The following is a 72089-nucleotide window of genomic DNA, read 5'->3' as shown; positions in this document are numbered from 1 at the left end:
GAGACCTATTTATCCAAAGCATACTGAGCACTGCTAGGAAATTCTCAGAACTAGGCGGATCAGCTCTGGAAATGGTTTAGCTTTCTGAGATGGATGTCCATAGGTCTCGGTGCTGTATAATCTGCATCTTCTTCAGTTAACATGGAATGGTCCGCCCATGGTGGCTATGAGATTCGAGATGCTGTAGGATGAGTTATTTACAGCTAGCTAGGTGTTGTGTCTCTGCCAAGGGACCTTTATGGAACTATGTATCCAGAAACATATATCCTGATGAAGAAGGGTTAATAGTAAGCTGTGTCCATGACCTGGTGAATGGCATACATGGCCCGAAGGAGGGCATTGATGTTTTCAAATTTGCTTTGTTCCAGCAATTTCTGGATGTTTAAGTATTTAAATTTGGGGAAAGTTTTAATCCTCTCATATCAAGCTTCAACTAAATATTGTGATTTAAAGTAAAAAGACCCTTTTGATCACCTCACAGAAATTTGTTCTAAATAATGTAAAGGTTTTGTTTCTTTGTTTGTTTTTTGCTACACCATACCTTTGAGTTATTTTTGACAGAACTAAGTTGAAGCAAGCCTTTTGTTACTATTATGTTTAAAGAGACAACTTCTAAAGCACTCTATATTTTTATGCAGAAACGGATGCTAATGTGATCTGTCCAGTGCACATGAACTTACAATGACTTTTGAAAAAAAAAAAGGAAACAAAACAAACCTAAAAAACCAAACAAAACAAAAATCAAAAAACAAACAATAATAAAATCCCAAGGAAATAAAATAGAATGTTGAACTATTTTTGGACTTCTTGCACAACAGTCTGGGCAATGATAGTATATAATACACTTTAAAACTGGAACAGTTCGAGTAAACCATTGTGAACCACCAATGAGAGAAAAAGGCAACAATTTCTACAAAAGGACCATTTCATTTGGGGCCCAAATTATAGTTCTTCAGGGGTATAAGAAGTTCACCAGATGGGAGGCTGCCTGAATTTTGCAGATATATATATATATATCTTTGTCTTCTGAAAGAAAGAGGCATTTGTTTCCTGACATGTTATCAAGAAAATTGTTCATTTTTTATTCTTCATCTGTCACTCAAAGTTGTCACTACACTTAGTGGCTATTTATTTATTCTGCACATCATTCCTACCTCTAATAGTGCTGTCAGCCTGTCTGGTATTTCATGTGCCAGCAACACATTTCTTTATACTTCAAATACAACTTCTAGAGAGTAACCTCCTCCTCCTGTTCTACACTCCAGCCCAGTCACTGGGAGAAGTTCTCAACTGCTCACCTTCTTTCTCTGTTTCTGTTACTATTCAAAATGGAAACTAGTGATATTTCCTTGAGTAGCTCTGTCTGGTTTTCAATTATTTCTTCATTTCAAGTGTTCAGGCTTGTTGATACTGTCCTGCACTTTCTTTGGGAGGAATGGCACACATTCAGATTTGAGTAGGGCAAAGGAAATGCCTAAGTTGACCTGGAACTCTACTGTCATAAATGTTTCAATAGACTGAGCTCAATAGGAACTATTAAGAAACTCCTAAAGCAGCTCTCATCACACTTTTATTTCCATATTGACCTAAGTGCTAACCAGGTCCACAGCAGAGGCTTAAACAACCAAGTGGGAAGCCCATCTAATGCATGATTAGTTCACACTATTTTCCCCCAAAGCAAACAAACAACAAATAAACCCCCCCAAAACCAAAAAACTCCCTGTGATAGTTTGTATATGCTCAGCCCAGGAAGGGCTCTATTAGAAGGTGTGGCCCTGTTGGTGTATGTGTGCCACTGTGGGTGTGGGCTATAAGATCCTAGCTGCCTGGAAGTCAGTATTCTGCTAGCAGCCTTCAGATGAAGATGTAGAACTCTCAGCTCTGCCTGCACCATGCCTGCCTGGATGCTGCCACGTTCCCTCCTTGATAATAATGGACTGAACCTCTGAACCTGTAAGCCCCAATTAAATGTTACTTTGCTTATGGTGTCTGTTCACAGCAGTAAAATCCTAAGACACTCCCAAACTACAAAAACGATCTCCCCAAATCCAAAACAAACAACAAAACAACCCTTAAAATACACACACACACACACACACACACACACACACACATTCACACTCACACACACACACACATACACAAACTGGGTAAGTAGCAGATGAGAGACAGTCTTTGGATGCTTCTTATACTGGCAATATGATGCATAATTACACATGCGTTTTAAGCTTCTCTAGCCTAGCGATCCCCTCGATGTTGGAGTGAAAATGGAAGTCATTACATACAATAGAGCTGTTCACTAAGATTGTTCTGCAAAGATCTTCATTAGGATTCCTAATTTAAGTGTTTAAAGCAGCAACCCATTTACCAAGAAAATATTAATTGATATCTGAGGAAAAGAAAGATTTTTAACAGAGTTACCTGAAACAATCATGGCAGTACTCTAAAATGTTCTTACCTAAATGAACTTTAAAAGGGGGTGGCGGGAAATGCCAAATAGCTTTAGAAGTTGCTCTTCCAAGAGAAACTTTTATTGTTGGATTTCTTCTTTTCGGGGGACAAATGCTTCCTCATGCTCTATGTCTGTTGTAATTACTTTCTAGCTTATGATTACTGAATCTAGTCACAAAACAGTCAAAAAGGTCCAGAGAGGTTAGAAATCTATCCACAGAAAGAAAGAAAATACCTCCTGAGGAATTTAATTCTCTTCACATAACCGATGGCTGCGTCATATGAAATGCCAGAGAGATAGCCTATAATTGGATGAGGAGACAGGGTCCAGTCCTGACTTGCCCAGTAGAACGTCTCCTGGCCACATTGTGTTTCAGTTTTTCACATACAAAACCAGTTACACCAGATACTCTCTACCTCCCTTTCCAATTCAAATATTTTATTTAACAATTTAGCAATTGATTTACATTGCACACAAGCATGGGGGAAGTTTAGAAATAACAGTTTCACAGTTTAGGTTGATACTTTTTGATACAGAGAAGAAATAAGTTTCAGTGACTAACACCGTGAGAATGGGAACGTTTTTGATCTTAGAAATGACGTCTATACTGTGCTTTAGACATTGGACTAAAACACTCAGCAAGGTGAGTATCTTGAGCTTGGGATAGCTGTTCCTTCTGAACTAGTTTTTCAACCTTGGCAATGCTGACATGTGGGGATGAATATTTCTGTTGTACAGAGTGCTGTCCTATCTATGTCAGTACACATGCTAGTTTCTCTTATTTATCTACAAGATGCCAGTTCCATCCCTTCACCTTATATTGAGGCAACTAAAAATATCTTCCCATTCATAGTGCCTCAATGAGCATCACTCTCTAAGATAAACTAGTCTCTAGCCTCCTGTACTACTCTCTTCTGAAGGCACTAGAGTTTTGATACTCGGACCTGTTTAAACAGATACCCAAAGAACACAGGCGGTGTATATAGTCTTATGAGCAGAAATACCATTAATGGTATTAGCTATTATTATGTTTTAATAAAGTTGGAATAAAAAGTTTAAAGTTGGTGGCTTTCTCAGGTGAGGCGTCACACAATCTAAGCTTCCTGAATTTGGTGTCAATGAAGTGAACTTCTGTATCATAGAAAAGATGCGATCTTTATCCCCAGGGACTTTGTTTTCTGGCAGGGGAGACATCCCATCCTTGAATTTAAAACGAGTATCTGAACATTTAGAAAGTGAGGGAGTGCTGAAGAGTGAAGAGACTAGAGGGCGAAGGACTTGTAAGAAATGGGTGAGAATTTCTTACGGTGGGAGGCACCACAAGGCAGAGGCAGGAGGCTTGCTGTGGGCGAGGGATAGCAGATGCAGTAAGATGAAAAGCAAAGATTGAAACCCAGGAAGGCGGTGGGCGGTGGGCGGTGGGCGGTGGGCGGTGGGCGGTGGGCGGTGGGCGGTGGGCGGTGGGCGGTGGGCGGTGGGCGGTGGGCGGTGGGCGGTGGGCGGTGGGTGCAGACTATTAGCCCAGCAGGAGGAACAGGTTCTGCAGATCTGGTGAACAGCATGGTGACTACGGTTACGAACAATGTATGCTTGAAACTTGCTAAGTGAACAGAATTTAGATATTCTCACCACACGCGCGTACATGCATGCGTGCACACATGACCCATTCCTACGATAGGAGCTTTGAAGGATATTGAATGAAGACTCAAAATACCATCTTACCTCCTAAGGTGACAACTTTACTTTTCCTTTTCCATTCCTCACAAAAATGTGACTAGTACCAACATGTCGAATTCGTCCCACCTTATACATAGCCATTCCAGAGTTAACTAGATTCCTCATGGGTTAGCTCTCGTGTTAAATGCTGCCAGTATTGCTGCAGAAGGTGGATAAATCCACCTTCTAAATCCACCTTAGTTTTTTTTCTACCGCAGACAGCAAGTCCAGAGATATTTGACATAAGAAGCCACACAGAATTCTGGCTAGCGCGTGGATATTAGATTTGGATGAATTTTCAGTTGAGTCCAATGCCAGAGGGTACTATCTGTGGGATCACTCATAGTCCTTCACCTGTAAAAATGGAAATAAAGTCAGTTTTGATGGAGTCAGAGATATAGCAGATATTTTAGGAATAATTAATTATACTTTATATTAAATTTCATAGCAGAATATCAGAGTTTACTTATTTTATTTTCGGTAGGAATGGGTATTGAACTCAGGGTCTCATACATACTAGGCAAGGATTCTACCACTGAACTACACCCAAAGTCACATTTGTCTTTACTTGATATTTCAAGACAAGATCTGAGTTGCCCTGGGTAGCTTGAATTCTCTCTGAAGGTCAGATAGTCCTTGAAAGTTTAATTCTCCTGCCTCAACTTCCTGGGTAGCTGGGGTTATAGATCTTTACTACCTGACTGGAATATCTTCTATCATAATAAGGACTCTATCATTGTAGTTGTATTGTTATTCATGCTACAATATAAATAATTCTCCTTGGTGCCTTTAAATATATACTCTAATCCTTGTATGGTTGCTTTGTGCACATAAATATATACTGTAAGTGCATAGAAAGGGAAAATCTATTACTGAAAAGGTAGAAGGAGGAGAATGTCAGTTGTGAGCAGTGGATAGAAAGGGCTCAAATTTGCTTTTGTTATAAACAAAATGCCAGGTGAAGAAGAGCATGTGCCAAGTTTCCCGGAAGGATGAGGGGCTCAAAGTAAGGCTAGCCTGATCGCTGAGCTGTGACCCATGGCTCCATGAAAACAATCCTTCCTGGAAAAGCAAGCAGGTTTTGGAAGAAATCCACTGTGCTTTTGGCCCTTGGAGTATCAGCTTTTCTGTTTGATTTCCTGTATCTCCTTATTCCTTATCAAGGGGAACCGGAAGGGGGATCACAAACAGTTTAAACACATCCTATCCTTCCAACCTGGGAAAAGGCTAGAAAGAGACCTGCTGTGGTCCAAAGGGAGAGGTGATGTCGAAGTCTTGTTCTAGGGTTGCTCTTTCCCAGAGGTTTCTCTGCAGAAAGAAGTGAACGGCATGAAGGAGTTAGCTATCCAGGAAGTCCTTTCAAATAGACACTAAGAAAAAGGAACATACAGTAAGCAAAGCTGTTCAGCTAAAAGAGCTCTAACCTCTGGGAAGGCCGGAGAAGGGAAGGCAGGGCTCATGAAAGAGAAGAGACTTAATCCTTAGGCCATGGAAGTTCCTGGGTTTTAGGAGACTGGATGGATGCTAGTTTACCAAACCCAGTGGAATCCCCTCAGCCACTTGACTCTATTCCCATAAGTAGTCTGCAGATCTTGATTGATCAGGGAAGCAAAGAATGCTCTCCTGTCAAAGGCAGGCCTAATGGCAGTTTTAAAATAGTCTCTTGTCTTTCAAACTCTATAATGGCCCTTGGTTTTCCTTCCTGTTAGCACCTTTCTGTTCTGAACTACGCCTTAGCTTGACCTGTTTTTTTCCCCCTAGATTCCGTGACTTTCTTCATTTCCTTCTATCTGCTGGCTTCTGTTCTGTCTCCAGGCCAGCAGTCCAGTGTGTTCCTATAATCCGTTTTCATCATCCCGTTTGGGCTCTTCTCTGAGCCTTGGTTTACAATCCTTCGTATTATACTACAGCATTGGTCAAGGCTCGAGGGAACAACGGAAGAAGGTCTATGAGACGTAAGAAGGAATAGTCCAGTGTTTTACAACTACAACAGCCAGGGATGAATTAATCCTTTCCAATGTTCTCACACTATTTTCATTTAGTTGAGTCGATCGACTAACAGTTGTGTGCCCTTCCTACTGTATGTGAAGCGGCTCTTCATGGTGGTACTGGAACAGGGCACCATTGCAAAGGTCGTGATGGGATAGAATTGTATGGCGCTGCCTGGGGTGACATTAAAGATTTCAGTCTAGGAAGTGGTTTGCATACCACAAAAGGAACACAGAAGAGCAAACGAAGGTGTGTAGCAGAAGAACAATGTGCTCAGAGGGTAGGACAGACATCTGAAGTTATCAAACAGAGCTGCCAAGTCTTCTAGGGAAATCCTGCTACACAGTGATGAAGGTGGCTTCCCTAACACCAGTGTCTACCCACTTAGAAATGTGCAGTATCTGTGGTTTGAAGTAGAAGAAAATTCCCCCCCCCCCCAGTCCTTCTCACCTCTGTTGACCACTCTTGTACTCTGTGGATCATGTTAGCATTCTGGAGTTCAACCTGTGCACGGGATGGGTTCCTTATAGGCTTTCTTATCTAGATGCCACTTTGAAATTTGATGTTCATGAAATATGGCTCCTTATTAGAACAATAGACACTTTCCAGGGACCATTCAAGCCTCAGCTTTGCCACTGTTTTGGAAAGGCCACAGCCTTTGCACTGTTTAATTCCCATCTCTGTCTCGACTTTAAGTAAATACTCTCTAGCTTCCTTAAGGTTATTTGGTTAGAAATACGGTTGCATTATTATATCATATAATAACTCATTAAAGATGACATAAATCCATGTTAGCATTCTATTTTAAGCTGTTCTCCTCCATCTTTTTTTCTCCTCGATGTCCATTATATAAAGATTATAAAAGTACATTGGCCCAAACGTTATTTCTAAGTAAAATGCATTATTCTTATCAACTGCAGTTCTGCTGAAGGTGAAAAATCGAGATCAGCTTAAAGGGAAAAAATAATATGCGATTAAACTCAGCGTCTGATATGCATAACTGGCAACTGTTAAAAGTAATGTTTCAAAATAATGCCTGGTAATGCAGGAAGTGGTTGCTACGAAACATAAATGAAAAAAGCAAAGTGCAGTCCTATGAGGATGGTGTGGTTTTAAGAAGTTAAAAACATTGGAAGGAAACTACTGAATGCTAAGAGTTTCTACCTGAGACAAGGCTACGGCTGCTTTAAGATATTTTTTCTTTTCAGGTGTCTGTGCTTAGCAAGCTTTTTATTTTAAAGTGTATATAATCACAAGGAAACATAAATTGTGCTTGTTTCTGATCTTCTGATATCCTTTCAAGCATCTAAGTTTGGAAACTCACTAGAAACCTCCTCTTCTTGATTCGCTTTGGTTCCTATATTTTTCTTTGTTTTCAGGGAGTACAGAGTCTCAGGGAGCTTGGGCTGGACTTCAACTAAGTAATATCAAACTAATGTAGAAACTCATGAACATTCTACCTCACCCTCATAAGTGTAATATTGCAGGTATGATGCTCCCATGCCCGGTTAGATTATGTAATTCTGCTTTCTTATCATTTGTATCTCTGGCTTTGTGTGTTTGTTTAAAAAAAAACAAACTAAACAAGACATTGCATAAAGCCTATATGTGATAAACAGAAATATTATTGCTTTTTTAAATGCTTCATGTCTAAAGAAGAACAGAACACCATGAGCTATTAGAAGAAAATCAAAGTCAAGGGCACTGTTGGGCGAGAATGAAGAGCTGTGGCAGGCTTTGTTATAGGCGCCTTCCTGTAACCCCATTGGCTGTATAACTCAAAAGATGAACAAATGGATATTCAGTGCAGCCATGTGACTCTATCGGGACAAACAGAGTCCATGCTGCCCCGGAAGGGTCTGTCTTCTCCTTCTTGTGTTTGATTTGATTGTAAGTAAATCTATGTGCTGACATGGGCACACTCAGTATAATCACACAATTAAAAATTTGTTAAGGTGTGCATGAAGGAAAGTGTGTGTGTGTGCTCACACATTTTCCCGATTTTTGCAAATGTCTTTGACTTGTGTGTACTGCATGTAAGTTCCCTGTCGTTGGTGCAAGACTGCATTAATTCCCTTTTAACTTCCCTCAGTTGTGGAAAGTTCCTACACTTTTCAGTTCTCAGTGCCTTCCATTCAGATACTCAGTAAGTGCTTTTACCTAGCCGCTACATCTTAATAGTTTATACAACTCCCAGAACACTACTATTTTGGATCCAGCAAGGGTTCGGTACATTTCATTATGCTGGTATTATATGTGGATAGATAAGGGCTAATGAGACAACAAAGATTTCTAGACAATTAAAAGAACAAGTGTGGGAGCCATGGCTGTGATCTCATGTGTGTCTTTAAAAATCAGGGAAATGAAATTGGCCTGTTTTGCAGTTGGCTCTTGGACAAGAATGTTATAAGATGCACACATTATTAATGCTGCTTACATAACTACTTTTATGTATATTACTTCCTAGCAGAAGAAGCTTAAGTAGTGACAGTTTTCTTAGGAGTTAAAGTATAGTAGTATTAATTGGGTTTCAAATACATTGATGAAACAAAGGCACTTTGGTAAGGCCAACAAGAAAAACCTTCCTGTGTAGATTGACAGTGACAACCACATGATATATAAAGTATTTGATAAGACCAATAAGGCATGGCTTTGTAGCTCAGGCTTGCCTTGAACTCAATGTAGCCTGGGCTGATTCTCAACTCATGTTTTTCCTGCTTCAACTTCTTGAGTACTTGATTTACATCAGTGGATTGGTAGACCTAGTATCTTAGGTTTTTTATTGCTGTGATAAAACATCATGACCAAAAAGCAAGTTGGGAGGAAAGGGTTTATTTGACTTACACTTCCAGATCATATCCCATCATTAGAGAAAGTCAGGACATGAATGTAAGATGATGTCAACACGCAGGTGTGGGCAGGTACAAGATAGAACGAGGCCTGTCATTGGACGAGAAGGAAGGATGGGAGGGAGAAAAGTTTAAGGGAAGAGGAGGAGGGTGGAGCAGAAAGGAGGGAAGGAGCCGGGGAGAGCCGGGGAGAGAGAGAACATGGAGGATGACGTTAAGATTTCACGCTGTAGCTTTACAAGTTGTTATGAATGTTCTTAAGGGATGTGTACAGGGCTTTGTATGTTTAGGTGGGCAATTCTATCTTATCAATTGGATCAGAGGTTATTATGTTGTGTGTTCTTTCATGTGCAGATTTAACTGGGATATTGAGCCGCCATGGAATTAGGATGTGCTTTTCTACCACGGTAGCAGCCTGCCTTGGGAACTGGATGGGTAGAGAGATTGTTACCAGGCTCAGAGAGAGGCCTTCAGCAGTGTGATATGGGATGGAGCAAAGCGGGCGAGAGGCTTTGCTGACTGAGATTAAGATAGCTATCAGATATCTTGGGGCACTGTGGTGCCGGACCATAAGTGGGGTAAAAGACAGCATTTTATTTTTTATATAATTATACAACAACACGTGAACTCAAGAGGATGTAGAATCTGGAAGCTGGAGCTGATGCAGAGGCCATGGAGAAGTGCTGCTAACTGGTTTGGCTTCACATGGATTACTCAGCCAGCTTTCTTATAAAACCCAGGTCTACCAGCCCAGGGAATGGCAACACTCACAAGGGACTGGGCCCTCCCCGATTAATCGCTGATTGAGAAAATGCCTTACAGCTGGAGCTCATGGAAACATTTCCTCATCTGAGGCTCCTTCCTCTCTGATGACTCTAACTTGTGTCAAATTGACACACAGAATCAGCCCGTACGCCTAGCCTACCCATTTGAAAACCATGTTTTAGTTAGTAAAACATTATCTGCATTTTTAAATGAGTTGGCTTATGCATCAACTGATAAGGTATCTACTCATTTCCTTGGAGTTCTGCCAATTACAACCTGGAATACAAGAAAGAAAGACTTTCGGGTTTTTTTCCTTCAATGATCCAGTAACTTATGTACAACAAAGACAGACAATACTAAATGATGGTGGATTAAGAAGATGCTCTTGGAGTACAGAGGCAATCGGTCTAAAGACATCACGAACTCTACAAAGGATTCACAAAGTAAAACCCGTGTGAAGTGGTGGCAAAGGTGATTGTCCTAGTGATTTTTTGGGGGGGGGCAAGGATTTGCATTGATCATGAAGCAGTCAGCCCTAGATTTTGATCCAGAGCAGTGCTGTGAGCAAAGCAACTCGGCTGTCAGTAGTAATTTCTGAATGTATTAAATAATTTACTCACATTTCTCAAAAAAATATATTAAGGGAACACACAGCTCTGAAAATTTTCCTCATGGGGTATGTTGGTGGGGGAGGGATGTGAAGGGAGGTTCATATTCACTGTAACATAGATAACATTCTCCAGCATAAAGAAAATGTATGATTAAAAAAAAAATTTGGGGTTGGGGATTTAGCTCAGTGGTAGAGCGCTTGCCTAGGAAGCGCAAGGCCCTGGGTTCGGTCCCCAGCTCCGAAAAAAAGAACCAAAAAAAAAAAAAAACCTTCCTCCAAACTCCATTTTTCTTTTTTTATGACCCACTGCCTCTATGGCCAGCCTCTTCCCTGAGCCCCTGTCTCCGGGCCCAGCTTGGCCTTTTTATCCCCTGCCCACTGTCTCCTCCCCTTCATTGTAATTGGCTTAGCATACTTTACAGCTCACTCTGCTTCCTGCTGCCCGCCGGTGGTGGAGCATTGTTCTCTGTTGGCTCTGATTGTTCTCCGCGTCAAAGCATTGTTTTCTTTTGACATCTTTTCTCTGGAGATGGAGGTGGAAATTGTTGTGCAAAACCGTAATCTGAGAATGCTAGAAAGACTCCAAAAGCGCTAGCTTTTGTGTTGCTCTAGAGGAGAAACTCTTCAGAAACCCTACGGGAGGCAAGTCTAGCTCAGGACCCCCCCCCCCGCCCCCACCATGCTTCAGCTGTGTCTGAACTTTGTGTGTGTGTGTGTGTGTGTGTGTGTGTGTGTGTGTGTGTGTGTTGCTGTCTACTTCCTTATAGCTCAGGAAATAGCCTTCAACTGTAGAAGCACAGGGTCCTCGTTACACACACATAGGATGTCATGTGAAGGACAGATTAAAGGCAAGAATATACCTTATATGTTTCCTCTCGTCTATCTACTTCAGTATTACCCAGGGTTCTGGGTTTGAGAACTTTTGTTTTTTTATTCCTGTTTGGTTTTATGGCCTCATTCAGGGCATCGGATCTCTTTACAGATGGTTGTGAGCCACCATGTGGTTGCTGGGAATTGAACTCATGACCTCTGGAAGAGCAGTCGGGTGCTCTTAACCGCTGAGCCATCTCTCCAGCCCTTATGGCCTCATTCAGAAAAAGGAAAGTGAGACCCTTTCATATGCTCATGACCATGTAGTATGACAGGAAGCAATTAATGATTACCAAACTGTTACATTTCCTAAAATCCATCCAATGAATAAATAGGCGTGAATATCAGTCATTTTTTGAATAGTTAAGGAGGCTTTGCTTCAGTGTTGGATGACAAAATATACATAAGGTTTGGGTAATGGCATGGAGCACAGAAAATAATTTGATTGGTATTATAAAAGTCCCATCTATGTCCTCTTCCACCCAACTCATCTCTGAACCAGAAATGCTAATAAGCTGGGAATGGATGGGTGTGAGCCTCTGACAACTCTTGTTTCCTCACTCTTATGGCAAAAACTGATGGCTCAAACTCCAGCAGACGATTCATTCTAATTTTTTATTGAATGAAAATGAAATCTGCCTGAATCAGAGCACAGACTGATTCGAGAGCCGCAGTGTGTCCTGTTCTGTATAAACTACGTATCTGGTCTTGGCGTAATCACAGAGTGGTCAGGGAGACCTATTTAAAGAAGGAAGAAAAGTCACAGGCTTAAGAATGACCCTAATCAGGTGCTGACAATTGTGTGTTGAAAGTTCTATGTAAAGCCCAACTTTCCAACCACAAAAAGGGCCATGTTTTTGTTCAACATTTCGGAGTGTAGAAATTAAAGGAAAGCTGATCTAAGATGAAAGACCTAGAAATAGTTTTAGCTTTCATGGTTGACACAGAAAAAAAAAAAGAAAAAGAAAAAGAAAAAAAGAAAGAAATCTATTGAACAGATTAAACAAATAAATGTCAAGTCGTGCGTTTAACTTGAATTCCCATGAGAATTTACAGTATTTGTAAGAAGACTCCAAAGTTTATTTTTGATATTAGATAGGCCAGGTCATAAGCCCCAAACTGAGGAGCCCATCAGATTCTGCACAAGTAATGCTCTCGGCAGCTTTCTCGTGCATCCGCCTATGTTTTATTCCCTTGGGTATTTCTTACTTTTTTTTTTTTTTTTTTTTTTTTTTTTTTTTTTTTTGGTCATTGTGGTCATTCAACAGCATAGGACTATCTTTTTTCTCGTGCGAGGCATTGTGTTAAGTGTGGGGATATAAGATATGTCACCCTCCCTTAAGTTTTTAAGGCAAGAAAAATAGACTTCAATTGTACACTACCCCTAAGTGCTGAGACGAAAATAAACCCAGATGCTAATTGAGACTGAGAAATCTCTGGAGGCTTCCAGGAAGGTCTGGCTCGTGTGCTGAGCTTTTATAAAGTAATGTATTTACTGAGAGGAAGGAGAGGCTTAGAATGTGGCTGGTAAGTGCGTACATTCTGCATCTAGGCTATCTGGGTTCTCTCCAGCCTTGGGTGTGTCCGTGATTACCCATAAGCCTAGGCAAGTTACCCAACCTCTTGGTCTCTCAGTTTCCTCCAACGCTGCTGTCATTGACCCTTTCTAAGGCTGAGAGGACAAAAAAGGTGAGTCCCTATTTTGAAGGGATCTGAACAGTGTTTACGTCACGTAAAAATGTTCTATAAGTGTGATGGGCAAGGAAAGGGAGACACGATAAGTATTCTAGGTAGGAAACACAGCTAGTTCAGTGGTCCCGTAGGACATGCACGACACACTCGGAAAATGATCCGGAACAGACGGTCGGCTTCATTGCTCGGGAGTGTTAAAGAGATAAGGCTGCAAAAGTTGACGGCTTGGGTAAGGAATGTGGTTATTATTCGAGATACCCTGAGGATCACAGACATATTTTAAACAAGAGAGAAGACTAGACTCACATTTCAAACAGGGCAGGGCAATCTGTTAGTTCTGTGAAGACTGGAGGTAGAGGTAATATTTCCACCAATTACCTAGTAATGAGTTAAGAGGGGTACCACCGAAATGTCCTCATTCACAGACCCTTCCCAATGGCCTCTGACTCAGCAGATTTGTGTCAAATGCAACAATTATCTTTTAAATCAGAATCTCAGAGTTTTTTTTTTTTTTTTAATTTGAGAGGATGTTATGGTTCGAATGTGCAATGTCTCCCACTGGGGCTCCTGTTTTGAATGATCAAATCCTTGGCTGGTGGCACTATTTCACTATTTGAGGGAGCTTGTGACAATTTCAGAAAGGTGAGACTTAGCCAGAAGTAGCAACTTATTAGAGGATTGAGTATCTCATCTGTGGCCCCTTTCTTCATACTTTGCTTCCTGTCTAGCGGGCTATGAACAGGTTCTCTTTGATGGTCACACACTGCAATGATGTCACCTCACAACTGGCCCAGAAATACAGAAGCGCATGACAATGGACAGAACCTCCTGAGACTGTGATGCAGAGAAATGATTTTCGTGTGAGGTTAACGAGATCAAATTTTGGCATGTTAACATCGGAGCGTCACTGGGTAGAAGAGGTTTTTCCATAGTGCCTATGCGTGGCTATAGGGTGGGAAAAGGGATTTGGGCTGGAGAGACAAAACTGCAAATCACACGTCTGTTAACAGTAGCTGAAGCTTTGCAAACTCCCTCTCACCAGTGAGGGGTATGCAATCTTCTTTTACTTGTCACTTTATTCATTCGCTCAATCATTCATTGAACAAAAAAATTTTATGGAGTATGCATCTGTGTATGATGTACATGTATGTGAGCATGTGTGTGTGTGTGTGTGTGCGTGTGTGTGTGTGTGTGCGTGTGTGTGTGTGTGTGTGTGTGTGTGCGCGCGCGCGTGTGTGGTCAGTGTGTCTGCATGTCTGTGTACAGGTGTACATGCCCATGAACTTCCATAAATAGGTCAGAGAGGGATGTTGGGTATATTCCTCTATCACTTTCCACCTTATTCCTAGTTCTAGCAAACCCGACACCATTTTGGCTAGACTGGCAGGTGAGCTCTTGGGAGCCGCACCTGTCTTTGTCCATTAATGGTGGGGTTACAGACTTTTTCATGCAAGCAGCGGGATTTGAACTCATATCTGCATGCTTGTAGAATAAGTAGTCTTATCAAAGATCCTCTTATTAGCCGACAAATAAACTAAGTTTAAGTGCCCATTTGTACCAGGCAGGGTTGCACGCACTGTTCACAGTGATACCGTGAAGGAGTAAGAGAAAATAAAAAGCAGAAAGTCAAAACCAACAGTGAAGAGCACGCCAAGTGATGTCAAGACTCCTGGCAAAGGAAGGAAAGGGCAAGATAGATGTGTAAATGCAGAGATGGCTACAGAATTCTCTGCCTGCATGGATGCCCCTTTGCTGTTTTTTCACAGCTAGTCCCATCAAGAGGTGAGAGAGATGGTTTCTTAACTACCAACTAGACTTGGTCATGTGATTTCCAGTGTCCAATGGGGCAGTAACAAAAACATTGAAATCTCCGTGTTTTATGCCTTACTCTTGCTGCTTTGGGGGACCCTGTGATTATAGTCAGGGAAATAGACCCCTAGACAAACTTGCTGGCAATCCCTGACCGGTGGTCCTGTTCAGCCACAGGAAGTCAATGGCAGCACATAGTCATGCCAAACACCAGCCATTGATTCAGTTCCTGGCCAATCTACACACACTGTACTGCTGTGGACACCCAGCCACTCCTGGTGGATACACTGCCTGGCAAAGACCAGCTCAAAACAGTGATGGGCAGGAAAGTGAATATTGTTTTAAGTTTCATTGTTCTGAGGATAATTTCTTACATCGCACAAATCGGCTGTTAGAACAAGCTGCTGTTGGTTGAGTGCCATGAGTTTCCAGTGTCTCAATTCTCCTGGTGTATCTGCTTTAGAAACTTTGGAGTGGACCAGGGAGTTAGAAGATAAGGTATTAGTTTTAGTTGTTTAACCCCCTCATCCAAATGCATTGTTCTAGGCAGACATAATAAATCCTAGTATTGGAGAATAGAGTGGACAGGTCATATAGCATTATTGATTCATGCCACAATGTAAATAATTAAAAGAAAGAAACGTGCTGAGCAAAAGAAGCCAGATGAAAGGAACGCAGTCCCCATTCTCTACATTCCCCTTTATGTGCAATTCTAGAATGGCGCATGCCCTCATGTACGACGACAGAAAACCAATCTGCAGTTGCCTGGTGGTAGGGATGAAAGAGTGGCTACCAAGGGATGTTAGGAAAATTTTGGGGTGATAAAGAGTACATACATTGCCTTGATTGTGATGCTGACTCATGGGTCAATACTATGTACATACAAAAAGCCCCAGAACTGCTCATTTTAAAGAAGTACCATTTAATAGGCAAGGTTGGTGGTGCGTGTCTGCAATTTCAGTGTTCAGTAGGATCAGGGTTTAAGGCAAATTTCAGATAAACAATGAGTTAGAAGCCATCTTCATTTACCTGAGACTGTTCAAAACCAAAAAAAGTTGGCGGTGACACAGATACCCATTGGTTAAGAGCACTGACTACTCTTCTAGAGGACCCAGGTTCAATTCCAAATACTCACATGGGGGCTCACAACCATCTCTAACTCCAGTTACAGGGAAGACAATGTCCTCTTCTGACCTCCTTGGGTACCAGGCATGCACATGGTACACAAACATAAATGCTGGCAAAACACCCACGCATACAAAATAAATAATGATAAACTTTTTTTGCCATTTTGTTAAATTTTATTTTGCTTGGATATTTTATGTATTTACATTTCAAATGTTATCTCCTTTCCCCCCTCTCATACCCCTCCCTCCTCGCCCTGCTTCTATGAGGATGCTTCCACTCCCACCTACCCATTCCCACCTCAACTCCTTGGCATTAACCTACATTGGGGAGACAAGCCTTTCCAGGACCAATGGCTTTTCCTCCTATTGATGCTGGACAAGGCCATCCTCTGCTACATTATGTGTCTGGAGCCATGGGTCCCTCCATGTGTATTCTTTGGTTGGTAATTTAGTCCCTGGGAGCTCTGGGGGCGGGGGGGGGTCTGGTTGGTTGATACTGTTGTTCTTCCTATGGGAGTGCAAACCCCTTCAGCTCCTTCAGTCTTTTCTCCAACTCCTTTATTGTGATCCCCGTGCTCAGTCTGATGGTTGGCTGCAAGCATCCTCATCTGTATCAGTAGGGCTCTGGTAGAACCTCTCAGTAGACATCCTTATTTGTCTCCTGTCAGCAAGCACTTCTTGGCATCAGCAATAGTGACTAGGTTTGGTGGCTGCGTATGGGATGGATCCCCACATGGGGTAGTCTCTGGATGACCTTTTTCTTCCGTCCCTGAATCATAAACTTTTAACAAAAGTTATCTAGTTTAATATACCTTAGTTATATCTTAATAAAGCTCTTAAGAAAACAAAACTTTCCAATTGTCTTCTAATTCATGAATGAGATACAGAGTCAAAATAATATTCCCACAAAGATGTCCAATCCTCAAGTTTCCAGAGCTACATGTGACTCCGAGGAACTGTGCACCTGTATACTACCTTATGAGGCAAAGAAACTTTTAGATGTCTTTAGAGGACTAGAGCTAGAGATCAGGAAGTTATCCAAGATTGATTGTGTAAGCTCAGTAATGACTATGAGTCCAGATAATGGAAGAGTCTTTACCAGTTGGGTTATGGAGAAGAGGTAGAAGAAGAAGGTGGAGGAGGAGGAGGAGGAAGAGGAGGAGGAGGAAGAGGAGCAGGAGGAGGAGGAGGAGGAAGAGGAGGAAGAGGAGGAGGAGGAAGAGGAGGAAGAGGAGGAAGAGGAGGAAGAGGAGGAGGAGGAGGAAGAAGAGGAGGAGGAGGAGGAAGAGGAGGAGGAAGAGGAGGAGGAGGAGGAGGAGGAGGAAGAGGAGGAGGAAGAGGAGGAAGAGGAAGGGGAGGAGGAGGAAGGGGAGGAGGAGGAAGGGGAGCAGGAGGAGGAGGAAGGGGAGGAGGAGGAGGAGGAGGAGGAGGAGGAGGAAGAGGAGGAGGAGGAAGAGGAGGAGGAAGAGGAGGAAGAGGAAGGGGAGGAGGAGGAAGGGGAGGAGGAGGAAGGGGAGCAGGAGGAGGAGGAAGGGGAGGAGGAGGAAGAGGAGGAGGAAGAGGAGGAGGAAGAGGAAGAGGAGGAAGAGGAGGAGGAGGGAGGGAGGGAGGGGGGAGGAGGATGGGAAGGAGGAGCGTTTGATGCCAGAAATAGTGGCATCTCTGATCTACAACTGGGCCTCAGTTTCAGAAACATGACAATGAGAACTTTAATTTTTATCCTTACAAAGAGTTAAATTCCGCGAATAATTTAAGTGCCCACAAAACAGTTTCTTTCCTAGAGTTTCTAAAAGGAATCGTAGCTTGTAGTCACCTTCATGAGAAACATAGTGGCTAGCACCTTGACCTTGCCAGAGAACATGAGAGAGCACTAAATCGGTGATGTTTTATCCCACCGAGTAGCAGTTGATTAGAGCAGTTCGAGAAAAATTAACACAACACTTTTTTTTATGGCAACCAGCTGAAGTTACCGACAAAGTAACTATTTGAATGGTCCGTATTTCCTAGCAGTTGGATCACAAAAATTGAAGTCACTGTATTTTGCCCAAGGCATGTCCCTTAGGTATGGTAAGGGCTGGTTATAAATCTTGGGACCTCCAATCTTAGTCATACATTGATGGCACTTTCTTCCAAAGGTAGAAATATCCACCATTAAATAGTTGTCCCATAAACTTCACAGTACAGTTTGTGTTTTTTTTTTTTTATTTACGTTTTTAAACTTTATTGCTTGAGAATTTCATACATGGATATAATATATTTTGTTCATATCTACTCCTCATCATTATCACACAGTGTCTCTCTCCTTCAACCTCATGTCCTCTCAGGTTGAAATTCCAGTGTGAGTGAGGGACTCATGACCTTTTTTTTTTTTGTTGTTTAATACAAAATTTTAAAGCCATCAGATTCCAAAGGAAAACATGGTGATTTGTAGGGGGTTTGGGAAGGGTGGTGGTGGCACAAAATAACCCTTTAAAGTTTCAAAATCTGACTTCTCAGCTAAACTTCTAACTCAACTCTTTGCTTTTGAAGTTGCACTGCCGTCAAACGTACTGCCTACCCCTTTGCGGAAAGGCCGAGATGGAGACTCACCGGAAGTGAGGATGGAGCAGCTATACACTCGTAAAGCCCTTTTTATGACTGCTGTGGGGTAAGCTCAGTATCAGTTGCTAAGGATGATAATAATGTTGCTGCTAGTCAAGACAATTTCCGTTTGAGTGGTACTGCTTTCACCTAACTTCGAGGGATTAGCAGAAGAAAGCTTCCTTTGGGGTCTGGGAAATGGATCAGTTGCCCACGTGTTTGCCTGATAGTTTGATTCCCGGGAACCAATGTAAAGAAACAGGGGATGGAGACCTGTGCATGTGATTACAGCGCGGGGTTTAAGGGTAACAGGCTTACAGCCCAGCCAGCCTACCCTAATCATTGAGAAACCTTGTCTTAAAAACAACAACAACAACAACCAAACCAACACCACCACCCAAAACCCAACATAGACTGCTCCTGAGGAACCACACCCTAGGTTGACCTGTGACGTCTACATACTACATACAACACACACACATGCACACACACACACACACACACACACACTTGCACACACACACACACACACACACACACACACACGCACATGAACATGCACACTCACAGTGAGTTTACCTTTTAAGTGTTAATCCAGTTAAGGCGATCTCGGTCACTTTCTGTGGTTGCCCAACCCCTCAGGCCCCACCCTCAATAGTTCCTGTTTCTATTGAGAAAGAAGCAGGAAGAGAAAGTGACACAGAGATGCTGATCAAGTGGAATCCAGTCAGTTGCTTCTTTCTCCCCCATGAGAGTGGGTGTATGGGGTGACAGAGCACAGGCTATTCTTCTCTTTTTCCAATGACCTTGAGCTCCCTCCAGACTCGTCCCTTATCAGTGCATGGCAATGAGCTGGAAGATTCCTAAAGTTCTGTTGTCTCTCAAAACAAAACAGAACATTCCAACCAAATTTAAACCGAACCATTTACAACATTTACAATTCTATTATATATCGGTTTTCCTGCCTGGCATTTATTTGAGGAAAGGCTCTCTTGGATATGAGGGAGTTGGTTTTAGAAAATTAAATCAGACAAACTAAAATGATGATATGATTCAGAAGAAGAAAGAAGATACATTGTGTGATAGGAGAATTATTTTTGGAGCACTTATTTTCCTGACTTCCAGTGCACAGAGGAGAAAACATATGGACGGTATTGCTAATTTAGGCCTCTGCTTGCTTTAGGCCCTGGATACAGGTTCTACGCAACAGGCAGACAGTTCTTTGGTCTCCATTTTTGAATGGAGTGCTGCAAGAGATGCCTGTCATGTGGAGCATCGTTCTGCAGTCAGACACCAGAGTTAATGTAGGTACTTGTCACTGTGGCTGCAAGCAGGCATTGCCTTCCTTCCCAGTGGATGAGCACAGGAGCGCTGTGTGGGCAGCCTGGAGAGTGGGTATTTCGATTTGAAAATTTTGTTAGTTGCCATAGTAATTGTCACAATTACGTGGCTTGTTCTGTCTTCATGGTAGTGAACGCATCTTAAAAGCACTCAGCAAGCAGTTTTAACCCCACCCTCTTTGCTTGTGCGTGTTCTCTCCCTCTCTCTCTCTCCCCCTCCCCTCCCCTCCCCTCCTCATTTCCCTCCCCCTCCCCTCCCCCTCTCCCCCTCTCCCCCTCTTCCTCCCCTCCCCTCCCCCTCTCTCTCAAATGCATGTTCATGGAGAAAAAAACAACAATTCTGTGGGGCTAGATTTTAAGTTCAAGGAAAGCAAATTAAAAAAAGAAACTACCACTTGCATATCTCTAGGTAAATATGTCCATCTTCTAACCATGTACTAGGAAAATCAATAGAGAAATCAACAGGAAGTGATTGCTTTTTTTCAAAACAAGGAGCCCCTGCTCCTTTTGTAGAAAGAACAGGGAGCTTCCTCTCGCTGTGAATGTGTGGTGTCAGCTGAGCTGCTACTCAGGCATAGGGCGCAATGTCTGCTGCATCCTGAGGTCTCTCTGGGGCTGTGCAGTGTGCTGTTCAGCTATGGCTGACTGCTTCCTCCCTAAAGGCAGCTCGGGGAGACTTACAGGTGGCTTTGGGGATGTGCTTATTTGACTGAAATATTTACATATTGAAATTACATGAACTTGGATGTCTAGGGCTAAGTTATTACAGGTTCATATATATATATAAATATATGTATATATATATATTCTGAGTATTAATTCTGAATTTAATATAGAAAAATACTACCTGGTGACAATGGCACACGCCTTTAATCCCAGCACTTGGGAGGCAGAGGCAAGCAGATCTCTGTGTGTTTGGGGCCAGCCTGGTCTACAGAGTGGATTCCAAGACAACCATGGCTACACAGAAAAACCCCGTTTTGAAACAAAACAAGACAACAATAATGACAACACAAGCAAAAACAAGAAGAAGAAGAGAAAGAAAGAAAGAAAGAAAGAAAGAAGGAAAGAAAGAAAGCAAGCCAGGAAGGATGCCTTCTTTGGGTTACTGTTTTTAACAGAGTGGTTAGGGATGGCTGTGGTATTGAACCATATCACAAGGAGATTAAAGTGCTACTATTAGTCGACAGATTCATGAAAGAAACAGAATGTAACGACTGTTTTATTTTTGGGGTCAGGATGGCTATAGATACTGGGTTAAGGGCAGTGGGAATTTATTGCTTCTTAACTGTTATCAACTAAATAGTCTGAAAAAACCCCCGAGATAAATGGCTGTTAAATGCTACTTACTATATTTAACATATGAAGTTCATCAGTCTATCAATTAAAAGTGAGCATTATCAACACTAGGCTCCTTCCGGGACCACAGGCTTCATTGTCTTCATTGCCTGTTTATTTCCAGTGTTGGTATTTCAAGTGAACTTTTTCTTTTAGACTTATATACTACTGCTTTTTAAAGCCAGATAAAGGGGCTTGATAGCAGAAATTATAATGACAGTGAGCTATCACTGTGTATGTACGAGAAAAGCCAAAATCTAAACATCAACATCAGATACTGCTCAGGTTATAGTGTGTAAAGAATCATATTTCCTGCTAGTGGCGATGTGAAGTGGTATAACTTGTTTAGAAGATAGGTTGGCCGTGCTAAACATGCCTGCATGTATGCTTAGATATTAAGAAGTGTTATTTAGCTACTTGATATACTCAGAAAAGTGAAAATATATACACACGTGCAGGATTTTATTTCTGTGGAGAGACACCATGACCAAGGGTCAACAAGGACAACATTTAACTGGGGATGGCTTACAGTTTCAGGGGTTCAGTCCATCCATTATCGTTGTGGCAGGAAGCATGGCAGTGTCCAGGCAGACATGAGGCTGGAGGAGGAATTGAGAGTTCTACATCTTGATCTGAATGCGGTAATAAGGAGGAGACTGTGTGACTGGGTATAGCTTGAGCATGGGATACCACAAAGCCTGTCCCCACAGTGACATATTACCTCCAACAAGGTCACACCTCCTAACAGTGGCACTCCCCATGGGCCAAACATTCAAACACGAGTCTATGGGGGACTATACCTATTCAAACCAAAACACACACACACACACACACACACACACACACACACACGCACACACACACACACACTACATAAACCCAAACCCCCAAAACCAATTAAACAAAACTCAACTTGGACATGGGTGTTTATAGCAAATTTATTATTAATTGTTGGAAACTGCCAATAGAAATTTCTGGTGTTAGATGATGTTTTTCTGGAAGCTGTCTGGTAAGAGGGCACGTGATATTTTGCTGAAAAAAGACACTCGAGAGAGAGAGAGCGTGATGTTTAGAAAGAATATAAATGGATGCCGACAAACAGTGACAGGATGCTTTTGCATTGCTACATCATGCAATGCTTTGCTGGTCTTTGCTAATTCTGGCTGCTTCTGCTGACTCGTGCTGATTCGGTGGAGCCTTGCTGATTCTGCTGGATTGTACCACCACCAATGATTCCTGTTTGGTGTTTGCTATTGAACTGAACTAGTGGTATCCTGACAAAGAAGAGTGGACTCAACCCAAGGAACTACTTCTAAACAGGTCCACAATACCCTTTCTTTATTAACATTCTTTTCCCCCTACTTCTGGTCAGTGGTTTAGAAGGGAGGTTGAAGCATTTAAGTACCTTAAATAAAGTAGGTTTTGAAAACAATGTAAGACTATCCATCCAAAATGATTTCAGTAAGTAAATGGATAAACTGTGGTTAATCTAGATAATGAATTGTACTAAAATGATAGGAGCTATCAAACCAGGAGACACAGGGAAAAAACTCAAATGAATGTTGCTAAGTAAAAGACACCAGTCTGAAGAGGCTGCATATTGTATGATTCCAGGTATATTAGACTCTACAGAAAGCAAAATTCTTGAGACACTAAGATTAGTGTTTTTCAGGGGTTAGTGAGGAAGAAAGAAATGAATAGGTGGGTAGAGAAAAAACACTGAATATATTATACTGGTGACTATATATCTTTATATGCACATATAAATGCATATATGTATATATATTCCAAGAGTGAGCAGTAAGGTGTGGTGTGGACTTTGAGGGACAATGATGAGTTGCAATAGGAGCTTCAGTTGTAAAAGCTACACTGCTCTGCAAGAGGGATGTCGGTCATAGAGGAATCTAAGTGCAAGAGAGAATGGGGAGCAAATGGGAAACCCTTGCTCTTTGCTTTTAGTTGTCTTGAGAACCTAAAATTACTCTGAAAAAAATAATTTAAAAAGTTTAATGATAACAATTTAATACACTCCTGGGAAATTATTTTCACTGAAGCCATTTTCAGGGAAAATGATGTTATTGTCCGGCCCTTCTATGCCATTTCCCCTCCTGCTGGGAAGCAGAGCATTGAGCAAATGTTAAATTTTTATTAAAAAGGAAACAATATACAGTGATATATAGTCCCAACTTCAGCTCTTAAGTTTTTATTAAATGCATGAATGCATTTAATTAAGAAAAGTAAAAAAATGACACCAACTAGTGATAGCGTTATTTTTTAAAATCCCCTTTTTACTTAAATATTCTACATTTATTTTAAATAAGCAAGGCATTCTTATAATTTAAAATTCATAAAAGTGAGAAGTATCATTTACTTTAGAATCTCCCATTTTGGTCATTTATGGGTCTAGTACTTTGGGTAACAGCCAGTACAAAGTCCTCAAATATCATTCTAGAATTTGTTCTTGCTTGTAAAAACAAATTATCTTTTGTCTTTTTATCTGAAAGATTTCCATATTATATATACTACTCCTTTGAATCCAACAAATGTTCTATACAGCTCAATTTTTAATCAGACCCTTTTCACTAGTATATCATTGGTACTATTCAACTTTACCATACAAGAAAAATATTTAAATGCACTTTTGGTACCACTTGTAATTTTCCTTACTAAATTGAATAGCAGGTGCTGTGGACTAATGCATTTGATTTTCATTGAGAGTGTGCCAAAATTACTAAATAATTCCAGGGCAGTTACCATATTTAAGATGTGATTCTACCATTCCTAGAAAAGCCATGTTTTGTGGTCATGGATAGCAATGCTAAGTTTTATTTATTTATTTATTTTATCGTGTCAAGCCAGGAGAGGAAGAGAGGGAGAGAGGGAGGGAGAGAGAGAAAGAGAGAGAGAGAGAGAGAGAGAGAGAGAGAGAGAGGGGAAGAGCAGAAGAGAGAATAAGTTTTATTTTTAATAGATGTCATTGTTCTTGACAAAAGCATTTTTGTTTCTGTTATATACTGATTTCTTGGTTGTCAGTTGTTTACGGTACCAGGAAAGAGTGATAACATGTGTCCATTGTGTTTTTGGGTTCTAAGGGCAATAGTTGGATGTCCATAGACAGTCTCTTTAGAGCTTTCAATACAATGAGATAGTTTTGAGTATTGTCCTACTTGGAGCCAGCAAGATTCTAAGAAGTTATGAGAAACCAAAGTGAACCAAACTGAAATGAAATGAAAGAAAAGAAAATATATGCTTCCAGTTCTTCAGGAATCTGGATTTTTAGCAGTTGAATAAAACAAAACAAAACAAAACAAAACACCAACAATAACAGCAAGCAACCGATGTTAAGTGAAGTTAAATTTACTTGGTTGACAACTTCTGTTAGTTTCACTGTGTCTCTGTTTAGTTTCTGTTTCAGTGAACTGTCCATGGTAAGAGTGGGGTGTTGAAGCCTCCCACTATTATGATGTGAGGTGCAATGTGTGCTTTGAGCTTTAGTAACGTTTCTTTTATGAATGTGGGTACTCTTGCATTTGGGGCATAGATGTTCAGAATTGAGACTTCCTCCAGATGGATTTTTCCTTTGATGAATATGAATTACCCTATGTACATCTCATTTGATAGCTTTTGGTTGAAAGTCTACTTTATGGGACATTAGAATGACAACTCCCACTTATTTCTTGGGACCGTTTGCTTGGAAAACTTTTTTCCAACCCTTTACTCTGAGGTAGTACCTGTCTTTGTCATTGAGGTGTGTTTTTTGTATGCTGCGAAATGCTGGATCCTGTTTACATATTCAGTCTGTTAGCCTGTGCCATTTATTGAGAAATTGAGTCCATTAATGCTGGGAGATATCAAAGACAGATGATTGTTTATTCCTGTTATTTTTGTTGCTGGAGGTGATATAATGTGTATGCAATTCTCTTCTTTTGAGTTCGTTGTAAGATGTTTAATTTCTCCTGTTTTCTTGGGTGTAGTTACCCTCGTGTTGGAGTTTTCCTTCCAGTATCCTCTGTTTGGCTAGATTGGTATATATGTATGTATATACAATGTATATATTTTTTTTCCATTTGGTTTTGTCATGGAATATCTTTGTTTCTCCATCTATGATGATTGAGAGTTTTGCTGGGTATAGTAGCCTGGGCTGGCATTTGTTTTCTCTTAGGGTCTGCATGACCTCTGTCCAGGGTCTTCTGGCTTTTGGAGTCTCTGTTGAGAATTGTGGTATAATTCTGGTAGGTCTGCCTTTATATGTTATTTGGCCTTTTCCCCTTACAGCTTTTAATATTCTTTCTTGGTTCTGTGCTTTAGTGTTTTGATTATTATGTGACAAGAGAATTTTCATTTCTGGTTCTATCTATTTAGTGTTCTGTCAGCTTCTTGTACATTTATGGCCATCTCTTTCTTTAGGTTAAGGAAGTTTTCTTTTGTGATTTTGTTGAACATGGTTTCTGGCCTGTTGAGCTGGGAATCTTCACCCTCTTCTATTCCTATTACTCTTAGGTTTGATCTTTTCATTATGTCCTCAATTTCTTGGATATTTTTGGTTAGGAGCTTTTTATACTTTGTATTTTCTTTGACAAGTGTGTCAAAATCTTCTATGGTATCTTTTATACCTGAGATTCTCTCTTTTGGTGATGCTTGATCTTGTTCCTAGTTGCCCGTCACCAGGATTGTGTCCGTTTGTGTTTTCTTTATTGTTTCTATTTCCATTTTTAGGTCTTGGACCATTTTGTTCAATTCACTCACTTGCTTAATTCTATTTTCCTGTATTTCTTTAAGGGATTAAGATTTGATTAATGGAACCTCATGAAACTGGAAAGCATCTGTAAGGCAAAGGACAATAGGACTAATCGGCAACCTACAGATTGGGAAAAAAACTTTTTACTAACCCCACATCTAATGTAAGTCTAATATCCAAAATATAAAAAGAACTCAAGAAGTTAACCTCCAGAAAACCAAATAACCCAATTAAAAATGGGGTACAGAGTTAAACAGAGAATTCATAACAGAAGAATCTTGAATGCTGAGAATCACTTAAAGAAATGCTCAAAGTCCTTAGTTATCAGCAAATGACACTGAGATTCCACCTCATACCAATAAGAATGACTAAGTTCAAAAACTCAAGTGACAGCACATGCTGGCTAAGATGTTGCTTGTGGGAGTGCAAATGGTTCAACCACTCTAGAAATCAATCTGGTGGTTCCTCAGAAAATTGGAAATAGTTCTACCTAAAGACAAAGTTATACTACTCTTGGGCATATATTCAAAAGATTTTTCACCATACCTTCTCTATCATGTTCATAGTAGCCTTATATGTAGTAGCCAGAAGCTGTAAACAACCCAGATGTCCCTCAATCAAAGAATGGTTACAGAAATGTGGTTCAGTTACACAATGGAATACTAGCCAAAATGCCCAACAATGGGCAGAGGGAACTGAAAGAGTCTACCTCCCGTAGATAGACAGGGCTTCAAGTGGAGGGACAGGGTTACTAACCCACAGTTAAAATTTGTAATCCAGAACTGTTTCTGTCTAAAAGAACTGCAGGGACAAAAATGGAGAAGAAACCCAAGACAGGAGCCTAGCATGGCTGTCCTCTGTGAGGCTCTTTCAGTAGCTGACTGAGACAGATGCAGGTACCTACACCCAACCGTTGGACTTAAGATGGGAACCCTATGGTTGAATTAGAGGAAAGACAGAAGAAGCTGAAGGGGAGGGCCCCATAGGAAAACCAGCAGTATCTTCTAACCAGGACCCCAGGAAACTCCCAGAGACTGAGCCACCAACTAGGCAGTATCCATGGGCTGGTCCAAGGCTGTCTGAAGCTCCTGATACATATATAGCAGAGGACTTCCTGGTCTGGCCTCAGTGGGAGAAGATGTGCCTAATCCTATAGAGACTTGAGGCCCCAGGGAAGGGGAAGGCCTGATGGAGGGAGTAAAACACCCTCTTGGAAGCAAGGGGAGGAGGAGTGGGATGGGGAATTGTGGGAGGGGAAATGGGTAGGGAGGGGCAATGGCTAAAGTGTAAATAAATACAATAATTTTTAAATTAATCCACAGTGCAAATGTACTAAAAAGTTTGAATGTGAATTGATTATACACATTGGTGCCAGAAAGTTTCAAGTTTAATCATTTGAATTAATTATGGTAGGAAAAAAGGTAGAACCTACTAGGCTCGATGAAGTTTCAGATAGTTCTATATTAACTATAGGGAAGGCATTTTGTATATAACAATTTTTTCATTGTTGGTAACATTCATTCATCTGATAAAAAATGTCGGGGTTGGGGATTTAGCTCAGTGGTAGAGCGCTTGCCTAGCAAGAGCAAGGCCCTGGGTTTGGTCCCTAGCTCCGAAAAATAGAAAAAAAAAAAGTCAGTGGTTGAGGAGAAACACAAGTTTGCAGTCTTGGCTTTAATGAAGTTTACCTACTGGTTGGAATTTCACCTCCTATTACCTATCACTGATTCTCTCTTTACGTTACCTCCTGAGGATGAAGATGTGTAAGTGGTCTGGTTTTGTCCACAGAGGCTCTGCACCATAATGACTTGAATCCATTATGCTTGCTGTGGATGGTGTCTCCAGATCCTACTGTATAGTATCCACATACATCCATATAGTGTAACCAGATACAACCATAGAAATCCCTGTGCATTATTGATTCTAAGAAGTCACTGGAATCACTGGAACCAAATCAAAATGAAATAAAAAGAAAAAAGAAAAACAGATATATTTCTCACCCTTAAAGAACCTGGATTTTTTTTTTTTTTTTTTTTTTTTTAGATTTTTTTTTTTTTATCTTGAGTATTTCTTATATACATTTCAAGTGTTATTCCCTTTCCCGGTTTCCGGACAGACATCACCCTCCCCCCTCCCCTTCCTTGTGGGTGTTCCCCTCCCAAACCTCCCCCCATTGCCACCCTCCCCGCATAGTCTAGTTCACTGGGGGTTCAGTCTTAGCAGGACCCAGGGCTTCCCCTTCCACTGGTGCTCTTACTAGGATATTCATTGCTACCTATGGGGACAGAGTCCAGGGTCAGTCCATGTATAGTCTTTAGGTAGTGGCTTAGTCCCTGGAAGCTCTGGTTGCTTGACATTGTTGTACTTTTGGGGTCTCGAGCACCTTCAAGCTCTTCCAGTTCTTTCTCTGATTCCTTCAACGGGGGACCTATTCTCAGTTCAGTGGTTTGCTGCTGGCATTCGCCTCTGTATTTGCTGTATTCTGGCTGTGTCTCTCAGGAGCGATCTACATCCGGCTCCTGTCGGTCTGCACTTCTTTGCTTCATCCATCTTGTCTAATTGGATAGCTGTATATGTATGGGCCACATGTGGGGCAGGCTCTGAATGGGTGTTCCTTCAGTCTCTGTTTTAATCTTTGCCTCTCCCTTCCCTGCCAAGGGTATTCTTTTTCCTCATTTAAAGAAGGAGTGAAGCATTCACATTTTGATCATCCGTCTTGAGTTTCCTTTGAAGAACCTGGATTTTAACAGCTAGCAAATGCTATCAGAATGGTTTCGAATCTTTGTTTCATTCCTGTTTAATTTGAGCTGATATTTAATTTTGGCCTTTGCAATTACAAGATGTTAACAATGCTCTCAATTAGGACTGAAGAAGTGTGTCTAACACTCTTGCAAAACACATCCCCCAACCACCTAAGTGCTGAGTTCATGTAAAGCACAGAGGCTTTTCTTAAAGCTCAGGCTTCCTGCCCCTCACTTGACACCCACAGCTGCCTGTTTGAATATTCAGTAGCAAGGTGGAAAGGGAGGGGGTCAGTTGCGTTGGGTGGGTGGTTCAGTTTGTGAGCTTTCTCTGGATGATGGAAACCAAATTCCAAGGCAACCTGGGATGCCTGAGATGTTTGAGCTCTGAAGCTTCCAATAGAAAACACATTTATGATGAATTATCTTAAATTAAATTTTAATGGCCCCTAAATTGTAGATAAAGCACTGCAGAAGCAGTCTCCTGTGCAGATAAACATCATTAGTGTGAAAGTAGGAACACTTATTTCGCTTCTATTTCCCCCCGGGTTTTCTAACAGTTCCATGGATCCTTTTCTGCCTAATATGAATGCCAATAAGCTTTTCTTTCCCCTCTGACTTCCTCGGCGGCGTGCCTCCCGAGTTAATAGCTGGCTTTTGACTTGTCGCTTGTGAAAAGGAAGGAAAAGTGCTAGTTCTCCCTCCGCTGAGGTGAAACCTTACCTGCCATCTGCAAGGACTGGCTCTGCCAGGGCCTCATGATCCTTCAACTTGCAGGAAATCCTCAGAGGAATTCAAAGGACAGGTCCACCTCCACAGCCTAGCAAGCCTGTGGCTTAGTCACCTCCGTGGGATGAAAGGTGACACAGCTTACTGATGGGTCCATATAAGAGCGAGCATTCACTGCAAGGCACGAGGTAGCTGGGAAGCCTGACCTTACACCACAGATGGTGTGGTGTTTTGACTTCTCAATCTGTTCTTCCAGTCCACGCCTTCTGTTATTCTGCCTACCTTTCTGGATTGAGTGGAGGTGGGGAAACGTGGTGGGAGAGAGAACATGGAGACCGTTGGTGACATGGGGGTTCTGAAACAGGCCACGTGGCTCACTCCCTGCAGCAACCTCTGACAGTCTAAAGGGCAATGGCTTGAATGATCTGGTGGGCACATGGGCCTGCCAACCCTCCGACAACCCTTACAACCCGAAGACACAGGTTGTAAACCCCAGAAAGCTGGGACATCACAGGCAACCTCATGCTTTCCGATTAAGGAGGTGCAGACAAGAGAACCTTTAGCCTATACAATATACCTCCGGTATCTTAGGGTTTCCATTACTGTGAAGAGACACCATGACCAAGGCAACATTTAACTGGGGCTGGCTTACAGGTTCAGAGGTTCAGTCCATTATCATCATGGTGGGGAGCATAGCAGAATCCAGGTAGGCATGGAACTATTGGAGCTGAGAGTTCTACATTGTGTTCCGAAGGCAAAGAAGATGAGACTGTCTCCAGGCAGCTAGGAGAAGGGTCTCGCAGCCCACAGCGATAGTGACAAGGCCACACCTACTCCAACAAGGCCACACCCCCTAATAGGGCCACTCCCTGGGCCAAGCATATATAAAATTTTTATTCTCTCTCTCTCTCTCTCTCTCTCTCTCTCTCTCTGCTTGATCTCCAAGACAAAATGTAATGTGAACAAAATGTACACATTAATTTCCTTTCTTCTTAAAATGCCCATATTAAAACACCTTGAGGGAGACAGAACTTATATTATTAGCTCATACTGCAAGGTTGCAGTCCATCCTGGTGAGGGATTCGTAGCAACAGGAGCAGGAGGCAGATGGTCAAGCTGTCTCCATAGTCAGGAAACAGAACTGATGAGAGATGCTGTGGGTCAGCTAGCTTCCTCTGTTTTTATGTAGTCCAGGATCCCATCTCACCACACTCATAGCAAGACTTTTCTCCTCAATTAACTCTATCAGGATAATCCTACATTGGCACGCTTAGCAGCTTGTCTCCTAAGCCAGCGGTTCTCTACCTTCCTAATACTGTGACCCTTTAATGCAGTTCCTCACGTTGTGGAGACCCCCAACCATAAGACTATTTTGTTGCCATGTCATGACTGTAATTTTGCTACTGTTATGAGTCATAATGTAAATATTTGATATGCAGGATATCTGATATGCAACCCCTGGGAAAGGGTCATTCAATCCCCCAAAGGTCACAACCCACACAGGTTGAGAACAACCATCCTGGGTAATTTTAGATCTTACTAAGCTGAGAATATTAACCATGGCAGTCTACAAATCACTTTGTTTATGTAACTAAGAACATTCTATCAACTTTCAAGCATGTTTTATGTGCTGTAAAATAGTGAAGCACTCATTTTTCAGTTGGAAATGACCAACTTGAGGATGGGCACCAAGAGCATGGTGTGTTTCAAGTTTACTTCTCTGTTTGTAAATGTAACTTTATTCACCAGATACAATTGTCATTTGGATGTTTACTGCTAAATAAGCTCACTCTTTCTAGTTCTTTCTGAACTCTGGATGGCTGGTTCAATTTAATTGTTCTGGCCCAAACTCCTCTCCAAGTTAACTGATTCAAACTGGATTCTCGTGGGTTCTCCCTGAATTGCTCTGCTTGGCCTCAAACTAACTCTGGGAATCTGTTTTAATCTTAGGCTCCTTCTCCTTCTTTGGCTCATTCTGTCTTCACCTCTGTCTAGCTTGTTCTCTCTGCAACCTGTCTCTGTAAAACTGTCCCTGTAAAGACTGCCTCTGAACTGCCATGAAATCATGAACTACCACAAACTGATGAACTGAACTCCACTACATTGCCTGAATTCAACTGAACTGCACTCACTAAATTGCACCCACCCGACCCCTGACTCACTCTTCAGTGACCTCTCTTACCTGTTCTCATGAGAGTTGAGTGTGTCCTGTCTCTGACTCAGTCTGTCAGATCTTTTTCTGATTTGCCATTGTCTGATCCCCAATTAAGTGTCAGTTTTCTTTCTTCTACAAACCAGCTTTACCTTCATTGTTTGGGATTAAAGTTGTATCCTAAGGACATGCATGTTTGTATTCTGGCCAGATCACACAGACCTAGAAGGTCTTTGAATGTGATATATTGCCACAGCAACCATGTTGTTGGATTAAATTTCTCTACACCTGACATCATGGACAAGTGGCTAAATGATTAATAGTTTCCAGATCTGGAGAGTGGATGTAATTATTTTAAGGTACTTGTCATGTGGATTGTTCTGATAACTAAATGAATCATATAAATAAGATACTTAGCATGATGTTAGGTGTTTGACAAATACAAATACCAGCAGTAATATTCCTGAGTTCCTGTCTTTTTCAGTAGGGAAAAGCCATTGAGAGCAGTATATCTGGTGATTGGCATAGGAGAATTATCATTGGGCCTATTTAGAAAAGTAAAACATATATTGGTGGTAATATAAATTCTTTGATTGAGGCATTGAGACATTTTACAGTGAGTAAGTTTTAGCAAGCATTTGAGGTATTTCTTAGTAAAATATATGGATGATGTTAGGTTGAACAAACCCAGTGTGTGTGTGTGTGTGTGTGTGTGTGTGTGTGTGTGTGTCCATGTACATTTGAACCCACTTACGTATATGGATTATTTTTACTCATGGTATTTTCTGCTTGCAGCTCATTTTGACTGATGACTCCAAGGAGATTATATGTTTCTCACACACAAATGAAATAGTGTAATGCTATTCTATGATTACAGTCTCTAGGATGATTGTAATGTCAGTGACAGGGAGTATTTTCTCATTGTTGTCACAATGAACAGTGTTGAATTTCAAGAGAAATATGTAGGGATTAATGAGTGAAAACTTAAAATAAGAAAAATCATCATATCAAATCGATCACTTATATAACTTATTACTAGCAGAAAACTCTCTTGGTTTTGGGGGGTATATTTTACAAATAATTTTGACTTGTGTATGTACCTTCAGACCTAGAACCACATAATCCAGTGGCTTATAAAACTTCTCTTGAGAGTTTAGCTTTGTTGAAAAGGGGAAAAGATAACAGTTACGCAGCTTCAGCCTTGGTGCCTCAATTTGCAGGCTCTAATAAAGCACTTTTACTTTGCTCAAGTTCATCTCTTACTAGTTGCATAATACTAGGTTGGTATCTTTGCTCTCCAAGAAGCCCATCTCAGTTCCTGGTGCTTTAATGGGATAAATCTTTTCTGATGTTGGCAGATTGCCAACCAGTTTGACACACATACAAGTCTGAATGAAAACACTGCAGAAGTTTTAATTGGCTGACTTCCTCCAGTGGGAATTTCAGGCTGTCTCCTGACTTTTGATTATTCAAGTGTTAGTGACCAAGTCAGGAATTAATCACCTGCCCCTTTTCAGATTATTACTTACAAATTGAGAATTGACATTTTATGCTAATATATTCTCCAATAAACCACACCAGTCATTTTTTTTCTCTAGTGATGCAAAAATATCTTTCCAATTAAAGGATGACTTGTAGATGGGAACTATCACACCACAGACCTAGAGATCTAGCTCTTTGTCTTTGTCTCTGTTATTCAAGGCAAAGTAACCTGCTAGAGTGTTTGAACAGCATATAGTTGTGACCCTACACTCTCTGCTCACCATGACAAATGTCAGCAGGGCTCCAGAGCTTTGGATATAGAATATGTATTAGTCAGTGGTGGTCCAAAATACTTTCATATCAAAGGGCAGAATTGAGAGTATAAGAAGGATCTAGAGGACATGACATTGTCTGAACTTTCCTTACTTTCCTCCTTTGCCTGAATTTTTATATAAATATTAGATTCAACTGACTGCAAGCTGAAGGAAAAGGGAGACATGACACACTCGAATGGGTAAGATCACACCGTTTTACATACTTTCATAGACTAAGAAACTTTCACACTCATTAAAATGGACTTCACTTTGCGATGAAGAACATCTATCTGTATACCTCTTTCTTCTCTTAGTATTTAAAAGTTAAGAGATCAGAGTATGGCTGCCTTGGAATTTTATCCTGTCCACGGGCCAGCAGTGTCTGGAGCTTCATAGTGATGCTAGCAGGGAGGGGTGTACAAGAGCCTTGGTTTTGGTAGTAGACAAAGAGCATTGATCAGAGTTGGTGTGAACCCCCAGCACGTGTCTGCAGTTTCCTCCATTAACTCCCCTTCCCTCGGAGCTCGGAGTATTTTGAGCCACCAGACAAAATGTATTCATTCATTCATACATGCCAGACATATGGAGCAGGCTCTAAGATTAAAGGCAAGGGGGGTAGCACCTAGAGCTTTGTAACATGAAGTGGAAATGAGTTAATTCAGGAGCATAGGATGAGAGATGGAAGAGACAGCTTTTCCAAGGATGGGTGGATGAAGCAGGTAAAAGAGTGAATGTACACTGAGAGACATAGCAATAGGGAAATAATAAAACTAGAGAGTCCAGGATAGACATGTGCACAAGTGCACAAACACAAACACACACACACAGACACATACACACACACACACACACTCACACACACACACAAACACACACACACACACACAAGCATTCTCGGCAACGTACCTAGGATTGATACCTTGACTTGACCTCCTTTTTCATATATTTATGTTTAAACACATAGACTTTTGATACACTTAACCTTGCTCAGAGAACCTTTTTGTTTTATTTTATTTGTATGAGCACACAGTAGCTGTCTTCAGACACACCAGGAGAAGGCATCAGAAACTGTTACAGGTGGTTGTGAGCCATCATGTGGTTGCTGGGAATTGAACTCAGGACCTCTGGAAGAGCAGCTAAAGTACCCTTAACCACTGAGCCGTCTCTCCAGCACCAACTTGACCTCTTAATGTCCTTTGCTTTTCTGTAGCCTTTTAATACAGAGACATAGGACATGCACTTCCTTTACGGGAACATTTTAAAACATTACTTACTTAAAAAATAAAAACCCTGTGAACTGTCAAAGCTTCTCAGAGACAACAATCACAAATCTTGCCTATAAGACACTCACTAATAGTATGTGTGTATCAGTGGTAGGGAGAAGCGTATCCACAGTGAGTCTGGTCACTTTTATATCAATAAGCAGCCCCCAGCTGCCAGAATAGCTGCTTTAAAAACTATTTTAAGCTCTTTCTATCTAATCTCAGCTATTTTTTTTTAATGAAGTAAGTGTAGGTTGGGGGAGACTGGATCAAAAAAGAAAAAGATTTCTTTTATGTTTTTATATGCAACATATCTTCTTAAGAAAGCAGTTTATTTGAGGATAAAAGGGTCCATAGACATCTATGAAATGTAAATCTTGCACAAATGAATAAACATTGGCATATGGTTGCTCTGGCTAGGAATATCAGTCATATGTAATGGAAAAAGGAATCGCATTATTTGGAAATGGGTTCCCATGTAATCTTAAAGATTTATTACGAAGTACTTACTCACGGGGAGAAACTGTTAGAATTCATCTTTAAAACCCCGTTTTGGTGAATTTTGTCATGGGCAACCTTTTGTTCTGTTAAGCACAGATACTGTATTGAAAAGGAAAGAGCAGGTGACCAAACGTATAAATAGCAAGAAATTCTACAGTGCAAGCAATAACAGAGGTGTCACCAGATATTAGTCTTCCCTAAGCAGTCCGCTAGCAATCTTGATTCTAATGCAGCCGTTCTCAATACTTCTAACGTGGCGACCCTTTAATATAGTTCCTCTTGTTGTGTTGATCCCTAAGTGTGTTGTGTCTACTTCATAATTGCGGCTTTGCTGCTCTTACGAATCATAGTGTAAATATCAGATATGCAATGTATTTGATATGAGACCCCTGTAAAAGGGTCTTTGTATCCCCAAAGGCGTCCTGACCCCTGGTTGAGAACCACTGCTCTAGGGCCATGCTTCTTTTAAAACAAGCCAGGTACTCTAATTATAATCTGAAGGGACTCCTCATTCTTGGAGGTAACACGCAGTTTCTAAGCCCCTTCAGCCCTGAGTGAAAAAGGACGAAGTTGCTGTTCATGTCACTTAGACATTGTGGGAAATAATCTCCACTGGAGTATAGAAAACCATAACTTGTAATTGATTATGAGTCTTTAAATGAAAACAGTCCAGCGAACCATTTTAAACGGAACACTTCCCATGAGTTCTCAGCAAAAACTGGTAGCAGAATTCGTCCTTAAGAATGAGTCTGTTTTCCATTACTGCCTCTTGCTAGGTCAACATTTTTGCTAATGGTCACTTAATCCACGCTGATAATTTTGAGACTTGATGAGACAGTTCAGTGAGAAAAGGTGCTTGCCACCAAGCCTGTCAACCCGGGTTCAATTCCTAGAATAGTTTTGTCCTCTAACCTCCACACAGACACAGTGGTGTGGATGCACACACTACTGTATCAACCCCCCCACCCCGACACACACACAAAATACGGTTCAATTTTGCTAGTGATCCTGGTAGTGCCTTCAATCTAACATTCTGACACACACACACACACACACACACACACACACACACACACACACACGTACGCATTCTGAAACACAAGCATTCACAAGTACTGAACCCTTTAATTGAGGGTCCGGTAGTGACCGGGTAAGTCTAGAAAGTGATGCAGTTCTTTGAAGATTGATACTAAATGTTCTAAAATTAAGATTGGTGGATCTTAGGATTTTGAAAGACTTTAATGCAGGGGGATTGAAATGAAAAACATATAAATATCTAGAACTCTTCATTTTAAGACATTTGGGATATTTCCCCCTTTATTCTCCTTCCCCTCATAGCCTGTCCCTCTCCCTCCCTTCTTCTTTCCTTCTCTCCTTCCCTTTTTCTCCCTCCCTCTCTTCTCTCTCCCTACCATTTATCTCCCTCCCATCTGCTTCCCTCTCTCTCCCTTCCTTTTCCCTCCCCCACTTCCTCCCATCTCTTTCCCTCTCCTTTCCCCTGTCTCTCTCCCTCCCTCTCTTCTCTCTCCCTCCTGTTTATCTCCCTCCCATCTGTCTCCCTTTCTCTCTCCCTCCCATTTCTCTCCCTTCCCTTTCCCTTCCTCTCTCCCTCCTTCCTGCAATTCAATTTTCTGATTTGCAAGTTAAAATCAGACGCGAAGGGCAGAGGTGCTGCATATGTAAGCATATTACATTCTGGGTTCTTCCTACACGCGTACCATGTCGTTTTCACAAAATGCCTGTCAGTTTGGAGTTTATTAGTCTAATTGTATAGATGAGTCATGGGTCCAAAAGGGGTAGAGAGTTGAGTTTCAACTGAGCCACATTTTATCCAGAGCCTCAGAACTGCAGTTCTGAACCCTTGCAGGCAGTTTTGTCCCATTGACTAGAATATTTGTGTTCTAGCCAAGTTTGTTACAAAGCACATTTTTTTCTGGAGGAAACTCCCCTTTGATGAGGGCTCCAGTTATCCTGCCTGAGTCCCGCTTATCAGTATTCAAGTGTTACTTGAATTGAGATTGCGTCTATTATTTTCACTGCAGACTCAGTACCTGGAAGATTGTGCATTGCTAAATAAATATTGAATGCATGGCAGTAGGAAAAATCATCTGTAGACGTAACAGGAGCATAGTTGTGGTGGTTTGAATATGCTTTGAATGTTTGAATATGAGCGGCACTATTAGGAGGTATGGCCTTGTTGGAGTAGGTGTGGCCTTGTTGAAATGTGTCACTTTGGAGGCGGGGGTTAAGAGAGCTTCTTCCTTACAACTGCCTGGAAGCCAGTCTTTTGCTGTTTACTTTCAGAATAAGATGCCTGCCTGCATGCTGTCATGTTTTCTGCCACGTTGATAATGAACTGAACCTCTGACACTGTAAGCCAGCCCCAATTAAATGTCTTTTATAAGACTTGCCTAGGTCATGGTGTCACTTCACAGCAATGGAAACCCTAACTAAGACAATAGTTAAAAGTGAAAAGTATTTGAAGAGTAAGATAGTGAGGCGATTAATAAATTGAATATTTGAATTATTTAACATTCATGTAAATTACGTAATACTAATTAGTTAATATTTTAAATATCAATTTTTGAGTGTATACAGATTTTTGTGTATGAGTGTGTGATGTATTCATATGCTCACATGTGTGCAGAGGCCATGTGGCAGTATCAGGGATTTTCCTTAATCACTTTTCCGTCTAATTTTTAGGAAGTGTCTCTCACCGAACTTGATGCTCACTGATTGGGTAGACTTGCTGGCTAGAAAGCTGAGGAATCTTCTCTAAACCTCCCCACACTGGGATTACAGGTACATGTTAAGTCCCTGGCTTTTAATGTGGGTACAAAGAGAGGATCTGAACTCAAGTCTTTTTTTTTTAACATTTTATTGGTTTTTTTATGTGAATTTCACATCATGCACCCAAGTATAATTCATACCTCCCTCCCTAGCATCCACCCTCCATCCTTGAGACCTCCCCCTGACAGTGAATAAAAAAAGTCTCAACACGGAAACTGTAATGTGTCATGGTGTATCCTACGGTATAGCTTTATCCACACTTCTTTGTTTGCAAATGTTCATTGTAGTGACTTCTTGGCCTGGTATGAGGTCTCTGGCTTCTGCTATTCTATCAATACTGGACTTCGCTGGGACTCTTCTGGGATATCTTGTTGCTCTGTGTCATGGAGATCCTGTAGTTTTGGATACAATCCAGCAGTTCATCAAAGGATAGATGTTGGGGTAGGCCAATTCAAAGCCCTGGATCTGGGCCTGAGAGGTATCTGATCCGGTCAGTTCACTGGCTTTCCTGCTCTTATGCCCTCAGACTGGCTCACCAGTAACCCCACCCCAGGACCCCAACCAGCACCAGGTCTACCCTGCTGGCCAGAGGAGGTACAAGGCCTAGTCTTTCGAGTGTTGCATCTGGTGATGGAAATGGCCATGAACTCAGGTCTTTATGCCTATGTGGTAAACACTTATTCATGAGCAACCACATCCTCGAGGTCTGTGACACACAGACAAGTAGATCGCATTTTGGTTGCCCGGTCCATCCTGGTACGCACTGATATTGCCTATGCTTTGATACTAATTTCCTCTGGTGCAAACTGAAATAACTTTGTCCTTCCACAAATGAATCCCTATGGTCCTTCTTCTCACACCAGAAAACCTAACGTTCCCACCCCAGGCAGTGCAAGTAGAAGTCATGTCCCGGGATTCTCAATTCCAAGGTTCACACTAGATATTCTTTCTATTCCCCGTAGTCAATCAGGAAGCCAGTTTTTATTAAACACCTCAGAGAATGAGCTATATAAAGCTCTCGAGTGAGAATAATCTTCAGGGTTATACTTCTGTAACCCTGAAGAAAGGAGACATTTATGATGCCCTGCCAATCAACTTGTTAAAGGACCTAACACAAATATACCTTCTAATGAAAAAAAAAAAACAACTGACTGAGTGGAGAATTCATGCAGAACCCTTTGCAAGTATCAATCACACAAATGGTTAGTCTTGTTGTTCTTACCCTTGAGTGAAACAAACAAAAAAGTACTAGAATTCCCCCCCTCTCAAAATCCCAAAACCACGTACATTGTATATCATGTATTTACTCAAGGGTCAGTTTTTGGAAATAACATATGTAGTTGTGGGACAGGAAAAGGAAGGCATGTAAGATTCTGATATTCTTGTGAGGGTGGTCATGGTTTTGAAAGTTTCTGTCAAAAGCTCCATTGGGCTTTTTTTTTTTCCTAATGGAATAGAAAGCCTGCCATGCTTCCTGCCCCTCTTTTTATTTAATCAACTAGCCGAGCCACTTACAGATTCCTTAGCAAGTGTGTGGTGCTTCCAGTACTAGATTACCTTTAATCCATTCAGCTAGGGGTCATCTGGTGTTGAATGCATCATGGAACATAGGAGCGGAAAAGCCCTGGTTTGGAAAGCCAAGGCATCATGGTTGCAATCTAGTTCACTAAAGAGCAACTGAGAAAATCTTTAATTTCCATGAACCTCGCTTTTCTACAAAACTGACTTCCCACTTTTCTCTTACAGAGTTAACAAGTGCTTTAAGACAAAATACTAGACATGGAGAGTACATAGCTCAATTTTCTTTCTTTCTTTTCTTTCTTTTTTTTTTCTTTCTTTTTTTTTTTTTTTTTTTTTTTTTTTTGCTATGCTAGGAACATAGCAAATGGCTCTGTTTCCTGGATTTTCCATATATTAAGGAAGGAAACAGGGGGAAGACGAAGGTCAGAGAGACTGAGAACTAGGGATTTAAATCACTGAAGGCTGCCAGCAACCCTGCCTTGACTCCTGACCATGTTCTGCACTTTAACAGCATAGTTCAAAGCAATTATTTTCTAATGAGGTTCAGCATTAAAATCCTTTGTAAGTGGGCCTGGACCACAAGCTCACACTCTGCTCTAAGATGAGCCTGAATTTCAGATTCTGACTTAGAATTCTGTAATAGAGGCCAGAAATGCATGTTTTTTTGTGATATGGAGTCTCTTAACATAGGCCGTATGACAAGAGGAGACTACCCACTTCCTCAAAATCATGCTTGTGCAATAAATCCATTGGGGTGAGCAAAGCAGAAGCACATGTTTACTTTGGTTAGGGAGAGCACAGCTGTTCCCTGAGAGAGTAGAAGGGTGCTAGGATTCACCCCAGAAGCTAGTGATTGCTAGTGTAGAGTTGAGTAATGTGATTTGGGTCCCCAAAGTAAGATTCCCCAACCACATTGCTTAGAGAAGCCCCAAGTACTCTATGTTCACCGAGTGTCATGATGGTCGCATGATTGTGAGCAGGAGAGCGGTCAGTTTGAGCATTCCTTTTCCTTCTTGTCGAACCTTATTTTTGGATGCAGCAATAAGAATTAGATCTTGGTGGTGGTGGTGGTATATGCCTTTAATCCCAGCACTCTGGGAGGCAGAGACAGACCGGTCTCTGTGAGTTTGAAATCAGCCTGGTCTACACAGTGAGTTCTAGGGTAGCCAAGGCTATACAGAGAAGTTCTGTCTCAGAAAAAATAAAACATAGAAAAAGAGAAGAGTTATGCCCAACCAGGTGGCTAAGTGAGGAAGACCCCTCTTCCACTGAGGATAATAGACAGCCTAGAGGGAATGCTGTAGGCTCTTTTGCTCTATAACCATTCTGCTTGCACTGTATTCTTCTCCAGAATACAAAATCGCAGCTCAAAGAAGTAGAGAGGAACAGCCCCAACCAGACACTGTATTAATAAATGCCTTGGGGGTGGGGCGGGGTGACTTGTTTAAAATATATTTACATTGGCCATAAATGACCTAGTGGGGGTTATTTGGTTAAGGCAGCACAAACAGAGGGATAGACCAATGAAATGTTAGAGCGTTGTAGGAGTGAGGACTCATGTGACAAGGGACATTGGTCATTTTGGTTAAAATTACTGGTGGAGATCTCCAAACTCCCTGCCCTTGTGCTCTGGGGAAATGAGGAGTAAGAGGTGGAAGAACCTTGACCTTTTCTGGGTTTAGGCTTCTCATCGCCTGAAAGATGGCTTTATTCGCTAGCTTCACTGAGTGGTTCCTTTCCTCTGGAGCCCTGCTGAGGTCAAGCAGAGAGATTCCACACCTTTCTGGATTATACTTATTCCCCAGAGAGAATCCCATCATCACGAGTGCTCAGAAGAATGGATGCACCAAACTATTGGATGAAATAAGGTCCTACCATCAGAAAAGGCTGAGAGACAGACGGTTGAGACACCCAGTAAGGATGAGGAGATTTCTTTACGGTGATTTCCCCCCCGTCATGAGGCTCTAAACAAGCTATGGTATATTATGAGTCTCCTGGAGACCGTTTGAAGTTCTTTTCCTGCCAAAATTTCTGACCGCAGTCCTTGCGTTAAGTGTTGTTTGTCAATCTGTCTGCCTCTCTTGCGCGCCCGCGCCCGCGCGCACGCACGCGCACGCTCCGGCACGGGCACGGGCACGGGCACGGGCACCGGCACCGGCACAGGCACACACAATTCTAAGGTCAGACCAAGGGTCTTATATACATAAATCATGTGCTTTATCACTGCTCTATCTTTCCAGCCCCCTTTTTGCTTTGAAGAATCCAACTGAGACAGGCATAAAAGGGAACTTTCGGGCTCACAGAGCCATAAAATCCAGGCTTTGTTGAGTCCAGAGGTCTCCAATGATGTCACCACAGTTTGTCTCTTTCCATCTTTTGGCTCTGCTTTCCTCTGGGCTGGCTCAGTTTTCACAGTCTTTCTCCATGTGGTGGTCCTTGGCAGCTCGAGTTTTGCATCATACTCACAACTATAAATTTCACTGTGGAAAAAGCTTCACTAGAGAACCGAGCTTATCTTAAGGGAATCATGTTTGAGTTTAGAAGTGTTTAAAATCCCAAATAATTAAGTTAAGATGATATGAAATACAAAACATAAGTTCTGAGTACCGTGGGTTTTGTGAGAAGGCCTTCTTAATGACACTGGTGTATGCTAGTTTAAGGCAGAATGCAGTTGCCAAGGGGAGGCTGTTCCTATGCCAGTGGGAACGAGCTGCTTCTCAATTCTTGATGGTCCCCTCATCCCAGCCTTAGAATGTACCATGTTTCCTTATTACTTCGGAAGTCTTCAGATTAATGCATCGGCATATGGAAGTAAGTGAGCATTCGATTGAATCAAACTTTCATTGATTATACTCACTTAAAATGAATGGGTACGTGTGCTATATATCTGTTTGTGTGTGTGTGTATGTGCAGGTGTGAATGCATATATGTCCATGAGTGTACGTGGTACCCAGAGGTCAAGATCAGGTGTCTTCCTCAGTGGCTAGGACAGAGTTTCTCAGTGAACCTGGTTCATGATAATTTCTCTGGACTGGCCAACAGCCCTCAGGGATCCTCCTGTCTCTGCCTCTTTAGCTCCGTGGTTGCAGGCACAGGTCGCTCTCCTTGGCTTTCATGTGGCTTCTGGAGATCCGAACTGAGACCTTCCTGATTGCATTAGATGCGCTTTGCCACTGAGCCATCTCCTGGCCTTAAAATGGAATCTTGAAACGTTCTGCCTATTACTTCTGTTCATAAGTCTCTTTTAAGTAATTACTTTGTTAGGAAACTGAGCAGAGTGAATTTACTTGTTTTGTTTTTGTTTTTGTTTTAAATTAGTTTTCAACTTTTAAATCTATGGCTAGACTCTGAACATATTTGACAGCCAATGGAGGATTCTTTATCAGTGTTGCGAATTGTTTCTAAATCACCCGCATCGACAACATGGCAAGCCCGGTTGAGCAGCCCCTACGGAAAGGGCCTCATGTAATTGGTCAGCTGGGAATCATTTCCACATTCAAGTCGGGGGCAGCAGTGACTTTACTGTTTTATATATAGGATATTTTGAGGCAGGGGTTCATTTTTCTAACCTAAGGAAATGATTGAGGTAAGTTTGAGACTTACCTCCCTGAAGAAAGCTTGTGCCTCTTTCCACTCATTTGTTCTGTCTTTATGGCCAACTAGAGAGAAAAACCACGTGACAGTCATTAGGGATTCTTTTTCTTTCTGGGATAGTACTTGGTATTCATCGACAATACCTTGAGAAATTTCATGAGACTTTAACACAGTGGTCCTTAACCCGTGGGCTGCGACCCCTTTGGCAAGCCTCTGTTTCCCAAAATATTCATATTAGGGTTCATAGCAGTAGCAAAATTACAGCTATGAAGTAGCAATGAAAATAATTTTGTATCTGGGGGAGCAGTTACCACGACAGGAGGAACTGTGGCAAAGGGTTGCAGTGTTAGGAAGGTTGAGAACCACTGCTTTGACGGTTTCTGAATCATTAAAAGGAGATCGTAAGATGTGGAACTATAAACAACTGGATACTAACGCCCTCGTTGCTTGAAATGACGTATCCACATGGAATGCATTCTCTGAATTATTTGATCAAACAGAATACTCTGCCAGGCGATGGTCTTTATAAAAGCGATTTCGTTGACGCAAGCCTTTCTGAATAAAAACACTCAAGCTCTCTTTCCCATGACAAGACCCTGCCGTGCTGCAGCTAACATTAATTGCCGATAGCTCTCTTCAGGTGAGGCAGATCAGCCTTCATGATAGCACTGTGAAAGAAATAGGAGTGGTGTTTTTTCTTTCTTTCTTTTTTTTATAGTCACTTTTATATAGAGAGAAATTGAGACATAAGGAGGTCGACTGAGTAGTACTTCCAAGCCCATCAATGGCAGACCTGGCTAGGCAAGCCAACACAGAGCAGAGGAAATGATATTAGACACTGCTTGTACTTCACCACTGATTACGCCAGTTGGCAGTACTGCCTGAACCACGACGATCGATGGGACTTTCAAATTTGCCTCCAATGTAAAAGAGCCTAGCCATGCATGCACATGCGCGCTAGGAGACTGTCTGATGGTTCAGCACATGCGGCCTATTGCATGGCTGGCTGGCTGCTGTTCTTCTGACTTGGCTTACAAAGACTTCTAACAAAGCTCCCACAAATAAGAGACCAAGTAAATAAAAATCTCATATTTGTACTGTTACACTAATAAGCTTAATAACAATAATCCAAAAAACATCTGCAATCATAAAATAAAAACTTCATTACCATTTCAATGCAGTTACTGCAAATCCTCAGGTTAGCCAGTGCACCAGCTGTGTCCTGGTGCTTCACAACACAAAACAGCAATTCATTCCAAATTACCACTCTCTGTTAGTCACTCTTGCTCCTTGGCTCCCTTCCCATACACTCCTGCTGTTCGGGTCTATTGTTTCTCCTCTCTAGGAGCCTTTTGTTTTCTGGGAAAGCTTGAGGGGATTGTCTTGTGAAAAGCTAGGCTAATCTAGCTTTTGGTACCCTACTCCCCCAAGTCCTCCAGCAACTGGACACTCTCAGCTTTCCCTTAACCCATTGGCACTCCACAAACAATTCTGCAAGGTGTTTAGAAGACCTCGCCAAAGAGTGCAATTGGCATTCGCAAAACTTAGGCTGTTTCCTGGCTTTGTGAAGCGAACTTGTCTAAGATACAGATAATGAGCTTCCTTCTCTCTGTAGGGACTGTGGATTTGAGAAAAACCCCCCTCTCCATCCTTCCTGCCATGGGCCTCTAAACCATCAAATTCCATATCAAATTACACAGAGCTTCCTTCCCTCTGAGAGTTTATGGTATTGGAACAGCAGGTTGAAAACCAGATTGGAGGAAAATGAAGGTTGTTCTTTGAGTTGAATGTAACACATATACTGGCTCATAGAAACTTTATACCACTTAAGAGTTCTGCTTAATAGGCAGTTTATTTTCATGCTGCAAAAATACTTATCTATTCTCTTTCATCTGGGGCTTAAACTTTTGCAACCCTTGAGTACAAACGAAGGGTAGGAATCAGAGTATATTTGATCTTAGTTTTACTGACATGTAAGATTTCAGGAAAACATTGTCCTTCTAATTAACTCTTTCAGTGTAGAACATGAGCAAGAAATTTAGTTCTGACAATATGGAGCCTCCAAATTCTCATTCTTATAATAGGCCATTTAATTTATTTGTGTGTGTTAATACTTTCTATGTAAGTACCCTGTTTTCAGACACATTAGAACAGGGCATCAGATTCCACTGCAGATGGTTGTGAGCCACCATGTGGTTGCTGGGAATTGAACTCAGGACCTCTGGAAAAGCAGTCGGTGCTCTTAACCACTGAGCCATCTCTTCAGCCCCAAGGCTTTCTATTATGCTGTCATTGTGTGTGTTATTGTGTACAAATGACCACACATTATTTTTCAGGTATCCTGGGCATTTCTTTGTAAAACACTTTGTTAGATTTGTATCTGAAAGACTTTATGGAACAGGGAGGCATCCTCTTGGAACTGGGGGCTCACTTTGATGAAGAGCATCCCCCTGAAATCCAGACTAGACCAGAGGTTAATGCTAACAGCACATTCTACAGGTACCTTAACTCTCTGAGGATGTGTCTCTTTGACATGTCACGCATCTTTCCTAAGCAGTCTGTTATGCATGCAGACAGAGTTATTACATCAAAAACAAATAGTAAGAATTGTAGAAGACTGTTAGGTCCTGTTATCTGTATAGAGATAACTATTGTAGAAAAGTGGTAATAAACCTAACAGTTGACTAATTTTCAAGGCTGAGCTCATTAATCTTAATATCAAGGGCTAATTTAAATATTTGACAATTATTTTTCATTAAGAAGTATAGGCAAGTTGAGTGATCATAAAACTTAAAAGGCAAGGATGAAATATTGTGTTGTGGAGCATCTTTCTTCCCCAATAGCTCTACCCAATCCTCTCTTTTTCAGATGGTAAACGGTGTGACATGTGTTCAAGTTAGAAAGATATAATGAGGCTTTGCAGACGCCGCTGTCGCTTTTCGTCGCTTTTCGCCGCTTGCAGCAGACACGGTCAACCCCACCGTGTTCTTCAACATCACAGCCGATGGCGAGCCCTTGGGCTGCGTCTCCTTCAAGCTGTTTGCAGACAACGTTCCAAAGACAGCAGAAAACTTTCATGCTCTGAGCACTGGGGAGAAAGGATTTGGCTATAAGGGTTCCTCCTTCACAGAATTATTCCAGGATTCATGTGCCAGGGTGGTAATGTCATCTGCCATAATGACACTGGTGGCATGTCCCTCTACGGAGAGAAATTTGAGGATGAGAACGTCATCCTGAAGCATACAGGTCCTGGCATCTTGTCCATGGCAAATGCTGGACCAAACACAAATGGTTCCCAGTTTTTTATCTGCACTGCCAAGACTGAGTGGCTGGGTGGCAAGCATGTGGTCTTTGGGAAGGTGAAGGACGGCACGAACGTTGTGGAAGTCGTGGAGCGTTTGGGTCCAGGAATGGCAAGACCAGCAAGGAGATCACCCTTTCCGACTGTGGACGACTCTAATTTCTTTGACTTGTGGGCATTTTACCCATCAAACCATTCCTTCTGTAGCTGAGGAGAGCGCCCCCACCCCATCTGCTCGCAATACCCTGTAATCTCTGCTCTCACTGAAGTTCTTTGGGTTCCATATTTTCCTCACTCCCCTTCAAGTCTAGCAGGATTGGAAAGTTAAGTTTATGATTATGAATAAAAACTAAATAAGAAAAAAAAGAAAGACATAATGACAACTGTTTGCATAGTTTATCCACAGATCCGCATACCGTTGGTTATAAAATCTAATCTCTAGAAATAGACTGTGGATGAATGCAGGCATTTTTTCGCAATAGAGTCATCTCAGTGTGTTTGGTTGGCCAACTTGTAGCATCTGAAGTAATGATTTTTATGAGGTCCCTATGAAAAAGTTGTGGTCGTTTTGGAGACATCTTTAAAAATCCTATTAGCTATTAGGTGCTATTTTTATGATGCGTGTAAGCTCCAAGAAATAAGGTTCAAGCTAAAGGGCTTGGAAGGATTTATTTTGAATTTACTCTATGAACCCTTGCATTGTGATCTGCAAATATTACCTTTAAGATATCACTGCAAATCTGCCATTTTCCCATGGAATTTTTGGTAACTGACTAGATTCCACATATGCCACTCATAAAATGGAATGGTTCATCTTATGATTCTGAACACCAGCTGTTCATGATTGCACCAGAGTCAGTATCATATGAGACATGGACTCTGGGAGGAAGGAAAATTTGAATAGGGAATGAGCCACAGATTTAATGGCTCTGTCATTTTACAGGGTCTGACACCATTTGTAAATATAAGATAGAAGTTATGAGTTAGTTACGGTATTGGTGGCTGTCTCGTAAATGTCTGTTCTTTCCTAATGAGAGACAGAAAAGGAGTTGGTACAGAGGGGAGGGGTGATGGGGAGGGTCTCAGAGGAGTGGAGGAGAGGAAAGTATAATTAGGATACATAGCATGAAAAAAGAATGTATTTTCAATAAAAGGGAAAGATAAAAATAAAAATGTTTTATTATGACAATAAATATAAGTATATATAATAGAATCATTATATGTATAAAATAAATATAAAGATAATAATACACATTTAAAAATTACTTTTTAACTATTATCATTAGAATAGTAATGATTCAGGTAATAGCCTCTTATTTGAAGCAAGCCTTCTAGGAAAAGCCTTCACAGTATATATACACACATACGCAAAGGTTCATTTTTGTTTAGAAAATATTTGTATACTAGATATATATTAAACCCCTGTTCAGACCTGGCTTTATTTTATACAATGTACAGTTAATTGATCGAGTAGAATCTTTATTATCTAGGAATACACAATTTAATTTGAAGGGCTGGATACTGCTAGACGTAAAAGTAAAGGGAGATGACTGATTCTTTTTGAAGAAGGCCTTGGCTAAAGAAGTAAATAAATAATTTTATGCCTTATAAAAGAGAAGATCAGATTTAAACTTCTTTATTTTCAGTATTACGTCTGACTGGTTTTCCTATGGTTTGCTCTTTATTCCTTTCTTGGCTTTTCTCTCTTCATATATTTGTGTTCTTACAATTGAATCCAGCACCTTGCACATGTCAGGCAAGCATTCTATCATGGAGAGCTATGATAGAAGCTTCCCTCACAGCCTCTTAACAATTTTGAGATGACAATTTATATACAGCATTTCTCTTTTCCCTAAAACATGTATATTCTGCAATAGAACAAGGTTAGTTCATAAAAGGCCATCTCCCTATACATGTTTAGTGTTGACCAGTTGGCCTGAGACAACCAATTGATGTGTTCTTCCCTTGAGAAGCCCAGATTACCTACTCTCGTTTTCCTTCAGTTGCCTATTATTCTTCATAAAGGATTGGTGTGTGGGCTTTTCACCATCCAGCTTGACATGTTGTCATCCTTGGTGAGTTCATGACTGGGGAGTCATGTTGGTGATAATTTATGGGTATAGCTTCTGATATTACTAGGATATACAATCTCACTGCAAACTTCCTGATCTTCTGGCACTTAAAATCTGCCTGCCCTCTCTTCTGGAAATGTTCCCTGTATCTTAGGAATGAGAAGGCTTTGTGTCATATTCATGGGACTGGGCTCCACAACTCTGCATTTTGATTGGTTGTGGTTTTCTGTTCTGGTCTCTGTGGCAAAGAAAACTTTCCTTGAAGCGGAATAAACACTACACTTACCTGCGGTATGAGAAAAATTGTTTATAGATTATTATTGCGAACTGTACTGGTTTAGCAAATTAGTGGTGGTAGATTTTCCAATAACCATGACTTCTAAGATTTATTATTGTGTTTATTTTCTTTTTTTTTTAAAGATAAAGTTCCAGACTGGCCTCCAAATTAAAATCCTCCTGCTTCAGTTTCTTCAGTCCTGGGATTATAGGCATATACCACCATGCTTGGTGCTTCACAAGCAATCTTGATTTATATCCTTGAAATAGGCAACGGATAGTTTTCTGAACACTTTTCGCTATGACTTCTGCATGAGCAGCTTTCTTTAGAGTGAACTCGTTTTCCAAAGGCTATATATGTCACAGCGACGTCGAAATGCCTTTTGGTAGCTAGTGATGATTTCTTCTACTCCAGAAGTCTTTCTCACCTTTCCTACAACAGAGAGAAAGACTAAATTAACAATCACTATAAAAGACGGGAACATGTAAAAATGCCGAAAAACAATTTGGAAATTGGGGGTGAGGGCAGAACTAGAAATGGGGGCCATAACAAGGGGATAATGAAATGCAGTATGATTAAATGCAGTTTATTGAAACATTTCAACAAAATGAGTCTCATCATTCATGCCATTGGGGGAAATTGTCATTCTGTTCTGGACTGAATACCTATTTTTGGAAACTGAAAATTTGCTAAAATAGTGCATTCGTCCAAAATTAGCTTGTAAAATGCTTGCACTAAGCGGCATCTCCAGATCGTGGTCAAATGGCATTTTGTGTGGATGTTTGGTGACAAGATGTCTAACGTGAGTTCAAGTACAATTACGAAAAGGGTCTTCCATTTATCCAGCATTTCATTACCATCCTTTGCAAATTTAATAGCATACTGAGCTGTTATGAGCCAAAATATAATATGTTTTTGTGTCTGGCAAGGACACCCAGCTTCTGTACTTGAGAACCAAGGCTGGCAGACCTCAAAAGTAATACGTGAGATTCTTTTCAGGAGCCAAACATTGGTGACACTATGATTGTCACTAGCCTCAGAACTTACCTCCTGAAAAGAAATGAGAACTTAAAGACATGCTTACGGCATTTAAACCTTGTTTAGCAATGACTAAATGAAGTGCTATGGGTTTAAGAGGAGAGAAGAAAAAAGCAGGACAGAAACGACAGAAAAGAACGTAGAAACAACAAGAGCAACAGCAACAAAACCCAGCAAGCGAAGCCTTCTGGTACGGCGCGTGGCCCCTACTAAGTGTTCATTTTGTTTCCTGATATTTTTTTCCCCCTTTGGGCTGGAATTTAGCACATTCCCCTTCGTCTGTAGAGATTATAGGTTGTGTGCTTCCATATCTGGTTGTTTCTAAGACATTAAAAATATTTTTGATCAAATTGATGTGTTGATTGATTGATTGGTTGATGTGTGTGTGTGTGTGTGTGTGTGTGTGTGTGTCTAAGGACTCACTTCTTAGAACTTGGGTTGTCAGAATTGACAGGAAGTGTCACTGAGTCATCTCAAGTCCTCACTTTACTGGAGAGAGATAGACACTTTCTTTTTCCTGATCTCTGTTTCAAAGAGGGAACAGTGTTTATCTGCCTACATTTTTACCGAGCCCTTGGTAAAGCCCAGGGCAGGCTTGAAACATGACCACATGCAAGTTTCTGCTTCCTCCAGCCCCATTTAGTTCATGCAGAAAGTGAAGCCTCACTTCTCCAGTGGAAATGGAATCTTTTGTTGCTTTAAAAAAAAAATCATTCTGTTTATTCTTTTTGCAGTGCTAGGGACCCAGTGCAGGGACCTCATACATGCCAGGCAAGTGCTCTGTTAAACTGTAGCTTATAAGGTTAGGATTTTTGCAGCTTTATTCGGCACTAGATAAACGGGGGAAACGAAAGAAAAAAAGAAAAGGAAAGAAGGGAAAGGAAAGGACATGAGTGCTGCCAGGTATGCAGGAGAAAAGTTTACTGTAGATAAATGGGAGACATAGCCAGAGGCAGTAACAAACCAGGAGAGTCCAGAGTGGTCATGACCTTGAACCTTGTGGGGAGAGGAAGAGGGGAAGAGAGACGGGGAGCAACCAGGTGCTGCAGCCTGTAGGCAAAGGTACACATAACTAAAATGTCTGGGAGACATAGGGAAGAGCCTCTGGTGGAAGGGCATCCCAGCCCTTGGCTGGAAAGGTCGGGTAGCTGCTGGGGTACGCCAGCTATACCCTTTAACAGGTAGGGACTGAGGGATGCTGGGAGAACCTTGCCAGATTCCCTTTGATATGTTAAATAGGCACCTGAACCTCTTGTCCTGGACTTGAAACTTAAAACAGCTGAAGTGTAAAATGAATGGACGGTGATATTTTTTTTGAAGATCATCTTTAAATTGAGTACTTACTAGACAGAATCAGTGAGTAGAGTTCCCACGTACCTAACAGTTATACTTAAGTGGTCTGCTGTACTGTCATTTGACAGCATCTGTTGGGACATTATTTGGGCTATTTTTAACATTTACAGAGCTCAAGGTAAATCCCAAACAGGGTTTTAAACCACAGGAATTTTCAAGTCTAGATGACCCCTGATCTTTTAAATGACTCCAAGGAGTTATGGGCCTCCTTGAAATCAGATCTGACTTGAGTAATTTGAAAACTTCTCACTCAGTTCCTGCCTTGAAGAGAAGCCGGAAGCCATGAGTCAGTTTCTCTGGTTACCATTGAGACCGAGTCAACGGAGAGAAGGCACTTTATAAACAGCAATGAGATTACTTCCCTAATAATAAAACCTTCAGTTGTGCTTCCTCTGCTGACACCATAGATCTGGGTAGTGTGAAGGCTTACGGAGAGGCAGCCTGGCTGTTCCCTTTGACCAGAGTTTATCCTGAAAAATGTTCAGGCAAGAGAAGTAATGTTGTGGTATGACACCTGCAAATTTAATGTTACACTGAGATGCTATAATAGGCCACAAAATAATATATCTTGTGAGAAGCCCGAATGATATGGAAAGACCACATGAAGGAGGACTGGGTGCTTCAGTCAGCAGGCCCTGGGTAAGCTTCTGCCAAGTGAGTACGTGCCGGTTTGGATTCTAGTTCAGCCTGGCCACTGGAAGAATACAGATTGAAATCAAGGACACGGAGCTAAGTACTGCTAAGCACAGGCTGATCAATGTTTGCTATCGTTAAAAGGAATGATTGTGGCTATTATAAGCCACTAAATTTTGGGCTAGAAGTTCACATGTCAAAATTCAGCAACATTAAGCCCGATGACCCGAGTTTGTAAGATGTCACTCTACGGTTTACCTGTGTTTCTAAAATATGAATCCATGTGCCCACACACCCACACGCGTGTGTTTTTTTGTTGTTTTTGTTTTTCTTAATTTTTGAAATGAGTAAAAGTCAGAGCAGGCGCTGTATCCTCAAAAGGCCCCCAAATACTCAGATAGCATGAAAGATATGATATTAAAAAGTTGTGAAGAAAATAATTGGTGTCAAGAAGAAGAAGAAGAAGAAGAAGAAGAAGAAGAAGAAGAAGAAGAAGAAGAAGAAGAAGAAGAAGAAGAAGAAGGAGAGAGAGCGAGCGCACACGTGTGTGCGTGTGTGTGTGCGTGTGTGTGTGCGTGTGTGTGTGCATGTGTGTGTGTGCGTGTGTGTGTGTGCATGTGTGTGTGTGCGTGTGTGTGTGTGCATGTGTGTGTGTGCGTGTGTGTGTGTGCATGTGTGTGTGTGCGTGTGTGTGTGCGTGTGTGTGTGTGTGTGTGTGTGTGTGTGTGTGTGCGCGCGCGCTTTGGCAGGGTTGTATTGGTTTCATCTGGTCACTATATTATGCCAGGACACCCTAGGGGAAACTCTTGGACTCCAAAATTCTGCCCAGATTCTTTTGAGTTGCAAGAGAAAGCTTCATTCTTTTATTATTTTCATATTGAATTAGAAGCTCTTTTACATAAATATAATTTTCTTCAGCATCTGTTGATTTTTTTGGACCATGAAATTTAGCAGGAAATTAAAAGCATGAAGATTTGCATAGCATAATGCTGAGTTATGCAAGTTTGAAATAGGTCTTTATCTAATTCTGTCACAGAAATCTGTTTTTTAGAAGCAGAAGGCTCGACAAGCTCACATTACTCATGTTCGCGTTTGCGAATGCCACCTCACTCTCCTCCTGAGATGACTCTGAGGCTCACCAGTTTGCACAGCCAGTAGAAAATGCGTTTGCCAACAGCACTGGTCAGATGCCAGCTGCTGGGGACTGCTTCGACTGCCGTGTCCCGTCTGCAGAGGACAGCTTGACAAGGAAGTAGCTGGAAGTAGAGTCAAGGTCAGGAGATAAAAGACAAGGCTTTAACCCTGGTTGGAGTCAGCAAAGTCCATCTTGGCTTACAGAAATGGGGTACAAGGCCAAGCATTTAACCAGACTCATTCAGAAACGCTGAATTGTATGGGTCCTCCATCTTCTGTCCTCCAACGCTTTCAAGAATGCTATGCCTGTGGTCCACTTCACAGAAAGTGGCTCTACGGGCCTGTGATCAAATACCAGTGGCTCAATTTCTGGTCTGAAGTTGTTCACAGACATCCTGGTGTTGACAGGTTAAACATTTAGACCCCCTTTTTTCTCTATACTTGTTTCCTGGGTGAGACCAAGTTCCTCTTAAAAGCTCAGTTTAAATACTCCTTCAAAGAAGTATGTATTTCTCAAGGGTCTACTCTTCTACTATGAGCTCTTAATACCATCCTTTAGAGTGAAACCATCTATAATTGTTTGGCTTTGGATCCCTGGGGAATATTTCACACATCACAGCAGACCTGGCCTCCAGGTTCTTCCAGCATCCCTCAGTCCCTACCTGGCATTCCCTGCTCCCCTGATTTTGAACTTTCCATCCTAGGGGTTGAACTGCCCTTTCCCCAGAGGCTCTCTCTCTCTCTATCTCTATCTCTCTCCCTACCCTCCTCCTCTCCTCTTCCTCCTCCTCCTGCCCCTCTTCCTTCTTCCTTTTCTCTCTGCACTTTCCCTCTCTCCTTTCTCTGGCTGCCACCTCCCCATGGTGACTTTCTTAGCCTCAATCCTTAGGGCCAGTGAACCCACTGGAGAGCAGCTCCACAATAAACCTGCCTTTAATATATAATCTAATCTGGCTAGAATGGACTCATTTCACCAACGGAGAAATAATCTATCACCAATAAATTGCATTCTTTTAATAAAAGCTCTCATTTCAAGCTAGATATGGTGGCAAATGCCTGTAATCCCAACAGATTTGAAGCTGAGGCAGGGCCTCTCTCTCTCTCTCTCTCTCTCTCTCTGTGTGTGTGTGTGTGTGTGTGTGTGTGTGTGTGTGTGTAGCCAGTTTAGGCTATAAGGTGAAATCCTGTTTTTCAAACCAACACTCTCAAACACTGTCATCAAAACCCCTGATCTGGACATTTGCTGCAAAAGGAGTGAACAGATGTGTGTGTGTGTGTGTGTGTGTGTGTGTGTGTGTGTGTGTGTGTGTGTGTGTAGATAAGGCAAATTTTACTCTTAATCAAGAGGGTATGATTGGAACAATACACTTGATTTTTATTCTAATTCAGGTAGTGACTGTGTCCTTCCCATTGGCCCATTGGCTGGGGTCCAACCTTACAGTCTTCTTCAGCTGTCACTCGAGAAATGAAGGAGGAAGGGGTCAGGTGACATTGTTCCTGGGAAGTAGCAGGGGACCTTTTTGTAAACAAAGGTTTTGTCTGTGGGGGAGATTAAAAATTTTGCATAATGAATTCTTTGTCGGAAACGCAAGTTTTATAGTATTTAATAGGAAACACCACATGCATTAAATATTTCTTATACATCCCTCCTCTTGTTTTCAAACATTCTTTTCTTTAAACTTACTAAGTTTGGGACTCCCCTTTCCTGTCCCCTCTTGGAGTAAGCATGTACAACAGGGAAGGAGTGCCTGTGACGGCTGATTTAGGAAAAATAATTAATTATCCTGGCTATTTTATCAGCATGGTTTAAGGTAAGCCCATTTAGGCATGGCCCTTTGGATAGGAGATTGACCTGGTCCATTGGAATGTTAGGTCAACACCAGGGGCTTATCTTCTCTCTTGTGCAGGAGAATTTTCTCTTAACAGGTTTTCGATATTACCTTAACATTCCGCCTCCCCGAAGAAGTAGCCTTAAAATAAGTTAGAAACTAGATCAGAGATCAGAGCTGCCCAATCAGGGGACAGAAAAGGGTGTCTTTTGCCTCTGGCAAGGGTGAAGAAACTGCCTTAAGACCTAAGAGACACTTCTGGCTTTTAGTCAAGAAAGAAACTGGATATTTTTCTTTACCCCATACTACCTAGCCAATTTCTACCTCCTGTTCTTATCACTCCTCCTTCTGAAGAGGTAACCCCAACTGTTATTGTAAAATTGGGGTGCTGACTGACCATGCTTCTTACAGCTGAATTTGGTGTGTTATATGCAACAGACTTGGAGATTCCCTTCCAAAGGGTCTTATGTAAAAGACACCACTGTCAGACACACAATTGCAAGTCCTTATCTTATGCCTAGATAGAGAGTTTAAATATCTGTTAATCAAATCCATCAAAGTCCATTAGAATCTCTTTATGGACTCCCAAGAGCCCCCATCTATTGGGCTCCTCATGTTTCTTTAGCCTCTAAGGTTGTTTTCCAGAGTGATGAACCCAGAATCTGCTTTTTGGTGGCTGTTGGATCATCTAAAAGGCAATGCATGCCTTTCCCATTTGCTTCTAGATAGGGAGAGAAAAAAAGATATTTAGCCATCATTTAGTTTTTAGTTTAAAACAATGGTGGACTTGTCTCCTTTAACGGAGCCAGGAGTTGCAGTCTTATATCTGAACAACTTTTTCAGATATAACCTCTGAAGTCTTATATCTGAGCAACTTTTTTTTTTAGATAAGACTCAAATAATTAGTGAGGTAGAGTTGTTTAATACCATCTCATGTAGACTTATCGTCTAATGTCTGGGGAGGATAATCTCTTTCATGGTGACCAATCTCCTTGGACTTTGGTTATACTTTCCTGATGAGTGTTTAATAATATGCAGGTGGGCAAATTAATTACTTTTTGTATTGTCTAGGTTAGTTGGGGATCTGGCACTCAGGGAGCTTGAGAGAACCCTTAGACTCCTCTGGTCTTTCTTTTATCAGTTGTGAACCCCAGAAATGGAAACAGAAAAGACAACTGACCCAAATTCTCATGGCCAAATGAATTAAAGCAAGCAGTTAATTAAAGCAAATGTTTTTATTTGTGTATACAGTGTGTCTCCCCGTGGGGCAGGTTTGAGAGGTCAGGATTAGATGTGAGGAAAACAAGGATTTTATAGTTTAAGGGTAGGGGCTTTCCAAATGGGGGATTTGGTAGGCCAAACAGGTCAGAACAGAATATAAGCATAGCAAGTTAGTCACATTGACCTCCTGAAACAAAGACATGATTGGAAGGGGGTCATACCGTGAGAACAGGTACTCATAGTAAGGTAGGCATAACAATCCTTTCGAAACCAAGTCAGGTTGCAAGTTGGTTCTAAACAACTTTTCCAAACAAAGACTGGATTGCCATTTCCTGGAAGAGACGTACAGAAACATGCACAGTTAAGGCTACAGGTGGGGTATGGCCCAATCCTCGAGAAACAGAGGTTTAATCATAAACACAATGCACCTAGTTTGTCTTCATTCTAGGGTGGCTTTGGGGCCTAACCTTGGGACAGGCTGATGTCAACTGAAGAGCTGTCCACTCACAAGAGGATATCAAAGGCGCTTGACTGTGGCTTCCCTTAGAAATATTGAGAAAAGTCTTTTCTGTGTGTCGGCCATCTTCTTTGTAGACTGGACACTGGTTCAAATTCATTAGGTAAGGACTCTATGCCCTCCTCCAACAGGAGACTAGGTGACTTTCCACAGTTATGCAACATTTCAAGAGATGGCTCACAGGCTCCTGGGACCTTGGAACAAAGGGGAAAAAATCTTCTCTTTATATCTCCCTGATCACATCAATATTGCCTCCAAGTATGGTTATTGAACACCCAGAGATTAATTTTGTTAGTCTGATACTTTTAAGTACTCAATAATATCTTGAAAACCAAACATTTCTGAACAATCTTGATGAGACTTGTATTTTAGCCAGGCAGTGTAATTATTAATCTTTGACCTTAAAAACTCTAATATCATCTCTGAGTCTTGTCCTTTTTGTAGCTTAAATAACTTATTCAACCTTCATAACTTGCACAGGCTGTCCAGACATTTTTTTCCATTGTGGAAGTTTCTAGTCATTTCCATCTTCATATATATATATATATATATATATATATATATATATACACATATATACATATATACATATATATATATATCCCTCCTCACTAAAACAATTTTCACATTTGCATTTTTCTTATGTTTTCTTTCATTTACTGGTTTCTTTTCTTAATACACAGGATCTAACATCACTGTTAAAGGAATTTACTGTGTGTTGTGAGAATTTTTTTATCTGGTTGAAGGGAACTAAACAATGTCTATATCTTCTTAAGGTCCCAATGACAAATAGATCAATCATCAAAGAGTGAATAGATTTTTTTTTATGGGAGGTGAATGGATCTATTGAGTTTCAGTAGTACTCTTTGACTCTGCATTTTCATCATAATCTAAAACTGATTCTCAATTATGTTGACAAGTGGCAGTTCATGAATTGTCATGGGCTAGTGAGAATGGGACAGAAGCAACCCACAAGTACATAGTGTATTTGTGCCAGACGAAGATCAAATAATTTTGTCACACAGTGGTGATTCCCAGAAAAGATGACTTCCTTGGCAGAATAGATCACTTTGGAATCCTTTTTATTAAAAAGTTTTCTTCTAATTGTTTTTTAAAGATCGATTTCGTTTTAAATTATGCATTTGTGTATCTATGTGTGCATATGTGCTTGTGAGTACCAGTGCTGTTGAAGACCAGAGGCATCACATCCTTCTGGAACTGGAGTGACAAGCTGTGGGTTCAAGTTCTGTCCCGCTGCTTGGCATGGTTGCTGGAGAGGCGACTGAGGGAAGCTTGACTGGGCTTATCCTAACTCCTTCTGTGCTGGGCTTCAGGGAAGCAATGAGACACTGCTCTATGGGTGGGAAAAGTCTAAGGCGTGAGAAAGCCGAAGCTTGTATTTCCTGACTCGCGGGCATCTAGTCTCTGCTCAAAGTGTCGGGGGTCCAAGGGCCTACGAAGAGACCGGGACTGATGCGGGCCCAAGGGATCATTGGGGACCCGTGGGCTGAGGACGGTGTCTAGCCCCGGGCTCCAGACTAGGAGCTCCAACTTAGCTCATTGGTGAAGGTAGTGGCGATTGTTTGGAAGCACAGAGAGGCCTTCTATGGGAGACTTAAGCTGCAGCTCTATAGGTGAAGGCCTCTCCATGGCTCTTCGTGGTGGGGGTAGATGAACGAGACAGTCTTTATTCCAAACTGTTTATTGGTTGCTCAAAGTGAAAAATAAATGCATACTCTTTAGGGTGGACCTGAGATTAAATGCCTGGGAAGGGAAGCTTATTGGCTAAACCCTCAGGGCCTCTAGGTACCTCATTAGGGTGGAGAACTCTGTTCTGGGCATATGTGACCACAGGTCACATTTCCTTATGTGCGAAGTGTGGCACATGTCCCAGGACAGAAATCTAGCAGGGAGTAGTTAGCCACCTACTGTCTCAGGTGTGTACCCCAAGTTTCTAGGGACCCAGACCCACTCTACCTTACTAAGTTTCTTGGAAAGGTCCACTGTCCCACAACAAGCCATTGAGAGCCACCAGCCCTGGGCGCTGCAAACTAAACTTTGGTCCTCGGGCAAGAGGCCATATGTACTTTTCACTGATAGGTTAGCATTTCAGACTCTTGAATTCTTTTAGTTTTATATTTTTGGTGTTTATTTATTTTGAGATAGTCTCGCTCTATAGTACAGGTTGGCCTGATATTTACTGTGTATTGTAGGATGATTCTAGTTGTATCTTCGGTCTCATAGTCCTGAGTGTAGGGGACTACACATGTGAGGCACCATGCATAACTCAGAACTGGTTGACAGCTCTAGCTCCCTAGCCCATAGTGTGCCCACTCCTTCACACATAATAGGTTTTTTAAATAAACTATCAGTGAACACAAGAAAGGTCACACCTTTTATTAAATGGAGGAACTCTTTCTTTCCCTAAGTTGTCTCCCTGTATGAGTCCATTCTGGGTTCCTTGCAATGAATGAGCACTGGGTGACTGAGTCTTTTCCCTTCCTTCATAGGCCTCCTGTTTGTGACTGCTCTCTTGGTAATGTTCACTTTGCCATCAATCTTTCTAGACTACTATTAAAAAAGTTTCTAGCAAAAAAAAAATTAAAAAAAGGCACACTGGTTTATAAAATGAATCATCTCCAGTGGCCTCTTCATTCCAGGCATTTTTCTAGTTCTTTGTATGAGGATCCAATTTTCCAAAATATTTCTAGCAACTTCCAGGAGCACACTGTAGTGCAAAGCTGCTTAGAACATTGTATCTGATGAAGACAGAGGGCAATGACAGAGGAGGTTTCTGTGCTACTAAGTCACTTCAATCCTCAAAGACCATGGAAGACCAAATAACCTTAATGTTTTTTGAATACATTTATATCGAGATACATCCACACAATATTACCAAGAAATGGAATAGAGAGACCTTAATAAGAAAAGGCAGGCTCTATTTTAAAGTTAAAAATGTTTTTTGTTGTTGTTTTATTTTTTTAATGGATTGCAAACAGAATCTGAAATAACAAATTTTCTTGTGTTGATACAGGGATAAGATGTAGATACAATATGGATTTGTATTACACATTGAAGAAGCACCACTCATTTCTAGAGTTAGTATTATTTTAGACTCGATTCACAGGCTTTTTTGTGACATAATGGACTCATGGAAATTTACTTTTCAACTAGAAAAAAATATACTCATTATATTTCAATTACTTGACAGTAATTGAAGTCATTTTATTAGCTAGTTGGTAACTAGACCTTCAGCTAGCTGGTTACTTTTATTTCTATTTTAGGATTTGTTTTTTGCAGGGCCAGTGAGAAAGCTCAGTGGGTAGCAGTGCTTGCCACAGAAGCCTGACTACTGGAAGGAGCTCCTGGGAACTGATGATGGAGATGAAACTGATTCCGAAAGTGGTCTTCTGACCTCTGACCAAAGTGGTCTGTACATTGGCAAGCATTTACCTGTTCTCTCTCCCTCTCTCTCTCTCTCTCTCTTTCTCTCTCTCCAAACTATATGTACATACCATATATATATATATACACACATATAACAGGCATACACATACATACTTCACATACACACCATACACACACACATACACACATACCACACACACACATACCACACACACACACACACCACACACACCATACACATACATACATACATACACATACAACCACACCACACACACACACATACCATACATACATACAGCATACACATATACACCTAGCATATACACACATACACCATACACACATACACACATACACTATACACATACATGCCATACACACATATGTATACATCATACACATACACACCACACCCACAACCCATACACACATACAACACACACATACAAAACCCATATACACACACCACATACACACACACAAACCATACACATACCTCATAAACATATACACTACACACACATACCATACACACCCACATATACATATAGACACACCATATACACCCACAAATACACATACCACACATATACATCATATACACACACCACACACACAAATCATATATACATACACCATACACAGACACACACACACCATACACAGACACACCACATACACACATATTTACACACACACACACACACACACAGACACAGACACAGACACAGAATAATAGTAAATAATTAATGTAAATCTAAATGTTTTGTAATGCTGGGACTCTAACTCAGGGCCTTGTGTATGATAGGCAAGTGCTGTACTGTGTGAACCTCCTCCTTGCATATTAATTGGACACTTTAAAACTATGAATTTGAGTCCCTCTCCTACAATGCACATGAAGTTAACGATTCTAGCAGGCTTGAATGGCTGTCTCAGAACTAGCCAGATTGTGAAGTGTACAAAGGCGCTCACTCCACCGACTTTTTTTTTTTTTGTTGTTGTTGAGGTATTACATGCTCAGTTGTTCCTATCTATTTGACATCTGTAAATTTGTTTTGGAGATAATTCCTTTGTAAGATATTGAGACTGTCAAGAAATTAAAACGGAATTAAAACTATCAATGAATTAATACAACAGAAGAAAATAAAGCACGGAAAGCTTTCTCCTCAGATGTGTTATTTCTTGTTCTCTATGAATTAGGTTTGGGACAGATGGGAGATAATATGGGTCAGCTGGGAGTGGGAGGCTGCCGTTACAGCAAACACCTGCTCTGGGCTGCCTCCCTCCTTCCCCTCCCTACCATAGTAGTAGAAAAATCAGTTCAAAGAAAATATTTTTGGGAAAAAAAGTAGCCAGAAAAGAAACCCAGGGACAATGATATTAATTAGTGTAGTTTTTGTGTGGTCCACCTACTACCTACATCACAGTTGTGGTAAGACCACATAGCCACAACTTCTGACAAGGGAGCATTCTGGGTTATTTTGCAAGGCACCATCAGAGATATAAGATGATGGCTTGTGTCTCCTAACCTCAGCACTGGGTATGGTTGGAGGGTTCAGGAAGAAAGTGTTCAGTGTTTTCTCTAAAACAGTGGAGGTTAGACATCAATGTTAAAGACGTCTTTTAAAGCACGGGTTCTCAGTGTGCATTCTGTGCTGTTAACTCACACTGAGAAAACCAAAGCAAGCATATGACTGTGTTCTGGCTGACTTGTTTGCCCTGGTTGGGAGTTGTGTTCTACTGAGTACCTATCAGACTCACTGAAAGCGCATGTCAGGAATTGTCTTGATCTTGCCACACCTTCTGTAGACAATGCTTAGTGCACCGGTTCATGTCTGGTCTCTGCTTCCGGTCTTCAGAATTCTGGCATGTACTCCGACTATTGGATGGGTTCAGGACAGGCCACTGTGAAATATGCTGCTTTGGGAAGCTGATTATTTTGAGCTCACAGAACTGAGTAACGACAGATGTAAGAAAGGCTTCTAGTTGCCCCTCCCCTTTTATTCCTAGAATCAACCATGTCTACCATGAAAAATGTCCTTTCCTTATAGCAGCAGAAGACCAGGGACTGGGAATCAGCATGAAAAGAGATGGTGAAAGGGTTTTGGGGGACAGGGAATACCACAAGATCACTCATAACCTAATGATGATCACTCATGCAAAATGGCTGCCTCTGAGTGGGGATGGAGACTGTGGCAGGCTGGGTCATGATGACCAGTTTTATGGGGGGATGGAACACATATGAATAGCGCAAATACCAACCGTGGCAATGGTAGAAATGTGTCGCATTGGCCATTAATGATGGCTGGGCTGTTGTTGCTGAGTCATTGAAGGTGGGTTGCTGGGTGGAAGAGCTCTAGGGACCTGGTTCCTGAATGTGGGTAATTTGTAGATGACCACCATTCTGAGAAAACTCACTAAACCGACCCTTTCTCTCCACTAACTTTCCTATAACATTCTGCCTCTAAAGCAACCCTCCTTTTATTCCTTTGCACCATACTGTTGCATTTTCTGAAAGTTGTGTAAGATTTCTGGTCTGGTCACTTAGGAATTTTCTTCCCTTACAAAGACTTTCCGTATACATGGTCCACAAACATTGGTGTGCTTTTCTTATGTTTATCCAGATCCTGTGGGCTTCATCGTTATATGGAGATGCTCAAAGGAACACAGGAGAGAATGTTCCCCTCTGTGCACTGTGAACATCTGCTCCAGAAAAAGTCTTCTTCGTCTGTTAAATGCTCGAATTGCTAGGTTTTATTCTCAAAGATTTCTATCAAGTAGACCCGAGACTGGGACCTTAGGGTCTGTATCTTTGAAGAATGCTCTAAATGCTTCTGATGCAGTTTTGTGGACCAAGTACTGAAGAACACAGGTCAACCTCAAATTGGTCATTAGACTCACTCAGTGGAGTCCTTACCTTCCTCTTTGCTGTAACAAAATACCCAACCAGAGCAAGAGACTCATGAGATGGGAAGAAGAGGTCTTAAGTGGAGTGGGAAATATTAGTTGTAGTAATGGAATGCATGTGCTACCAAAGCCAAAGCCAGTACTAACTAGGAAGGGAGAGCGACCCAGCTGGTGTGGAAGAGGGGATCCAGGGCAGGACAGCTGTGGAATACACACATGCCAGGGTGCTTCGACCAAACCCATTATTTTGCATGATAACTCAGAAACTAATTTTTAAAAGAAAGTTAAAGCAAAGGTAACAGTCACCAGGCTGTAAAGTGGAATGGGGTTCTCCCCCGAAGTGGTGAAACCTGAATCAGAAAAGATCTGATTTAAATTAGATAAAGAAGGGCAAAGGCAGAGTAACTGACAGAGAAAGAGATCATACAAGCACTGGGGAGGAAGAGAACATCTCAGCATAGACAGTATATTCGGTATTCGGAACCATTGAAAGAGGACAACATAAGGATTAAGGGAGAATTTTACACAGAAATTTCTACCTTGACATTTTCTACACCCCTAGAATCCCTTTAATCTGGACAGGAATGCTTTTGAATTTTAATGTGTCACATGATGTAATCCAGAACATTTTTTTTCCAGAATATCATCCTTAAATGACAAAAGAAAAAAAAAAGAGGAAAAAATATAGAGGTGTGCAGTCGATTTTTCCCAGCCTATCAAACCATCTTTAGATTTTACATAACTAGCCGATTATCGAGAGTGTTGTGACTCTCGGATGCATCTGGAGCTCAGGGTTATTTGCATGGATGCTTTTAAATCGCTCAGAGTCTTTTCCCATTGGTAAGCCTTGCTGTGGATTTACAGCTGCCATTTTTGAAAAGCATGCTGCTATGTACACTATCAAGCTGTAATGTGGCGTCTGTCTGGACAGCCTAGGGTGGGTGGGGACAGAGGGTGGCTTGACCACCTTAAGAACTGCTTGGTTGTTCTTTATAATGGTGTATTTAGAAGCAAGCAAAACATCTGATTTTCAGAAACATCTATCAAGGTAGCTACAGAACAAACTTGGCGAGGGAATTTTTGAATACGTTCTATCTTCAGGAATAAAAAATAAACTTTAACATTAAATTTTTACATGATGTGGGATTATTTTTGTTGAATTACTAGAATCTGATATGCAGGAAAACATGTGAAGAGATATGAAATATTTAAATTAGCAGTTGAGTGTTTAAGATGCTTTTCCCTGTCTCACACTAATCTTTCTGTGTCTCTGTCTCTGTCTGTCTCTTTTATTGTCTCTCTCAGATCTAAAAGATTCTACTGAGAGGGCTAATATCCAAAATATATAAAGAACTCAAGAAACTAACCTCCCCCAAACCAAATAACCCAATTAAAAAATGGGATATAGAGCTAAGCAGAGAATTTGAAAGGTAAAAGTTTTAAGGTTGCCTCCCCCTCTAGACAAAGGTTCAGAGTAGAAGAAAAAACTGGTTAGGCCCTGGGATTGTATGTTCCAGGAAGCTACTTCTAGGACCATAGAATGGGTAATTGCATTGGCCGGTTCGACAACTCTCTCCCAGGAAATAGCTGACCATAAAGTTAGATTAAAATCTTAGAGAACAATTTTGAGAAGCAGGAAGCTTCTCCCAGGAACTAGCTGACCATAAAGTTAAACAATCTTGAGAAACAGGAAGCTCCTCCTTGTGATTTTTTACTGGTGTTCTCAACATTTTCCAATGACGCCCACCCTACCCCCTTGGGTTGTGGTTTCTTCCTTTAAATTTCCCTTCTCTTAGCTACTGGGGGTCGAACTCCACTGCCCCTGTGTGGGATACGAGTCTCGACCCCAGTGCACTGGTTCCTATCGATAAACTTCATGTGATTACATCAAGGATGGTCTTGTGTGAGTTCTTGGGGGGTCACGTCATCCCGAGACTTGAGTGAGGGTCTCCCCACTCTGGGGGTCCTTCAAATTCACAACAGAGAAATCTTGAATGGCCGAGAAGCACTTAAAAAATGTTCAAAGTCCTTAGTCATCGGGGAGATTCAAATCAAAACGATCCTGAGATTCTTCTTTACACCAGTCAGAGCGGCTAAGACCAAAACCTCAGGTGACAGCACATGCTGTGAGGATGTGGAGAAAGAACACTCTTCCATTGCTGGTGGGATTGAAGCTGGTTCAACCACTCTGGAAATAAATCTGGAGGTTCCTCAGAAAATGAAAATAGATCTACCTGAAGACCCAGCAATACCACTCTTGGGAGTATACCCAAAAGATGCCCCACCATATCACAGGGGCATGTACTCCACTATGTTCATAGCAGCCTTATCTGTGATAGTCAAAAGCTGGAAACAACCCAGATGTCCCCAAATGGAAGAATGGATACAGAAAAAGTGGTTCATTTACACAATGGAACATTTCTCAGCTATTAAAAACAATGGCTTCATGAAATTCTTAGGCAAATGGATGGAACTAGAAAATATCCTGAGTGAGGTAATTCAGACCCACAGTATGTTCTCACTAATAAGTGGATATTAGCCAAAAAAGTACAGAATACCTAGGATATAAACAGAACTCAAGAAGGTCAACAAGCAGAAGGGCCGAAGTGAGGCTGCTTCAATTCCAATTGGGAGGGAAAAGAAAAAAAAAATCACAGGAGGCAGAGGGAGGGAGAGACCTGGGTGGGAGAGGGGAGGGGGTGGGGAAAGGGGAATATGATCAGGTACTGGGGGAGGGGAGGCAGGAGAGAAGCCTTGAGGGTCAGGAGAATGAATGGAAATATGCAGTGTGTGTGTGTGTGTGTGTGTGTGTGTGTGTGTGTGTGTGTGTGTGTGTGTGTGTGTGTTGGTGTTGGTGGGGGGAGCTGGGGAGGCCATGTAGAATGTACCAGAGACCTGGGAGGTGAGAGACTTTCAGGACTCAAAGGAAGGGACCTTAGATGAAATGCGCTACAGTGGGGAGAGGGAACTCGTAGAGTCCATCTTCAGTAGAAAGACAGGGCAACAAGTGGAGGGATGGGGTTGCCCTCCCACAGTCAAAAACTCTTGATCCAGAATTGTTCCTATCTAAAAGAACTGCAGGGACAAAACTGGAGAAGAGACAGAGAAAGGCAGTCCAGTGACAGACCCAACTTGGGATTCATCTCAAGGAAAGGCTCCAAGGCCTGACATTGTTACTGATGCTATGATGTGCTTACAGACAGGATCCTATCATGGCTGTCCTCTGAGAGACCCAATAGGCAGCTGACGGAGACGGATGCAAACACTTATACCCAACTATTGGACTGAAGTGAGGGACCCCTCTGGTTGAATAAGGGAATGGCTGGAAGAAGCTGAGGAGGGTGAGCCCAAAGGAAGACAGCAGTCTCAAATAACCCAGACCCCTGAGACCTCTCAGACACTGAGCCACCAACCAGGCAACATCCACCAGCTGATTTGAGGCCCAGATGTACACAGCAGAGACTGCCTGGTCTGGCCTCATTGGGGAAGAGGAGCCTAATGCGGAGAGACTTGAGGCCCCAGGGGGTGAGGAGGCCTGGAGGGAGAGGGGAGGGGAGAATGGAATGAGGAACTGTGGGAGGGCAGACCGGGAGAGGGGCAATGACTGGACTGTTAAAAAAAAGTAATAATAATAATAATAATAATAATAATAATAATAATAATAATGATAATGATAATGATAATAAAGGGTAGATGTGTGATTCCCAGAAGTTACTAGCCTCTTAGAGAAGAACGGTCTCCCCGCTGCCTCAACAGGGCGCTGGGTGGGGTTTTGTTGTCTACGGAATGTTTGGAAAACATGAGCAGAATCTGCCAGGCCAACCATCATTAGAAATGTGAAGAGCTGGAAAATTAGGTATTAAAACCCTTCTTGGTTTCTAAAGATTCTTCACGTGAATATTTTCCAATATGGGGGTGGAAGAGAAAGAAAAATCTACAAGATATTTTCCTCTCCCTCCCCCCCCCCTTTATTTTGAGTCTTTGGGTCACACCCGGAAAGCATTCAGCATGGTGAATGTCTCTCAGGGTGTGTGCGTTTTATGTTTACTGGAGGCAATGTTAGCTTAGGTCTGTGGTTTCGGGGGGAGGGGGGAGTTATTTTTAGAAGACCCAAATTCAAGCTTTTTTTACATTGGTGGTAAATAAATATAGAGGCTCTGCTACTCCCGACAAAACTACTGTAGATCGATCTACATAGATATGAGGAGTTGAGCTGAGAAACTGCCAAAAGTTGAGCCTCACTTAAAAATAAAATCGGGACACGTTAGGAAAAGCACACACTCTTGTTTACCCAAGTCACAGCTGCACCATGCATGCAGTTATTCCCTCTTGTTATGCATCTTCCGTGTGTTGCAGATAAATAGGTGATTTTAAAATTCCTCCTTGGCTTACTATTTTAATATTTCTCTACTCACTTTTTATCCTGGTGCACAAATAGTGTTAAAATATATTATTTTTATATAATATATGATACATATATGATACTTTATTAATATTATATAGCAATATAATTACATATAAGTAAATTACACAATAATATAATGTAATATAATATATTGTACGGATTATATGTCTAATCTAATAATCTAATATTCATATATAACTATAATATATGTTAAATTTTATATATAATTTTTGTATAATATTTGTATTATATTATTTGTTTAAATAAACAGATAAAAAGAAAATGAAAGCCCACCTAGAAGGCGTAGTCATCTCTTTCTACCCTGCCCCCTTTCCTCTCTTTAATGCTCAGGTAGTTGTCATAAAATAACAGTGATGACTGAAAATGGACATTTTTTGATGGCTGCCATGTCAGCAGCTCTCATGCTCCTCAGCTTTAATCTACAATTGTAATTCCTCCATGCTGTGGTTGCAGTGACAGCCGGGGATGCCCCGTCTTTTGTCGGTGTGGCCTTACATTTTTTGCCTTCTGGGCTCAAACCACAGACTCACTGGTTTTTTCCCCCCTCTCTGGGGTTTTTCACTCCGCTGGTGAAGCTTGAGAGATGAGACTAGATGTTCTTTTCAGTTTTGAGTAAGAAGCTAGTTAGTGCTCTAAGAGAGGGCGTTATGAATGGGAAAGGGCATGTGCGCAGCTCGTGGAGAAAGTCACTAAAAACCCCCCCCCACATCCGCATCTGTCAGCGAATGTTTAACAAATTCCCTGAAAAATAAACAAACAAACAAACATGGCCTTCTTCCTTTTTTAAAAAAAAATTTTTTTATTAATTTGAGTGTTTCTTATTTACATTTCGAGTGTTATTCCCTTTCCCAGTTTCCGGGCCAACATCCCCCTAACCCCTTCCCCTCCTTCCTTATGGGTGTTCCCCTCCCCATCCTCCCCCCATTGCCGCCCTCCCCCCAACAATCACGTTCACTGGGGGTTCAGTCTTAGCAGGACCTTCTTCCGTTTTGATACGATCATATTAGCACTTGGCATATTAACTGAGTATATTTGGATATACAAGAGCCTTTTCTTCCATGAACTGGAAGTCATTTTGAACTGTCAAGAACACAGGTATTCTAGGAATTGTCAGACGAAAAAGGCATCCAGATGTTTGATTAGTGAATGAATGAAGCTCATCTATCAGCTCTGCCTTTATTTTTGCCTCAGCTTCTTAAACATGTAGCTGGGATCAGGAGGCTGGAACCACACAAGGCTACTAATCCCCTGTAGGAAGGTTGGAAAAGCTCTGTGAAATGCTCTTCTTCTAGGTGTTCTCGGCAGCTAGCCCTGTGGTAATGCCTTTGTGTGCTCAAGAAGTCACAAGTCCTTTTCTAGATCAGCAGGCTTAGAGGCAGAACGTGAATCAAATATGCACTCATAATTTTCAAAAATAGCCACATCAAAAAGAAAAGTAGACGAAATTGACTTTAACTGAGCGCTTTATTTAATTATTGACATCTCTTCAACATATACTCAGTATTAAAGTTTATGTGTGTTCTGTGCACATACATATGCTCATATGTGTGTGTGTATGCACACACATGTGTGTTCACGTACAAATTATTTGAGCACAGGCAGAGGCTACAGGCTAATACTTGGCATCTCCTCTAATGATCTCTGCCTTATTTTGGGGGGCAGTTTTTCTTATTGAACCAGCATTCACTTGTTTGTCTAGTATGGGTTGCCTCAGGATCTTCCTGTCTGCTTCCTCGGCATTGGGATTACAAACACATCACAGTTAGGATTTCTATTGGCCTGGTGAAACACTATGGACACCAACAACTTGGGTTGTTATTTCAAACTATAGCTTTCCAGCCACACTCCAATGTGGAGGGAAATCAAGAAAGGAACTCAAACAGGAAACTGGAGGCAGAAGCTGATGCAGAGGACATGGAGGAGCGTTGCTTACTGGTTCGTTTCTCCAAGGCTTGCCCTGCCCACTTTCTTAGAGCAGCGAAGACTACCAGCAAAGGTGGCATTACCCACGGTGAGCTGGGTCCTCTCGCATTCATCGCCAATTAGGAAAATGCACATCTGTCTTACACACAGGCCAGTGTGGTTGAGGACATTTTCTCAATTGAGCTTTCTGTGTCCTAAATGGTTCTACCTTGTGTTAAACTGACATAAAACTAGCCAGCCTAAGTCACATACTCCTGTGCCTCGATTTTTACACAGGTGATCGGGAACCAAACTCAGACCTTTATCAGTCGAGTTTCTTCCTCAGACCCCCCCTTTTTAAATAAGTGACAAAAATCAACTAATGAATTACCCAAATTCCAACAGAGACATTTTCCTTATAATTCACATACAGTGTATGTATGTGTGTGTGTGTGTATAAATATATATATATACATATATATATATATAATTATTTTAGGGGTCTTTGGCAGAAAGGGTGTTCTGAAAAAGGTGACAATAGCGTTGATGACAGGTAACCCAGCACATTTCCATGTGTCCGGTTGTCAGAAGTGTAGGACAGTGTAAAAACAAGGCTAACAGTCCAGTTCCAGTTAAAAGCATGTGGGATATGAGTACTGTGAGTGAAGGAAGAATTGGATAATATTTAGGATGCATGGTCCGGTGGTCAAGAGGACAACAATGAGCACAAGCTCAGGTTTTTTAATGGAACATACTGGCCAGGCAACAGCAGACATTGTATGGGGAATATAAAGTTCTCCAGACTTTTATGACATTGAATGGTAACTGTACTTCTACCCAGTGTTTCATTACAGAGGTATGGATGTGGCTTAGAGACAAGGAGGTAATAGAGGGAGTGCAGTCTTGTCGATGTATGCCTCTCACCAAGCCCACACAGCGAGTGAGAGAAGGCTGAAGCAGAGAGACGAACAGGCAACAATAAGGCTAACACTTAACTTTTCACATACCAGGCACTGTTTATAGCTTATAAAAATACAAAATCTAATGCGATCTTCAAAACTTCTGCAGTAAGCATTTAATTCTAAACACAGAACGAGCACTGGGCATTTCTGAATATGATCTCCCTTACATTTTAAAGCAGGATTGCTCTGGGCGCTGTGTCCAGACTGAGTGAAAGTGGGCAATATTGGAAACAAAGTGATGCAGGCTGGAGAAATAGACAGCTCAGAGATCGAGGACACAGGCTCTTCTTCCCAAAAGACCCTGGTTCAATTCTCAGCACCCACATGGCAGTTCGAAACTGTTGATAACTTCAGTTCTGGAGGATCTGGCGCCCTGACCCAGACGTGCATGAAGGCAAAACAACAATGCACATAAAATAAAAATAAATCATCAACTGAAGCAAAACAAAATAAAACACAGATGTGCCAGGGTGGAGGTTTTCTTAGTGTAGGAGAAAGGTGGTAAGGTTTGCACAGGGAACGTACTCAGAAAGATGTGTGGATTCAGTTGTCTGAATGGGGGAATCTAATGCCAGCAAGGCTCCATTGTGAAACATTGGCATGGAAAGGAAGAGGAAGTGGTGGCAAAATCATGTTGCTGGTTCAGTAAGATGTGTTACATGGATGTCTGTGTGTGTGTGTGTGTGTGTGTGTGTGTGTGTGTGTGTGTGTGTGTGCGCATGCGCTCTCGCTCATGTGCACACACACGTGCGAGTGCCCATGTGCACCACTGAAGCTATGTGTCTGTCATTTTATCCTAGAATGGGAGCTGGGAAAGAATGCAGTGTTCTTAAGCATTTCCCAAAGCCCTTCCCAGGAAAGGTATTTAAAAGAAAAGAAAACTGTGTATATTGTATTTTTTTTTTAATCACTACAATTAATGTGCTCCAGAAACAAAAGGCACACTTCGCTTTATTAACAAATTACTTCTAGTCATTCCTTGGCTGCTGGAGCTCGTGCTTCCGTCACCGTTATTTTATTGAGCGTGCTGCTGCGGCCCCATCAGTTAGAATCCCGAATGAGTAGAATCAGCATGTCAGGTGAATAAGCTGCTGAGTCGGAAAGCCCTTTGGAGATCCAGCTTGAGGGAAAGTGTGATTCCATCGTGTCTAATGCTGCCTAGTGACCTCTTTCTTTCTGGCTGTCAGTCTTGAGGTGTTGCCAGCAGCCTAGAGATAGTGCCATTTATCATTAACCATTTGCTTACGTGTTCCCATCTGGAGAATAGTGTCTCAGAGTCAAAAGTGAAGTCCCAGGTCCATCGTAAGTTTGAATGCCTATCTTAACACTCAGCTCATGTTGGGGGGATTTTGGGGAACCCCACATACTTTGTATACCTGAGGACAATGAAGCTGGGGATTGGTTTCATAGAGAAAATTTAGCCCTTTTCTCCTGAGAGGGCAGAAGAATGAAGACCAGGCAATAGATAGAAAGTTTCCTCTAATGTCCCAACCCTGATGCTATCTTCTAGTTGTTTTACATTGTGTCTCTGCTTCTTCTGACCCATCAGCCTCTTCTTTGAAAATACTTATTTCCTCCATTCAATGATGATACCCACACCCAAGTCTGGATGCCCCCTGGCTGTGGTGTCTTTGTTTCCGAAATACTGCTTTTTCCAAGGCTTTGTTATTAATTGCCCCCTCCCCCCCGTTCTGTTCTACAATAGATAGATCTAGAATTAAACTTTTCCTGGCATCAAGATTGTTTATCTGGTTTCTACAGACTCCTGCAGTATTCACACACGATCTCAGGATCCCTATGAATTTTCTACAAATATTATTCACCTATTATACATATGTGTAGACAGAGGAAAAAAATCAGTAGCTCTCATTATGTTTGCAAATACTCCAAGAGCAAATGTTTAATAGATGCTATCACATATGCCATTATATCTCAAAGTCTCTCCTCAAGACTGTACATTTTCTAGTGTATGGCACTGGGAACACAGGAAAGGTTATAACTTATGGGTCTTATTAAAAGGGAGAAGAGATTGTTCCTTGTCAATTACTTTATAGATTGAATAGTTCTATTCTATATAGAAATGCAATTTTATATTTTAGATCCATTTCTATGGTTTTGCAGTATAAATTATGGCAATAAATTTTG

At 41.4% G+C, this 72089-nt stretch overlaps 2 long non-coding RNA genes and 1 pseudogene across 4 annotated transcripts; 1 reads left to right on the top strand and 2 right to left on the bottom strand.

Annotated features, from left to right (window-relative positions):
- Positions 1 to 16030: 16030 nt before the first annotated feature.
- LOC134479673 (uncharacterized) lies at positions 16031 to 19340 on the bottom strand. Its single transcript, XR_010053263.1, has 2 exons — positions 19039 to 19340; positions 16031 to 16660 (listed from the first exon to the last, which is right to left on the bottom strand). It is a non-coding gene; the product is annotated as an uncharacterized LOC134479673 (long non-coding RNA).
- Positions 18414 to 46639, top strand: Ppia-ps12 (peptidylprolyl isomerase A, pseudogene 12; annotated as a pseudogene).
- LOC134479674 (uncharacterized) lies at positions 23948 to 30118 on the bottom strand. 3 transcript variants are annotated; one of them, XR_010053266.1, is made up of 4 exons: positions 29998 to 30118; positions 29340 to 29631; positions 27620 to 27818; positions 23948 to 25960 (listed from the first exon to the last, which is right to left on the bottom strand). It is a non-coding gene; the product is annotated as an uncharacterized LOC134479674 (long non-coding RNA). The 3 variants fall into 3 exon arrangements; XR_010053265.1 differs by lacking the exon at positions 23948 to 25960 and having other exon boundaries at positions 27540 to 27818; positions 29998 to 30107; XR_010053264.1 differs by lacking the exon at positions 23948 to 25960 and having other exon boundaries at positions 27540 to 29631; positions 29998 to 30107.
- Positions 46640 to 72089: the final 25450 nt, after the last annotated feature.

This window comes from Rattus norvegicus, chromosome 7 (assembly GCF_036323735.1).
Source record: "Rattus norvegicus strain BN/NHsdMcwi chromosome 7, GRCr8, whole genome shotgun sequence".
Classification (NCBI taxonomy): Eukaryota; Metazoa; Chordata; class Mammalia; order Rodentia; family Muridae; genus Rattus; species Rattus norvegicus.
The sequence above is the reverse complement of the archived record's forward strand: the minus strand, read 5'-3'. Positions and strand labels throughout refer to the sequence as shown.